Source organism: Urocitellus parryii (genome assembly GCF_045843805.1).
Source record: "Urocitellus parryii isolate mUroPar1 chromosome 13 unlocalized genomic scaffold, mUroPar1.hap1 SUPER_13_unloc_8, whole genome shotgun sequence".
NCBI lineage: Eukaryota > Metazoa > Chordata > Mammalia > Rodentia > Sciuridae > Urocitellus > Urocitellus parryii.
Window position 1 is genome coordinate 227,444 of NW_027551776.1, and position 72,089 is coordinate 299,532.

A 72,089-nucleotide genomic window follows, 5' to 3' on the forward strand; every position below is an offset into this window, starting at 1 on the left:
AGAAATAAGGTTTTTTTATCTAATAGCTTCCTATCTTCACCATCCACAAGGCTCTATTAAAACCCTGTGACAGCCCCATGCATGGAAAAGATAATGTCAGTGTACAGGAAAAAACCTCAATGGACTGACTTTTCACACCTGCCTAAGACTTATATAACCAGGCAATGGCTAAGCAGAAGAAAGATTGGAAAGTCAAACACAAAAAAAAAGGAAAATTATTTCCTCCTTCATGGCCTAGAAATGGATTAAATTATTAATAATTAACCAGGAATTATGTACTAGTGACATAAACTCCAGCCAGTCTTTTTCCTGTTTTCATGAAATATCATAGATTATTTTAAATATAAATCTTCATTGGCTACTGAGAAAAGCCAGGTAAATCCTCTGAACCTGTGGCTGATGGCAATTAGGGAAGAGGTCCTTCCTGAGAGCCAGTTTCAACCTATCAAAGGGGTCGAACTAACTCTTATGCTTATTTATTTATATTCTATTTAGTTACTGCAACTACTAGTTATGGTAGTTCCTTGGTTAGCTTCGAGAACATTCATCTCCCCAGAGATCTTTAATATCAATTCCAGCAATTCATAAGCTCACCAATTGTTAATGTAAAATTTATGGAAGTGAGACATTTAAAACTATGGTTCCTATGGTAACAAAATCCCGAAGCAATCTCAATCTTGGAATAAAATATCTATCTTTGTGGAATGATTCTGCTTTCATTCTGTTTGAAGACAGAAGAAAAATGTGGATTCTTAATCACATTTTTTCTCCAAGAAAGGTTTATGCAAGAGGCCAAAAAAAGACTGACAAAGGCACTGAATTTTATTTTGCAAGAGGAACAACTCTATGTTTATTTAGGCAATATTTGCACTGTCTTTTCTGCTGTATCTACAAAGTTCTGACTCTGGCTACTTCAACCTCACTGATGATCATTCAATCTCCATCACATACCTCTCATCTGCATGAACTTCAAGGACCTTCCAACCGCTCTACCAATTTCTTTCTTCCTTTCTTCCTCCCTTTCTTTCTTTTCTTTTCTTTTCTTTCTTCCTTTTTAAAAATTTTTTCCTAGTACCAAGGATTGAACTCAGGGACACTCAACCACTGAGCCACATCCATAGACCTATTTTGCATTTTATTTAGAGACAGGGTCTCACTGAGTTGCTTAGCACCTCATTTTTGCTGAGTTTGGCTTTGAACTCGCGATCCTTCTGTCTCAGATTCCTGAGCTACTGTAATTACAGGTGCATGCTAATGCACCCGGCTGGTCTACCAAATTCCGATATTGCCATCCTATTATCGACTTTCAATAACAAGAGCTACTTAGAAATATGTAACTTTCATGTTTAAACTTCATCAGTGACTTCATATTTTCCTTAAAATAAAATCTAATTCCATATCTGATGCATTGGTCAACTCTCTCAAGCCTCCTAGCGAACAATCCCCTACATTTTCCATCGTATTGCACTGTCTCTGCCTCTCTTTGTATTATTCCAAAAGAATACATAAGTTTCACTCCTAGACCTTGTGGTTTTAACCCTTCTGGTCCCCCCATTTATTCAACTTTAGTTCAAACACCCGCTTTTTGGGGAAACCCTTCTCTAGTCACCTATTTCAGAATATCCCTCAGTCAATGCCTGTGACTGTCTTTATGGCACTCGAAGTTTTTGGAGTTGTGAGCACACAGTGATGCTTAGCTAATAGTATTCTCTCTGTAGATAATTTATGAAATCTCATCTGAACTCCTATCATTGCATTAAAACTTTGTTAGCTTATACAATTAATCTTCAATATACCATCTCAGGTTCATTCCAATCACATAATCACATAGTTCAACATTAAGTTATTTGGAAAGATTTTTAAGATACAATGCTTTCCAATTAAAAAATGTCAAGTATGCTGTCAAGCCATATGGACTGCACTGGGCAAAGAATAACATGATTGTAAGCATAGAATGGACAAGGTTCCTAGCAATATGTCATGAAAACTTGCCACTCCACTGATATTTTTAGTGGAACACTGAATATTTTTCCCCAAAATCAGAAACACACAAAAAAAGCTTATTCTCACTACATCTAATCAATATCTCAGTAGAAATACTATCTATGGCAGTTACACAAGAAACATAAAAATGTACCTCCAAATTAGAAATGAAATACAATTACATTTAAGAAAAAATATTAGAATTACAAAAGGACCTCAGCTGGGTTGAAGATTATAAGATCAATATACAAAAATCAATTATATTAATATACAGTGCCAATAAAAATGCAAAACTAAAATTAAAAAGTTCTGTATACAATAACATATAAAAAGTTCTCTTTACAATAATATAAAAAATATAATATTTATAAATCAAGTAAAAAAGAAAGTGAAATATTTATACTTTAAAAACTCCATTCTGAATAAATGGAAAAATAATATCTCATATCCATTAGCCACAAGATTTAATGTTGTCAAGATAAAAATACTCTGCAAATTGATCTAAGAAGTCAGCATGATTCCTATCAGAATTCCAGGTATTTTATTTGTAAATTAGACAAACTAATTTTAAAATTCATATATAATGGAAATGACACAGAATAGCCAAAACTGTACCAAAAAAGATGAACAAAACTAAAAGACTTACACCTCTTTATATCAAAATTGGTGACAAAATAATAATGACAAAATAATAATCATGGCAGTGTGGAACTAACATAAGCATAAACATATAGATCAATGGAATATAGTTAATCCCAGATATAATCCATATGTCCATGGCCAACTGATTTTCAGCAACTGTGGCAAGTTTATTCAATGGAGGAAAAAAAAGAGCTTTTTTTCAACAAATGGGTCTTGGATAAGTGGCTAGCTACTCATGCACAAATAAAAGTTGAATTCTTTCCTCACACTGTATAAAGACATTTACTCAAATGGATCAATGCCCTCATTATACAATATAAAACATGAAACTCTCAGAAGAAAACATATATCAAAAATAAGCAATTTCTATACAGACAGTAACTAGATTAGTTGTGGCTATGGTTGGAGAGGGGAACTTGGGGTGATAGGAAGGAGATAGCTTCAAGTCTTGGGATTCCTTACAGATGATGGAACTACTTTGAAATTGACTGTAGTAATGCTTGCACATAGCTTCCCCAAGGACAATTAATTGTACACTTTAAGTGGGTGAATTTTAAGGTTTGTGAATCTGTGCATAAATGTAAAGCTGTTTGGTTCTAAGCAAACAAATAAAAACCATGTTAGGTGGAACTAAGTCTTAGAGACAATAATGGAGAAGAGCTCTCATGTATATGGAACACAGAAAGAACTTGCTCTGATATGCTTACATTGAGTGAAGCACTATATTTTTAATATACATTAGCATTGTCCTCTTACTGTAGGAAAATCTCTTCTCATTCCTTTTTTCATATGTGGAATTGGCTCCTCTGAGGAATCCATGGAAATAAGAGAACAGGAAAACTACAGTACTATTCTAAGAGGTAAATATTTACCCATAATATTCCTTATCATAAAAATATATTACAGAGTAAGTAATGTCATCAACTCACTTTTTCCACCAATTCTTTATCTCACTCTTCTCCTTTTTCTAATTCTTTTTTTTCCTTCTCTGTTTCCATTATACACTCCTCTTCTTTCTCTTGGTCCTCTTCTCTCCAATGCCCCTTTAGCCCTTCTTTCTGTTCTATTTGACTTTAGTTTATTCATTTTTAGCATTAGATAGAAGTGAAAATTAAAATAGGTCATACTCCTATATGATAAGCCCAAAGTCAAACTTAACTGTGTCTTTTCTCCTTTCTTTTTTTTTCAAGCAAAGTCAATAATTAAGCTATATGGAGAGTGTCTTGTATGCTTCTTCACTATGAAAAAAACAGGGTAATTATGCTGGATGATTCTTTTGTTGGTTTTGTTGATGTTGAAAGAAGCTGTGTTGTGCATTGTAGCATGTTATGAGTAACCCTATCCTCTCTGCATTCTACATGCCAGTATCCTGTCCCCCATAGCCTTGACAATCAATAACTTGTCCACACATTGTCTAGTGTTACCTGGGGACAAAAATCTTTGCTTCTTGAGAACCATTACAAATCAGACCTGCAAGAAATTTTTTTTCTTGCTTTACTTACATTGTATTTGATATGTTCTTTTTTCTTTTTAAATGAAAATTAGAATTTTAAATGTATTTACCAAAGCTACAAATGGGCTAGAAAGGTAGCTTCGATTTTTATTTTATTTTTTACTACAGAAAGCCAGATCCACTGATCTTCGGAATGGGAGTGAAAATTTTCACTTTAACATTTGTACTATATTCCATATGTAATAATGGCGTTCTGTCATCTTTGGTTTTCTCTCTGAAAATCCAACAAGGCTTCTTATTTTCTTTTGCTTTGCAGCTCCTGCACCCACTTTCAACTCACATCAAGTAGCCTCTTGTTTGACTTTAAAACCAGCTAACATTCAACATGTGAAATATTGACAAATCTGAGCAGATTCTGCTATTTCTGCTATGACTTGAGCAATGGTTTACCTAAAGACACATTATGAAGGAGACCATAGTTTCTCTATGACTTAATTTTTTGTCTGGCTATCAATGGCATCTCCCTTTCTACCTCCTTAATTCCAATTGTCAGGTCAATAAACACTTACTGGGTAGATGCAGTGTGCAAGGCACACTGAAATCTTCAAAAATGTCATTAAAAGATGGTGAGGAAGGGAGCTAGAGTAAGCAGAAGACTTTGGAAGAGTTGCAAAGGCAGGTGAGACCTCACATACCAGCTGTTACCTGCACTCTCATCATGTTATATTTGAATCAAGTCTTCAAAACAATTCCCCAGCATCTTATCTATCAGGGAAACAGGCATGCACCACCACCAAAGTAAAATATTACCATTTGAGTTTTTCATTTTACTTTACATGCTATTTTAATTACTAGAAAGCTCCTTCTTTCTGCATGACTGTTTTATTTGCCAAATTTTCAACTCTTATTGGTATTGAACTTCCAATATTGCATCCAGTCTTTTCTATGAATATTAACATCAGACATATTTGAACTCATATTATGGTTTTTGTACCCTCCAAAATTTTCTAGGTTAAAATGTTGTTTACTCCCTACCGTTTGTCAAATAATATGACTCAATGCCCTACATGTAGTGAAGGTCTTACTTCAAAGATCATTTTCAGTCTCTAAAATGTGGCATGCTCAAATTCCAACCCAAGACTGCAGTCACCATCCAGCAACTAACACCCTGTGTTGTTTAAGGCAAAAAGGATCTAGGAGATGGGTGCAGAGGGTGGGACCACCTTCATAAACACAGTGCAGCAATATCCCCACCAGTGAGCAGAATCAAAACCAGAGTGCCTAGAGAGGCAAACCACCAGTTTTCCAGAAGTCTCATACTTTTTCAGCAAGGCTCAGTCATCCCTGAGATGTGAATAAATTCCACTCTCTAGCACTACAAGGCATATGTGCAAGGCCTTGCTCTCCTAGAGTGCAATTATCAAGCCAGGCAAGCAAAATATGTCCTTTGGGGTTGGAGGAGAGAAAGATCAAATGAGTCATATATCAAACTTTTTTTTTGTTTTGAATTAAAGTACACAGTTTAAGTCATATTTCAATTATGAGCTTGACATTACTCTTTAAGCAAATGACTAGAGTTAACAAGAGAGCTACTACATTTTGAATACATTGATTTTCTGCTTGGTGTAAACTCTAAATAGCCAATTAGAAAGCTTTGAATCATACAGACTCAGTGTACCTAATACATTCTGCAATATATTACAAACTGGAAACATTGGGATCTTTGCAGGTGAAATGAATTAAAAGCACATGATTTTACAACTTCAATATATAAATAGTAATGACTTACTAGCTCTTATCTGGCAATTTAAAAAATTGTCCACATTTTGCTATGCACATCAACTAATGTGTAAAACTACTGAGCTTAAAGGTATAAAGATACACAGATTTATTTTTCAAAAATGACTGTGAAATTAAATGAATACTTAATTGAACAGTTTTCAGTTACAAAATATACTGATGTTGCCCTCCATTATTTTCAGAAGCAGCAGGGTATTTTCATTGCTGTGTCTCTTGCTTGCATCTTGCCATGACACTCTGGTTGTCCACATTGAGCTAGGGCACCCATTTTATCAATCACAGAAATTCTCATCCGCTTAAACAGTGTTTTTTGAGTTAAGAACTAGTTGTCTTTTCCTGGCTTCATACCAAACACAGTTTGACCTTGTAGAAATGGTCTCACCCCTCAGTACCCGAGTTTCCCTATCTATAAAATTATATTAATGAAATGATAACACATATAATATCATCGAGAAGGGTAAAAATCTGTACTAATTACATTAGTACAGATTTGTTGTTATAATTGTAGTTTCAGGAAAGGAATGCCTGTTATGCTTTGTAAGACCACCTCTCCATAAAAAAAAAAAACTAAAAAGTACTTTTCACCAGATTTTTGTTCTGATATTTAAACATTATAAAAGAATTGAGAAACTGTAAGGGGGCTTTATCTTTCTGTGTGGTATGATTATTTAGCAAATAGATTGCATTTATTGATGCAAAGCACCTTCCAGTAATTTTTGCAAGATGCTGTCCTTGTACAAATCTTTTGAGCTCAGAAAACTCAAGCATGGTCAATTCATAGCCAAGCAGCCTAAAGAAATGGAAGCAAATCTAGAACAAGATTTGTATCTTCAGTTTCCCTGAAGGGAAACATGTTAGTGGACTCCGTCTTTCCTTTCACCTATACTGGCCCTTCCTCTACTCCTAGGACACCTTCCACAGTTTCTTTCCACTGTCAGATGTAATGGCATTGTATCACCTTCTATTTCTCCAGAAGGGGCCTGTGTAGTCTCTCCTCCACCCAGTTTTCCCAAGCAGGGCCAAGAGCTCCAAGTCCTTTGCCATTTTTCATATTACGATATGACTCAGGGCTCTAATTTCAGGAATCTGAAATCATATTGAGGCTTTCATAATTTTTTAAAGACTGTTTTATTAAAAAAAGAATGGATTACCCTTCTTGTGTGTCATTTGTATTTTTAAAAATAAATGAACAACTTTTGAAGCCTGATTTCAAAATCTCCGTGAGGAAAGGGACAGTTTTATTGAGGCAGTAGAGTATCCCCATATATTTAAATATCACACTTCCTCTGCAGTCACACATCTAACCTCATGTGTAAGGTCAGCTCTGATATTGCATTATGAGAGAAAGTAGATAAAAGCTCAGCCCATTCCACTTCATCAGGTTCCACTTCAGAAATTAGTCATGCTCTGCTTGCTTGTGTTATGTCTGAATTGTCTTTTGTTTTAAAGATAGCTAGAGAAAGTTTAGAGAATACAGAATTGAAAGTGACCAAATGAATGGAAATATTTTCTTTGGGGACATCATATAATCAGGCTCTTCAGTCTGTAAAAATCAAAGCTGAATAGGCTCAAAGTCTACAAGTCTATAAAATTGAAAAGAATAGAGAGAGGATTGAGATGGACTTATTCATCAAATTCCAGAACAAAAGGCGCCCTTTGAAGCTTGAAAAGGGAGGAATTAGGATAAATGGAATGAACTCTTCTTTTTTTTAACACAGTGGGGGATAAACTTATGGAACTCATTATACCAACTATTACTATTCATTAAAAATATAAATAGACTCAGGCAAAGAGCCATATCTGAATAAAGATCAGTATTACATTACTAAGGAAGGTCTGGTTTTAGTCAGGTGCTTTTGCTTTATTGTTATCCACATCTGGTTTAAGTTCTAGTACTGCCCTTACCTGAGAGACAGCTTAACCTTCAAAGTCCCAGTATGTATTTTGCAGTAGAGATAATAACAGGAAATACACCTTAGGATTATTGTGATAGTTAAATGAGATGGAGCAAGTTAGCTTCAGAATGGTACATGATGGTGAAGATGATGGAAACCAACAGTAGAGGGGAAGAGAAAAAAGGAGAAGAAAAATAAGGAGGAGGAGGACAAAGTAGAGGAGGAGATGGCAGAAGAGGAGGAGAAGGAAGTGGGAGATGAAGAAGAGGAGAAAAAGGAAAAGATGAATGATGGTGTTAAAATCTGTTCAGGTTGATATCTGACCATTCTCAGCTGAATCCAAAATAGCATATCCCTGACATTTCTAGGACATCCTACCCAACAAAGAATTATATGGTTTAGAATGAAAATAGGACTTCATTTGAGTAATACAGATTTAGACCATAAATCTACAGTGCATAAGATGATTCCACTCACAATTATCTTAATTATGGGTTCTAAGTTCTATTGACACACACAAACACGTGCATGAGCTCACACACTGCATGAATATTCACCCACACCTTGACTCTTTTGGTCCAATGAATCCTCATTTTTTTAAGAATGTGAACAGTTATGTTTATAGCTGGATATGACCATGAAATTCCGTGAAATTGAGCAATTTCTATTTTTAAATATAAACTATCTTTTGGTGTACACAAAAATCTGAAAGAGTTTTTCTTTGTTTTCATCCTTTTCTATTGGTACTGGATCTCTGACAATGGGAGCTACTGGAACCAGACAACAGTAAGTGGAAAGAAAGTAATTCCATGTAAAACACTGGAAAGTGCAACTCTGCATACTCTCAACTTGCAATACATTAAAAATCAAGCCAAGCATTTTTTTTTCTTTTTCTTTTTTGAGCTTCTTCACAAAGGCCTGAAGGAAGGTATTATGTCTCCACTGGTTGATCACTAATACTGTTTTGCTTTGCATTCTTGAAACATTTTTCCCCATTTTTAAAAAATTTTTAATTTTATAATTTCTTATTATGTTTTTTTGCTCACACACCATATGGCTCTCCATTTTTTTCAGATATATTCCTTTTTCCTTTTACGCATAGCAAAGCCAACTACACCTCCACACTTCTTTTATAATATTCAATTATAAAGACTCACTAGAATAGGCCACTCCTGCACACATGTGTGTGCACTCATACACACACAGAGTGAGTGCTCTCTTTTCCTAGGGGAAACACACTTCTAACGTATGTGTGGGGCCTTCACACTTCAGGCCGAGGTACTGATGTGCAATCTTCAAGTGTGTTCTACACAGAAGGAGGCAATGGGGCTGGGGGCTCTTGGATAAAATATTTGTTGCAGTTCAAAGCAAGCCATCCTTTCTGTCTGTCTTTTTTCCTCTCGCCTTCTTTTTCTCTTTTTTTCTTTCCAAAATAAATAGAAGTAGAAAGGACAAGCAGTTTTGATTAGCATTTAAAATGTTGTCAATTTTTTAATGAAAGCATAACCTCCAACCTTCAACTTCACACAAACTGGAGACAAGGTTGCAAAGCAAATGCTAATATATTTGGCACACTTTCTCACACTTGTCCTTCCATGAACTTTTCTTGTTGCTAATTTGTTATGTCAGCCCATATTAGTAGGTTTCAAAAGTCCAAACTGGCAAGTGTGGTCACCCAAAGAGAACCAGTATTTGGAAGATCTTTAAATCAAAACATGGAAGCTGGGCATTTTATTAGCTGTGTACCTGTAGTCCTATTGATGTGACTATTTTAGCTTGGAGGAGTTGCCGAGTTTAAGCAGTAATCTTCAGAATCTTTCAAAATCCATTTCTGAATGTGACTTTTTTATTTAGGTAATAAATGCCTGCCAGTCAATCAACAACACTTATTTCAGGCAAATGATATATTTACCAAACTTCAATTGATAAGACCAAGGATAATAAAAGAAAGACAAAATGAAATGATTTTCATCAAAAAGCATACTATTTTAATAGCAAAACAAGAAAACATACATGAAAGGAAGACACGGCAACACTGTGAAAGCCAGGCATGGTGGCACACACTCGTAATCACGGGAGGCTGAGACAAGAGGAATGCAATCTGGAGTCCAGTCTGGGCAACTTAGCAAGACCACGTCTCAAAATAAAAATAGAAAAAGGTGGGGGGATTACTGAGTGGTGGAGAAGAGCCCTTGGGCTAAATTCCCAGTACCATGTGTGTATGTGTGTGTACACAAACACACACACACATACACACACACACGTGCATACACAATGAAAAAAATCTAAGTAAGTTTAAAAAATCAAAAGCAAACTGCTGAGAGGTATTGCTAATGGTGTTGTAAAGTCCATGTACAAGCAAGCGCAGGTTGGAATGTCTCTCTCAAAACAGCCAGATGTTCCAAGAAAGTGCATGACAGCTTGTGCTCTCCTACCATTGATTTACTTAGAAGAAGCCAAGCAGCAAAACAGATGTATCAGGTCATCCCTGGCAGCACAAAATGGAGATGGAAAACAATGAGCCACACTGCACATGCAAAAAAAAAAAAAAAAAAAGCAAAAAATGAGATATTTGGTTGTGGAGAGTTTTACTTGAATCTTATATAAATGTCAAAAAAGGATCACTAAGCTTACTCTTACAATATGAATTGTCATCATGAATCTACCCCTAAAAGTATTCAAAAGCTTATGTTCACCAAAAAATATGCACATAGATGTTTGTGTCAGTTTTATTCATAATTGCTCCAAACCTGGAAACAACAAGATAATGGTATGTAACTAGATAAATTTGTACCTTCTGATGATGAAATATTATTCAACACTAAAAAATTTAGCTATTGAGTTATGAAAAGGCATGGAGGAAATAATCTTACTAATTGAAACAAGCCACCCTGGGAATTCTGCATGATCTCTACACCATAGGATTCTGAGAAAGGCTCAACTGTTGGAACAGTGAAAGGATGAGCAGTTTCCAGGGCTGGGGACTTGGGAGATGATTAGGCAGATCACAGAGGACTGAGAACAGTGAAATTACTATAAATGATGGTTTAATGATGGATGCATGTTTTTAGACATTCACTCTAACCCATAGAATGTAAAAGAACCAACAGTGAACCATAATGTAAATTATTGACCTTGGGTGAGTGTGATGTCACAGTAGGTCCATCTTGTGTGACGAAAGCACTGCTCTTACATGTGAGGTTGATAATTGGAAACTAAGCATGTATGGAGGTAAGGTGTAAGGAAAATCTCTGTTTTCTGTGTCTCTAAAACTGTTCTACACCAATAATGTCTTTTAAAAAAAAGCAAAGAAGACAGCCAAACTAGTTTCTACATCCAGATGATTTAAAACATTATTCTTTAGGTCAACCCAAGTATGTTGCACTTTCCCTCTCCCTTGCTTTCTTTTTCTGTCTATTTCTCATTTTGATTCATTCATTTATTTAAATGTCAAAAAAGGATCACTCTACTAACTCGAATGCTATGCAGGGCCCACTTGCAATAGGCAGGACATGGGTTATGCAAGATAGGGAGATGCAGTCAGAAAGAAATCTTCAGTCTTGAGAATTTTACTTTTTCTAGAACTTTCATGAGTCACCTAGTTTCCTGTTTTTCCCTGGGAATGAAACTTGTGGCATATTTTACTTTTGGACTTTATATTAACCTACGGGTTTAGCTCATCAGAAGTAATAAATACTCATTTCAGTTTATGTTTATGAATTGTAACAGGGATATATGGTTCTTTCTGGGCAAATATGTATTCATTCTCGAATTATGTGTGATTTTCAAATTCTCCCACCACCTCATGGGGGTTGATTTATACTCTGGAGAAAACTCTGCCATTGTTGTCACAGTAGAGTTTTTATTAATGACAAATGTTAAAAGTAAAACATCTTGTCAAAAATGGAATTTAATAGACTGAATTTTATTATAAATTGAAATATGCAAATCAGTAGAAAGAAAATCAAAGATGGAGACTCTTCATTGTAATGTGCCCCTAGCATGCTTTAAAAATAATAGTCCCTTAAAAATATATAGTCATAGAGGTAATATAGATAAGCTGACAATAAAAAATAATCATATTTATATTGTCTTTTCTCGGCCTCTGTATTTAAATCTAAAGTGTTAATGTTGTATTCAGTGTCTGGGTTAATTTAGGCAGAAACACACACACACACACACACACACACTCATCTTTATTAAAAATACTAACTGTACAAGAAGATGAGATGGAAGAATTAAAAGTAAAGGTCATGAAATTTGATCATCTCCATATTTAAGGTTACCCTAAGTACTCTGCAAATAAAAAGGTGCTTTAATGTCGTGCCTGCACTTTCATCTCATTTAATATGAAACCCGTAAAGATTGTTCCTGAAGTCATTATCTTCAACTGTTGAGAGCATAGATCATTACTAAATGACTGAGTGTTGTGAAACTCTCAGGGTCTGATATATGTCTCTTGGTATCCATCAAGCTCAAATGATGTGCAAAAAGATAAAAAAAGAAAGACAAAACTTTATTTTTTTTTGTGTGTGTGTGTGTGTAGTTTTCTTCCCACTTCAGAAAAGCAACACCAAGGCAAATTAGTTGAAAAACCAAGGCCCAAGAAAACCAAAATATGATTTTACAAAGTCATGTGACAGTAATTTTTAAATATTCCTGAGGAAAAATATAGTATATACTTTCTTAAAAATGATTCATAATGCAAATATTTTCAATAGTGAAAGTTTCATGACTCATAACTTCTTTGTTTCTCTTCCCTAAACACAATTTAGATAATCCATGTAACGAGTATGTTCTGAATGGGTAATATTCATATAAACACATAGAAGAGAATTTTATATATATATATATATATATATATATATATATATATATATATATATATATATAATAAATTTAATTTTTAAAAAAGAGGTAGTAGCTGGGCATGTGCTGAATGCCTGTAATCCCAGCAGCTCAGGAGCTGAGTCAGGAGCATCACAAGTTCAAAACCAGCCTCAGCAAAAGAGAGGCACTAAGCAACTCAATGATAAATTGTTTCTAAATAAAATACAAAACAGGGCTGGAGATGTTCCCCTGAGTTCAATCCCCCTGATACCAAGGAAAGAAAAAATAAGAAAAGAGGTACCTAGTTGAACACAGTGGTGCAAGTCTATAATTGCAGCAGATCAGTAGGCAGAGCCAGAAGAAGCAAAATGTTGAGGCCAACCTGGGCAACTTAGAGAAGCCCTAATCAACTTAGTGAAACTCTGTCTCAAAATAAAAAAATAAAAAGGGCTGGGAATGTAGTTCACTGGTAAAGTGCCTCTAGGTTTAATCTCCAGTATTAAAACAAACAAACAAACAAACAAACAAACAAAAAACAAACAACAGTCAGCTGACTTGAGTAAAGATCGGTGAGAGCATTCTTGATGAAGAAGCATTAGAAATGAACTCTAAAGCGGGAAGAGGTATGAGAGGGAATTTCAAAGTGAAAGAATCTCAATGGTAATTTCATAGAACACAAAAACGTTGCTTGCAATAAGAAGAGATTATCATTGAAAATAATGTTGCTCTGAAAAAGTAGGTTGGAACAATTCTAACAGGCTACCTGATTAAAAATTTGCACTTGAGGCATGAAAAAGCTGACCAAAACACATACAAATATTTCTGAAGAACAAAATGAAAATATTTCCTGGTTATTTTCTCACACAGACCCATATTACTCAGAAAGCAAGATGTCCCAGTTGTCCTCTATGGAAAAGACTATCTGGCAACATGTCTCATCAAGAGTGAGCCATTTCTGTCTTTAAAGAACTGAAGGGAAGTGTCCCTTCCAGTAAGTGGTAGTCATTGGTGCTCCAAGTGCCCCAGGGACAGGCTAGCTGATAGATGAGAGGATTTTACTATTTATATAAAAATGCCCAGGTGAAGGGGTCTGAGCTGGGCTGAAAGATGCTGATGAACTGTGGCTTGAAACCCTACCAGTATCAGGACCAAGAAAATATGTCACAGAGCATGTGGCTTAGGTCCTAGGTGTGTTTACACTATGTCCCTGGCACAGTGGTCACTGAGTCAGAACAGGTGCCCAAGAAGGACACATTGGTTAAATGGTGATAAAGACAGATCTCCACCTTTGATGTTCCAAAGAGAAATGAACACATATAAGCTAGCTGATACAAAGCCCTCCCCATAGCCTCCCCTGCCTTCTTGGGCACTGAGGCCACTCTTAATAAGCAACTTCTGTTGAAGTGGCACCCCCTTTCTCCACAGAAAAGCCCTTTTCACCATGGCTGATTTTAGGACTGTCAACAAAAGAGTCCATTGTAGATAAACTTCCTGTTTTCGTGTCACCCTGTTTACTTGGCCACTGGCTGAGAAGATACTAGCACTCCAGGTGCTGGACACCCCTTACTAGTTTTCATAAACATATCAAGTGTAGTACTTTGAAGAAATGTGTAAACAAGGCCTCTGGCCTTGAGCTGGGCTTCACAGAGATGTCTACATTTTTAAGATAAGTTATAATTGGGCTCCATGGTAACAGCTGGCAGGGGGAGGAAAGAAAGGGGAGAAGAAGCTCTCCCCTTCTCAGGTGTTGTCCTTGAAGAGTTAATTTTTCCAGAACAGTGAAAGCAAAAGCTGCTTTTATGTGAATTTCTGCAGACTGTGAACTTCTGAGCCCCTTGTTGGGAAAAGTATAAACGGCAGCCGTACCCCAGAGAAAAAACCCCAACATGGCGCCTAAGGACTTCTTTTTCCTACCTTCTTCTTCTCTGCAGTGGCGCGAAAAGTTCCCGCCCTTGTGAATTCTCCCGCTGGCACCAATTTCAAATCTCGGCGCCAATTTTCAAACCTCGCTGGCGGGGAACCTTAGCCCCAATGAGAACTAATTCCTGGGCGCGGGAACTGATATCTGGAAGAACTTGCCAAAAAACGGGTGGCCTGCCATTTATCTAAGCCCTACCATCTCCCCTTTAGTTCTATATAAGCACACAGCTTTTTACAATAAAATTGGAATTCTCCCGGCGAAGTGTCTTTGCGTGGGGAATTCTTTCACCCCTCCCCTTACACGTTCAATATAAAACTCTGAAACTCCCTGAACTCGGGGTTGAGGGGATTGATTGATTACAGCAAAGGCTGTACCCTCTGAACCTGGCTGCAGCCAAATAAAACTGTTTCCTGCTATCTTCAGTGCCTTGCCTCATTTGTCCCTACATCACTGTGACAGTGAAAGTTTACCCCTTATGAACATCAATCTTTAAATCCAAGTTGCTTCACCCTGATCTTAAAGGATATTTCAAAAATCCAGATGACTGTGCAAAAAATGCAATGTGGAATTTTAAAGTCAAAACAATTTTAATATACTCTGCTTATTCAAGTTAATTTCTCCTCCAGAAAGTTGAAAGTAGGTGTGATAAGTTAAAGATTGTACAAACAGAACTGTTTTCAATAACTTAATTATTAGACTCATGAAAAAAAATCAACTTGCATGAAATGGTAAATATTCATAAAGCAATTTGGGCACAATCATACACACAAATCAGAAATGCCAGTGGTTTGTCTGTTGCATTTTTGAAAAAATAATGAAAACACAATTAGAGCTAAAAAATATTTTCTTCAGCTCCCTTTATTTCCAACTTCCCCATCTTGTCTGGCCACTATCTGTAGATTTAACTTTGCTCTGCTTTAAATGTTTGTGGCTGATGGTAGTGAGGATTTGTGTCCTGTGGGGTTGGGGACTCAGTTCGGGAGGTGTCCAGATCTGAAACAGACAGACAGCACAGGTTACAGGACAGCCAGCTTGGGATACAAAGCACATGAAACTAGATCTCAAAGATTAGGAAGCACTGCACCCAGGAAAGTCAGCCACAGAGAGAAAGGCAGAGCCCAGGCAGAAAGGAACATAATAGATATCTAATGATTTTTGTCAGTATCATTAAGAGATATTGTATTGTGTGCAGAAATATCTCTGTGGCTACAAATCACCTTTACAAAATCCACCTAGGGAAGCATCATGGGAATGAAGAGGTTATTATTCACAGCTGTTAAATCATGGCTACCTTTGAGTAAAGGTCGCCCACCCCCACTTTATTAATGGGTCCAGGACTTGAAAATATATAGTCCAGTGACACATAGTAAACCATATTTCTATCAACAAAGCCCCTTTCCTCAGAATACCTCAAAATTAAGGAATGACCTCAATATTAAAATCACAAAGTACATGAGACTTCACTGGTATGGGCTAGGTGTGGGGAGAAAGAAGTCGAGGAACAAGAGAGACCCTCAGGCCTTACCATTGCACAGATCTGTTAACACTACTCAGAATCCATAGCAAGAGTAGACAGATTCTTGAAGAAAATCAAGCCAATATCAACTATGGCTGGGATTGAACTGCCCTCCCCTTTCTGTTTACCTAGCAACAGCAGGGTTCGGCACCCCCTTTGTGGTAAAACTCTTTAATAGTAGGGTTTAAAAGGGAGATGATTGATTTGAAGGAAGACGCTGCAAATCATTTTCACTGCACTTCTTCCATTAACCACCCTCCCTGAGGCACAGCCATAAGGCAATATTACAAATAACCAGCTTCTGTTGGAGCCAAAAGTAGAGCAGGCATGGAAATCCAGGTGGGCAGGGAGGGTGAACTGCCCTGAGGCCCACCTTCTTCATTGTCAGCCATTAACTAGAGCCCATTCTAATTCTTGCCACATCTTATTCAAAGCATCTATTATCTGGATGAATATTATGCCTGTTAGCATTCTAATGACAAAAAAATGCTTGTGACTTTTACCCTCCTGACACAGATCTTTGGTTGCTAGTAAAGGAGTCCACAAGGCTTAGCAGAAATGAACAGCAGACTGTCCCCACAAGGATCTATCTTCAGGAAGGTGGTGGCCTTTGCTACTCATCATTTCTTTGATTACCAAATTTCCAATAGGAGGGTGACCGATGGGGTCAGGCCAAGCAGGGCCACAGAAATAGACACAGGACTCCCCCAGAAGCAGTGCCAAAAGCTGAACTGTGCCTCTGAAGGAAAGGAAAGGAAAGGAGGGAGGAAGGCTGCCCTCCACAGAATGCTCAAAGACTTAGGCCAGCCCAGGCCGTGACTCAGACCCTGACCTTTTACATGCCCATGGGGTATGAAGAAAAAATCCACCTACAATGAGATGACTTTATTCTCCTGCCCCTGATACCAAATCCTTACCTCCAATGCCAATAACTCAATAACAACAGAGAAAACAACTACAGAGGATGTTTCTAACTGCCATCATTCATTCAGGACCCTCTCTGACTGCAGAAACTTTCCTTAGGCTAAACTCTAAGCAGGACATCACACAGCTAGGATGTTATTTAGCTCTCCATTCAGAGGACCATGACCTGTGAAGACACCTTGCTTAAGCAGCTCCAGAGTCTCAGGGTCCTTATTTCTCAGTGTGCCAGAAATGGCTTGTGCATCTTTTCTGAGGTAAGAGAACCTGGATGTTTAATACTTGCCCTCCCAAAAGTTCTACATTTTGAACCAAAAGAGAAAAAAATTTACAAAAGCAAAGACATCATGAGCCTTTTAAAACTGACAACAGTTATTACAGAACTAGAAACCTTGTCCATTTAATCAGGCAAACACAAATATACCCAACAGATTTCACTATCAGAACATATCAATCTAGAATGTTCCCCATCATTTTTACTCATTAGGAGACAGAGTATGACTGTTGGTGGCCATGACACACATTCATACGCTCCATTTTTTTTCCAGCCATTGAATGAGCCACTTCTAAATACAAAAAGCCCCAGTTCAACTACTTATGTAAATATCACACAACTTCAAAGGAAGAAAAAAACTCTTAAAACTTCTATGTAGCAGAGTGAGCAGACACCAAAGCTGTTCTAGTCACAGCCTTCTCTTCAAAAAAGAATCTGGCCATGGCAAGAAATATTACACTGAGATCCTTGTTCATCTGTTGAACAAGGATCTGGGAGGTGACTGCTGAGAATTGTGACAATGTCAGGCACACTGGAAGCCCTTAATATGTGTAAGTTTCCTTCTTCTGGAGGTGAAACATGTAGCAAAAGGTCCTGAACACTGATGGGCCTGAGAACCTAGGAAATCTCTTTAATGGCTACAAGAGACTTGTCCAAAGAACAAGCCAGGGAACCAAATGTATAATAGGAAGAATTACCTTAAATTAAATTGTAGGCTTGAGTTTAGGAAGATAGAGGAACAAGAAGGAATGGTGGGGTGGGGAAACTGTGTGTATGTGTGTGTGCGTGTGTGTGTGTGTGTGTGTGTGTGTGTGTGTGAGAGAGAGAGAGAGAGAGAGAGAGAGAGAGAGAGAGAGAGAATGCAGAGATTTAATCAAAATGCTTTCAAATTAGAACAAAAGTATAGTAGAAAACATTTCTAACAAGACCTTGTTGAGCCTGATGATAAAATGGCCCATGATGTAATTTCAGATATATTGCTGGATGATGTTGTGGTTGTGCATCACCTGGACAGGAACTCAATTTCCTTCTCTGTGTACCTTCTTGGTTTCTACCTGAACTATGCAGGCAAGGTCAGACAGTTTGTCTTTGAAATTGGAAACGTTCCATGATTTCTGGCTTTATTACTCCCTTTCAACCCTGAAAGAACTCCAGCACAGCAATAGTGGGCTTCTCAGGGCCAGCCACCTTTTTCCACAATTTTACCCTAGAGAATACTATCATCACATAGAACCCCAAGCTGAAAGAAACATTTGTGAAAATTAAACATTGCTGATCCCAAAAGCAGGATTCTTGGGGCATAAAATTAATCATCCATTTATGATCAAAATGCCTCTTAATAAGAGATAAAAATTGAATGGTTTATTTTTAAATAACAGAGAAGTATTAATACAATCATAATTTTGGTCCACTAAAAATTGAATACTATTATAATGAAACAAAACTTCAGACTGCAAAGAACCAACACTGTCTCTCTTGACATAACAGAACTAATTTGATCCTAACCATATCTATGGAAATGAAACAGAATGAGTATTATTAAGTTTAAAATAAGGACAAATAGGCTGATGCACATAAAAACCCCCCAAACCTGGCTATAGCAAGTGAAAAAGTGGAATCTTGTTTCAGGGATTTTTCTGCTTCATAGTGAGGGTTCTGTTCACAGACTAAAATTTCATCCTCTACACGAAATTTCCATCCTCATATTTATGAGGACCACTATGGGGTCTAGTTAGTCTTCTGATGCAGTTTTTAAATTACAGTTATTTACATTCTAGTTGTCATGGCTGCTTTCTCTTGGGGATACATGGGGCAAAAAAATACCCAAACTGCCGAGGGACATGCATGCATGGAGGAATGATAATCAGGGGCAATTCCCTGAGTCTCCTGATCTTTATCCCCTAGTGGAAACCTGTTTGTTGACATTTGTATTTATCATCTTCAGACTTTTCTCACTCAGAATTGGAAATTCTAACAGGGAAGAGAATCAGTCACCCTCCCGTCAGCTCATCATTATTATTATTTTGAGCCAACTCAATAATTGGCTGTTTTTAAAGATCAGTCTAAGACACCATGTGTGAAATACAACTGTGTGTCATATTTAGAATAAAGAAAGTGGCCCCTAACCTATGAAGCAAATGAAATCTCCTAAACCATAAGGTGAAATGAAAAAATCCTGGGCAATTCACATCCCCTCTGAACATCAGCTCATGAAGGATTGAACTGAAATCATGAAAAAAGCCTCTCAAACTTGTCACATAGCATGTGAATTTTTACATGTGTGTTTTGGCAGATTGATTTTTCAAGTAACATACTAGAAGTTAAAAAAAATGTGTTTCCCTTCCTTTTTTTACTGAGGAAATGCAATCAAATTCATTACCTGAAGCTGTACTTAAAATAATGTTTTTATAGTGGGAGTCAGACATTTTTCCACCCCTCTATCTTTGCTTTTCCCAACATATTTGAGGCAAGCCCACACACAATCCTCAAAGGATAGAATTTGGAAGGCTAACTAATGAGTTGAAAATAACATCCACACTCATAATCTACACTTGATCTCTCCTCTTGTTAAACCTCATAGCAACTTTCATAAAGAATAAATTTGTGACAAGCAGGAAAGTGTTGTCTATAATGTAAAAATATTAAATTAATGTAGTCTTGGCCTTCTTCTGAATAGAAACACATTTAAAATCATGATCATTTTAATTTTTAAACGAAAATTTTATTTCAACTCAAAATCACTGTGTAATTTTCATCATAAACAACAACTGCCAAAGTATGAATTTAGCTCAACTGTGTACCCAATGGCCAAGAGTCCAGAAGTCCAGCACCAAAGCATGTTTAGTTTACTATCAAAATCACTGATAACACACCACTCAAGCCCCTCATGTCTCATCCATCCCATTCCATCCTTTTCAACGGGGTCACAGAACAGAACCTCATTCCTTCGCAGTCTTGGCTCTGCCCTTGTTTATTTTAATCAAGTGCTCTAACTTGTACTTCTCATGACTATATTCCTCGTGCACATTCCTAAAATCAAAATTCACACTTTCCTAGAATAACTGTACCTGAAATACCTATGATTTTATCATTAATGTTCCAACTCTGCAAAATAAGTTGAATTCCCTATTTAGTGATTGATTCATGCTTACACTCTGAAACATTGAAAAATTATTTCCTGATGGCATTAGTGGCAATCACTTTTTTTTCTGAGGAGCATTAATTAACAATATTTTCCATCTAGTGGAAAACTTTTACTGTAGAGAGCTTGAGGTATCTTCAGAGCAAAGGAAAATTGGTCTCTGTCCCTAATTTTGCTCAACTCAATTTTCCATAGACAGCCACAAACAGGATGTGAGCCTCTAGAATGAAAACAAATCTGGACTTGATATCTGAAGCAAAAAAAAAAAATCGACATTAGTTTTATGATTTCCCTTTCTATTCCTAGGGTACCAATATTACACCTGAAATAAAATCATTGAAATGCACTTTGGAGCATGTGTGTGTGTGTGTGTGTGTGTGTGTATGTGTGCGTGTGGTATGTGCATATACAAATTTGTCAAGAAAGCAAATTGTGTTATAATTTTTTAAAGTTGTGATTGTGACAGTTGGACTTAATTTCCTTAATAATTAACATATTTGGAATATTCTATATTGGTTATATAAGTAAAGATGAAAAGAAACAAAGAAATTGAAGCAATCAATACATTGAAGATGAAATTATATTAACAAAAAACAGTGAAACGCATGAATCTGCCACCTGAACTTTGATGGCTCTCACATTTATCTTTCTCTCAAGAAGGTGCCATTGTTAAGTCATGACCTCAAAATCAGCAAGCCTGAGAGGAACATTTTTCACCTCATCCTTGAGGCACATTTCAAAGTGTTTTTCTAAGCAGGATACCAATAAGCATTCATAATAAAAGAAAACAGTGATAATATAAGATGGTGAAACTCCAGGTAAGTCAAGATTCTTATTTGACAAATTGCTCAGAACTTGAGTACATTCATGTATATTATAATTCCTCAAAGGAAGAAAACAAACACTATGAGGCATACCCCCCACTCAAGAATCCTTTTCTCAATATTGTACCTTATAGTATTATGTTCCATGTAACACCCTTTAGAGACCAGGTCATAGAGAACTATAAGTCCATTATAGACTGAGAGAGGAAAAAAAAGTAAATAATTGAGATGCTAGAATAAATTAGGGATGAAAAGTGGAAATAGGTGAAGTTTTCTAAATTTATAAGCTCATAACCCTATATATAATGTCTATAGGAGACTGAGGCAATAATCATCAATGGCTGCTGAAACTATTAAGACAGAAGCTGATGGCAAACTTTATAACAGATCAGGCTGGCAACATCTGAACCCAGGGATCAATCTTAACATCTTAAAGAGAGGAACAGACATTGTGTGTCACATGAGAATGCAATAGGAAACATACAATACCATCCATGGAGATATTTTCATGTCAGAAAAATAAGACTTGGATTGCATCCAATCTCTGTTTCCAAATACCAGTTTATAGGAACTAAGGAGGAGAAGAATACATTAAATGAAACCATGGGAATGTAACCAGAAAAGTCCAGAGTTTGGGAATATTTTTAGAAAAATAAACAAACAACCTGGTCTTTCAACAAATGAATAATGTGGTCTTTTCTGCACATAAATTATAAGATTAAAGAAAAGAGAACATTAAAGGTATCTTAAGAGAGACAGCAACCAAATACAATGTATGAAATTATTTGGATCCTAATTTAAAGAAGCCAAGGGGAAAAGGCATTTGTGAAACAATCGAAGACAAGTACTGACAGCATGATTTTAAGTAGCAATTATCAATATCATTTTAGATATGATAACAATATTATGGATATGTTTACAAAGCAAATCATACTTTTAGAGAAAGATACTGAAGTATTTTGGGATTAAATTAAAAGATTCCCTGGATTCATTTAAAGATAACTCAATATGAAAGAGATAGAAAAGGACATCCACTCAAGACTGGCTGCAAGTTGATAATTGTCAAGTTCAGTGTAGGCAGATGGGATTCATTAAATTATTTTGCTTTTGTATGTTTGAAATTTTCTATGATAACATTTTAAAATCAATGGCCTTCCATACATTTGGACTACAATATTATAAAGGCTTCTCTGCTATTCCAACAATGTAGCTTCTATACATCTGATATAAATGGAACACTGTGGTGATAAATGAGAGGCTTCCTTCTGATCCTGAGCATGTTTGTATCAACTTTAAGGCAACTGTATGACAAGTCATTAGCAAGTGTGTCTATAGGCTTCTATCTATGTAGAAAGATACTACAAATAGTGTATAAAATGAATATGGTTCATTTGAGTTTATAGCTATGATAAAAATGATATTGATTTAGGTATAGTTCTTGCTCTTGTCTAGAAAATACAATAATACCTTCTAGGTGATTCTAAAAATAACTTATTTTATACCCTGGGTGTATTTTCCCTTAGCAATAAATTCATAACGTTCTTTTGGAATTTTGGCTTTTAAAGTTTGAATTCATAATTCTGCAATCTGTATTTGGGGTAAAAATGGGAGTTCATAACCAACTTGAATCTAATGTATGAAACATGATATGTCAAGAGCTTTGTAATGTTTTGAACAACCAATAAATAAAATAAAATAAAATAAAATAAAATTTATAAGTAACATTTGAGCCAGGTGCAGTGATGCACCCCTGTAATCTCGCTGGCTTGGGAGGCTGAGGCAGGAGCATCACAGGTTCAAAGCCAGCCTCAGCAACAAAGTGAGACTACAAACAACCTAGGGAGACCCTGTCTCAAAATTAATAATAATAATAATAATAATAATAATAATAAGAGTTAGGAATGTGGTTAAATGCCCTGGGTTCAATCCCTGGTACCAAAAAAAGTAACATTTAATAAATAAAATAGTACAGCTAGTTCCAACAATATATATTGTCAAATGAGTGAATGAGTTGTGAATATTTGGCTCAAAAATTCTATCTACTGTGGTGAGAGTCACAAGGAATCATTAATGTGGAATTATTATGCTTAGAAAAGACCTTAAAATCTCATTTTCTTTGATCCTTGTCCTCTTGGCAGAATCAAACTGAGATGGAACAAAGCTAGAACTGCATAACCAGGCTTCTCCCACTAAGCTACTACTATTGTTTGATCTTAGGTAACCATATAGTGAACTTTCATGTCCTTATTTCTCTACTGAGGCATGTGAACTAGGTGGAAGACCTCAAATCTCCCCACAACACGGGATGACGTTCACAGCAGAGCACACAACCACATATTTGTTGAAATTATTGGGGGTCCCACACATAAAATAGGTCACAAATTATTAGTAATTCCTGAGCTACTAAGTACATCAGGATGCAAGTGAGAACTGCTCCTGTAAAGGCAAACTTGAATTTTCTCCAACTTAAAATGATACATGTCAAATGTCAATAGTTTACAAACTTAAGCAATTTCTCCATTATTTCTAATGTATTATTATTCAGTCTACTTTTCACAACTGATCAAAACAGATGAAGGTTTATATATTTTGAACTTAAAAATTTCTTAGATTTCTCAGAATGATAATGTGGTTTATGTTTTCATCATTTTTCTCCTGTAAAGTCTCGGTATTTACATTTATTTTTTAAGGTACTTCAAAGTGATCTATAAATATCCAGGCATGTGAAAAGCCTTTAAAATGACAAAAAAAAAATCATTGAGTACTTGTTAAATTCCAGGCACTCTTCTACATGCACACATCTCTTATACAAATGGTAGGTATACTATGGAACATGGCAGAGGAAGCCTAAAATAAACACAGACAAATCCAACTAGAAAAGTCAAGAACACAACTCAAGAATGTGGAAAGCAAAAGGAAATTTCCCCAAATCATAATTATTATCTTCAAAGAAATATTTAAGAGAACTTTCAGCCACAAAACAAGATTCTGTAAAATACTGACCCCTAAGAAACAAGGAAAATGTCTTAGAAATTAAAATTACGGTAGTGATTTTTTCTTAATTGACGGACCAGCAGGATGTTCAGGAGAAAAAAAAAAGAGCTGGGGTTGTCACTCTGGTAGAGTGTTTGCCTATCACATGGGAGGTCCTGGGTTTGATTCTCAGCACCACATATAAATAAATAAAATAAAGGTCCATAACTAAAAAACAAAAATGATAAAAGAATAATTTTAAAAAAAAAGGATAAAAAGCGTGCTACCGCTTGAGCCACATTCCCAACCCAATCCTTGGTACATTTTCTACCTACTGCAGGTATGCTGCCAAATGTTTAAAAGCTTTCTACTTTGAAGCACAAGGCAATAGAAAAATAAGGCAGATACACAAAACAAGTAAAAGAGAAATACTTCTCTTAAACATAAGCTGAATGTGGTTAAACTTAGTTTTTGAATTATGTCAAATCCAGGAGGCAAAACCACACTGGCAAAAACATAAAGCCCTGTAAGTAGCAAGTTAATGAATCAGAAGAGCAAAGCAACATGTGCCTAGAAAAAAAGCACCCTGAAACATTTTACTGTCAGTGATTTATTTCAGGTCCATGTGGCCAGCCGTTTGTTTATTCTATTGCATATCATCTGTTTTTCAGTTGAGAGGTTTCAAGTTCTTCTCATTCCCTACCTCATATCCCACAGAAAACAATTTATCATAGACATAGATTTAAATCATTTGGATTCACGTTCAGTTGGAAACTCGAGCTGCCCCTCCTTTATATTTGGCAAATGCTTTAATGGGATTAGCAAATTGTGTTATTATGAGGTACTTATGGAGAGACCTTTTTTTACAATGACAAATGATGTTAACAGTTTCATTTTGGGTGTTTAATAGCAGTACAGAAAATTTCTCTAACATTACAGGAAATTGCTGTGACAGACCATAAAGTCTTATTGCAAACACTGTTCATATCTTTTATTTCTGAGAGTCAACGGATATGTGTATTGGGATATAGCAGGGTCTACAGTGGGGGATAAAGAACAAGTTGCTTCACTTTTAAGGGGACATTACCCTTTGGGCCATGGGTCTAAAAACCACCTGGTTCTTATGTGTTTGTCTAATTTCCTAAACCCCACATTCGTGGCTTTGTTTGTCTGGATGCTTCTGAGAGAAGGCCAACCCCAGATTTCCCCACAGAAAAGTGTGTGCTACAGACTCCAGCTCGTCAACACCAATTGACTCCCATATTAGGGCTCACTTTGATTCAATCTACAGAAGAGCCAATCATTCAGAGAATACGATTTCTTGTTGAAACTACACAGGCGATGTATAAGGTGTTAATTACCATATTTATAAGAATCCTTGCTGCTTTCATGGAGAGGAGGTATCTGATGATAGGGCCCAACAGCTGTCCACAGTTCATGGTTGACGTCTGAAGGCTGAGAAACTTCTGTCTTGAGGTTTACTTGATTTTCACTAGTCCTCACCAAATCAGAATTAGATATATTTGGGGGGTAAGTGGCATCCTTGTGGATGTCTGATGGACTCGGTTTACTGAAAGTATTAAGTGACATTTGTACTAAAGCTTCATGGATGAGGAGTGAATTTTCATGACACAAACCCTCAGATCAATTAAATTCCATTATCTGTGTAAAGAAATACAGAAAAAGTACTATAATTTATCCAGCAACTTAAACAAATGTAGTAAAGTGTTTATTTCTACTAGAATCTCACAATCAAGACCTCTCTAGAGTGACATCAATAAGAATATCACCATTTACTCTTTCTTCTCATTCCATTTAAATGAGCTAGAAACCAAAGCTTTCAATTCTCACTATGTACAATGTCTTTTATAACAAAGCTGAAGTGTCCTAGACTATTAAAGAGTTTCTACTTTATTTTAATCAAAGACAGAACATTTTAATTTTTACTAAATAAAAATTGAAAACATATCCATATATACATAAGGAATTTGCAATAAATGTAATTTAGCAAACTTGAAAGAAAAATCAGATGCAACACAGTTCTTTCTTTTATACTCATTAGCTTTTACAACTTCATGCACTATCAATAAAAAGCATACATGCAACACATATAGCACAGAAAACTAAACTCCTGGGATAATGGAATTGCCAAGCCTTGTCAGAGAGGATGCAAAGAAAACACATAATCTTCTGAGAAAGATTTCATCCTACTCAGACACATGCTATGTCATTAATTAGCATTGAGGAAAGATAGAAAAGATAGGTAGAAAGGAAACAAAAGGGTGAGGAAAAGAAACTGTATCTTTAACTCCAGAGCCTATGGAAAAGCTCCTCTCACCTTTTATCCTCAGGTCAGTTTCTCCTCCACACCTGGAGCAAATTGAATCCAGCAAAGTAGAAAATGAATAATTACTGACAAATGTATGAATCATAGAATTATTATCCTATAAGAATAGATTATATAAACAGGGTCCTTAAAATACTGGAGAAATGGTATGGTCACAGTGAACATGCTTCTAAGGCAAACCTGCCCTCACCTTACTGGGTCAATCTGATTCTATGTTCCTTCCTCAGGGAAAGGTGTCTCTCAATACAATGATCCAATAGAACCTTGGTCTTTAAAATTTCCATGTTTTAAGTCAAGACACATGCATTGCTTCTGAAAGCTCCTAGCTTTTATTATATACCAATTTGAGATGCTTTTGTGAGCTCTTACACAACAATGAGTAACACCAGTGTTTGTATAGCATCCCGGGAGGACTGAGCTTGCCTTTGAAAGCTGCTTTGACACCCTGGAAGAGCCATACCTCCTTGCTTCCTGGTGGAAAGGCTGCTGGGAGTCTACTCTGCCAGCTGTGCTTGGACACTGCAGGCCCTGTTGGGTGCCCATGCTCTCTCTCTCTCTCCCTCTCCACCACCCTCTGGCCCTCACTCAGCCACTCCAGGTTTTTCTGGTACTCCTGGAGCTGATGGTCCAGCTCACTGCAGTTCTTCAGCAGAAGCTCCTCCTGTGTCTGGCACTCCCATTCCCTCACCTGCAGTCAGCTCTCCTTGGCCTCCTGCTCCTGCTGATGCTGGTCACACCTGCGGTGCCAGGTGCCAGCGCTGCTGTTCCTGCTGGAACTGGTGTTGGAGCTTATGGATGTTAGCCAGCTCCTCACGCTGCTTCTCCAGGTTGTGGGACTTTTCCTGGTCTTGGAAGGAGCCATCTCGCAAAGAGTGGCTGGGAGCCAGGCTCTCCTGATGGAGAATCAGCTTGTGGATTTCAATGTGGCTATCCTGAATGGTCAAGGAGGCCTATAGGGCAGCAGAGGACAAATGAATAAACAAGCTTGTGTATTGTTTGCCTCTTGGGTTGGAAGCATCCCTGAACACAAAATGTATAATCAAACTATTTCTCTTAATATTCTGTGCTTTTTCCAAATTACATGTAAAGACAGACTTTGGCATTTCAAATAGGTTTATCTTTAATTCTTAATGACATTATCTGGGAAATTACAGAGAGAAGAAATCATGCACAGAATCAATATCATTTTTCCTTCGTGTCTGAGGGGATTGGTTCCAGGATTCCCTTAGTGTTTGCACATAACCTACACACATCCTCCTGCATACTTTGAATCATCTCTAGATGACTCATAATTCCTAATACAATGCCCACATAGCACTTCATGTGCACAAAGCCAGTGTAATACTCAGCAAGATGCAAACTCAAGTTTTGCTTTTTGGAACTTTATGAATTTTTTCCCTACATTTTCTATCCTATGTTGTTTGAATGAAAGGATGCATAAAACGTGGTTACAGAACGTTCATTTTACTCAATCCCTTTTCTGGAAATGTCATTGGTTGCCAGCTGTTGGATAATATTTAAGTAAGTCTACTTAGTAATAATACAGTACATAAACTCATAAGACTCTACATTCTCATTCTAGACCTCATTCTCTTTCTGAGTTCTCCCTATTAATAAATTAATAGTCACATTAATTTTAAAATCTATGTAAACCTAGTAATATCTTTTATTTGAATCCCAAACCAGAAATTACTTGAGTCACATAGGTTGCTTTCATAAAGACATAAAAATAAAAGTGAACTATTTGGAGAGATTTGATAAATATCTCTTTATAGCATAATGTTTAATGATAGCAGTTAATGCTATTTTCAGGATATATGTAAATGGCTGAATAGTCTACTTACTGTTATGTCTTTGCATTTTCACAGGAAGGTCATGTGTAAAACACTAAGCTGGAATTCATTTGTTTAATAGATTGCTAACAGGAGGCTGGAATGATTAAAATAGATACTCTAAATCCCAGAGGACTTAACAAACATATTTTAAAAAAATTGAGTTATGGTATCTGCCTATGAAAAGTTTGGCAACATCACAGAAAATAATTGCCAAGATTTGGATAGATACCACTAAGCCAAAAAAATTATCTGTGAATGTCCTTGGAAGCTTTTCATTTTGAAAGTTCCCATTTAAAGTGCAAAGATGTACAGAAGGGATGGATTGAAAATGGACACATACTGGGTATCTGGGTATGTGTGTGTTTTGACTCATATGAGAAATCATTACTCTCTTAGGAATAAATTCACATTTTTCCTTTCTAAGAATTTTTTAAACAGTCATGTAACATATGCTGGGAAGATGGGGGTTTGGATATTATTAGTTCTTTGTTAGTTCAGCAGTTTTCTATATTTTTGAAAGTTAGAGAACTAAAATATATTTTAAATGTGTACCTGTTTTAGAGTAAGACTCAAAAAGACATTAATGGGGCCTTTTGAAATGAAATTCATATTTTTAGATTTGAGAATTATTTTTTAAAATTTCAGGCTCCCTTGAATATTTGGTTAATGACCTTTAAGAGCTGTTAGAGAACAATGATTATCATTGAGAGTAGATGATATTTAAAATGCTCTTTAAATATGAAATAATTAGCACATAATAAACCACTCAGGACTCGCTGACCTGGCAGAACACGGGCAATGATATCTCTCATGTAAGGATTACCATTAGAATAATTCAGCATGACTATGAAGACTTCTTTGTGTCTACTTATCATTTGGGATAAGACTATTTTCTTCCCTAATACAGAGGTGGGATTCAAAGATTGGATATTCATTTCCCAAATTAAAGTTTGCACTTATATTTAGGAGAGAGCAGCACTTTTTTAGGAATCCACAATTTATTCTCTCTTTACTTATTTTGCCAGAATTTCTGTGCCTTTTCCTTTTTTCACTCATTCTACCTATTTTCTGACCCTATTCTCAAATGATCAAATTTCATTTTCATCTCATTCAGACATGCTTATGTAAAAACATTAAGCATGGATAAGAAATTCAGCTTCTAAAGAGATGACTGTACCATGAATGAAAATCTTTCAGAGACCATATCCTTATTTTTTTATTTTTATTTTTTATTTATTTTTTTTATTATTTGTTGTTCAAAACATTACATAGCTCTTGGCATATCATATTTCATACATTTGATTCAAGTGGGTTATGAACTCCCATTTTTCCCCCCATATACAGATTGCAGAAACGGGAGGGAAAGGGAGAGAGAAGGGAAATTGCATGGAAATGGAAGGAGACCATATCTTTAGAGCAGCCAAAAAGTTTTAGCATGGTTGAAAAAGTCTACTGTAGACTTTGGTGTTTCCCACGTGGCTTCAACCTAATGCATTGAAAAAATGAGGTCATTTAGGTCACAGGGCATTTTGAAACTTGAATCCACTTGGGGCTGCATTCAGAGTTGAATAGAAGAGAGATGAACTTGTATTTTACCGGGTAACACAACCCAGGATGCTCAAGTTTTTTTTTATTCCTTAGTTGACATTTAAAAGAAAGCATATTTTTAAACAGATTTGTTTTACATGATAAATTCATCTCTAAGAACACCTATTCCAGATCAGCATCTCTGATGTAAGACACTAAAGGCAATCCCACAAACTGTGAATAAGGAACTTACTATCACCACTGTTAATTAATAGACTTTCAGAAGTTTCATCTGAAGCAATAAATCAAGAAAATGAAATTGATAGGACTATTAAAGAACAGTTAAATAACTAATATTTTCAAATTTTTATTTTCTACCTGGGTTATACTTTAAAGAATCAATGGGAAAACTATTAAAATAAAGAAGTTAATTGAGTAGACCAGTTAAAAAATAAATACATAAATATCAATACCTTTTCTTACAATCATTAGGGAAACATATATATAGTGCCTATATGAAGATATTCTAAGCTTTCTAACAGAACATAAAATAAGAGATAACTGGCCCATGTTCTTAGACAAGAGGACTGGTTATGGCAGAAGTTCCAATTCTCTCCAATTTAATTCATAAATAAAATAAAATTTTGATTTTGTGGCCTTGGTAGGAAATAATTGACAGAGTGATTCAAAAGTTCTGGTAAAAGTATATGTAAATATATGGAAAAATAAGAGGAGACTATCACTGTCATATATTCAAATGTAATCCAAAGTTTTATTCATTAATCAATGTGATAATAATGAAGTCTTGATGTAATTTGGTTGAAGTATAAATAAGGACACAGCAAATTCAATATGATTTAACATTTTTTGGTGACAAATTAGACTTAATTTCTTTTAAGATTCAAAAGATATACAAATATGAAATATGAATGAATAATAAACCAGGAAGGGTTAAGAAGTTTAGTCTCACTAGTAATCACAGAAATGCAAATTAAAATAATCAGATTCTTGACCCATTTTCAAATTGAAGAGAGAAAGACAGAAAGAAAGAGAAAGAAAAAGAAAATAGCTCTAGTAATTTATCCTGAAGAAACTGGATAAATTATGGCTACAGAGATCAGCGTACAAAGATGTCCACATTTTGTGTTATTAATAGTACAAAAGTGTAGCTAATCAGTGATTGCATAAATTTCATAGACTTGAATATTACATATTCATTGAAAATCATGCTGTTGCAGGATAGAGGATGGCACAGACAGGTGTTGCTAACATATATACACTAAACAATCCAGAAGTCTGGAGGGATGTGCACCAGATGATGGTGGTGATTCTTCTCCACAGACTCACAAGCCATTTCTTTTATCTATTTGTATTTCCAAATTTCTTCAAATCCTTTTTACTAGATAAACATTGATTTTATAGCATTACAGTTTTTTAATCAGTAAATTAAGCAACTGGGTACCCTGACCCTCTTTTTTTGTGTATGACCTGAGGGATCCCTCGGCACTCTAATCCTCAATTCAGACATATTATATGCTTATTTTTCCTTGAAAAAGAATAAGACCTTTGAGACTAGGTCTTGTGGTCCTTTTGCTTTTGTGGACTTAACCCTCAGCACAGTGTCCAGCACAGGCAGAGGGGGTATTCAAAAAATGTTAAGCGATGGGGAAGGGAAAAAAACACAAGAGAGCGGATGGATTATTTAACTCCTAAGTGCTCCTAAGGCCACATGTGTAAGTGAAAAAGTTTAGGTGTGGATTTAAGTTTTCACCAGAAAATGTGAAGTCATGCTACACTCACCTAAAAGCTTCATTGTAAATGTAAAGCCAGAACATATTCATCACTATTTTCTAAAAATATGAACTGTTTTATGGTTTCAGATAAATGGTATAAAATGTAGTAGTGGTGTTGCCTCATGATTACAAAGCCAGGTGAAGTTCAGCTCATCTGGCTGGCTTACTCTTAGGGGGTTGGTATTCTTCTGAGATCACTTACTACCTCTCAAGATATTCTAATTTCTAAAGTCTGGGAATCATCAAAGTGAATTGCATTAAGAGAAACATTCACAAGGTCAAAGATTAGCAGAAGGTCGTTACCTAAAGGTTATATAAAAGACAGGTTAAATTCTGTATAGCTTATATAATCTGAAAAATAAGATGGTATATATCAAATTCTTGAAAACCTTTCATTAGCTACAAATCAAAAAAGCATAGTCATATATTTAAAGCATACATAGCTTATCTCTGTGAAGATTCTGAAAAACGTCTATATTCCACCTACAAAACATAAAAACATAAGAAAATGAATAGCCACTCTACCATTTGAAAAAGCTGTTCTAAAATGCATGACCTGCATCCTCTCTAAACTCAGTTACCTCATCTATAGTGACTCTGAATCCTCCTAGGAAGAAAAACCTATAGGAACCCCCACTTGAAAGCAAGAGCCTCCCTCATGCAAACTTGGTGTTAGGGATGCATGGCAAGTTTTACCAAGCTAGGTCTTAAAACAAGGGAGGACTGAGAGGAAGCCTTGCAAGGGACACATATTTACTGCATGCAGACCACATTATAAACTGAGCACTCTGCCCAGGTTGAAGTTGTCTCCTGAGTCAGACTGACCCCTTACATCCTAGAGGCCAGATTTAGAAGACAGAGAACATTCTATCAGGCCTCCAGCTCCCTGCCTCACTGGCTAAAATAGTCACTGGTTGGGATAAGAAAACTGGTCTCCCCCAGAGCCTGCCTCAATTAGACTTCACTGGGCCAGTGCAAATACTAAAAATGAGGCCACAGGAGACCATCCATTCCTTGGGAAGTGGGTCTATGCTTCATTCTTTGTCCTGCCCACAGCACACATTAACGGAACATGTGGATACTGAGGGTTTCCAGTTTCCGGAATTGAATTAAATTTTTGCTTATTCATCTATTGTCTGTCTTCTCAAATTGTACGTAAACCAGTGAGTATCAGGACTTTGTATCTTCAATATTATATCTGCAAAACTAAGAATGATGTCTTGCATGCAACGAACACTTGAATTTGATTGCACTCCACTCAATAAGTACTGATCACCCACTATTGATTCTGTGCTTTATCCTATGGGAGATCATTTGACTCCCTGATCTCCAAGAGCCTACAGTCTCCAGTATGCTGCTTATTTTCATCTGAGAAGACCTAATTTTAAGTGTAAAAAACAGTCAGCCATGGTAATGTTTTCAGGTAACTTTCAGCTTGTTAAATGTAATCATTTCAGGTTGATGATGAGCTAACCAGATCTTCTCTTCCCCCATATGGCAAATTAAAAATTTCATTACTGAGAAGCCCCTCCAATAGAGAAAAGACAAAGCCTGAATAAAGGAGATGAGATTTAAAAGGCATTAGATCTCTGCTCAACCCTTTGGAAGATAACAAGGACTAAGTATCCACATTCTTTAGTGAGTTTGGGAGTTTTTGCTTTTCTGCTGTCCTTGCCCATCCAAATTTTATTATTTTTGTAGCAAGAAATCCAATGGTATAGAATTTTTATACTCTAAAAATTAAACACATAGAAATGAGTTGCCTTGTGCTACCCAAGAACTACCATTACTAGTGAGAAAGGAAATTGCACATTATCCTTTTAATGGAGTTGGTCTGCCACCTTGTGGTTCAAGAGGATAACTGCAATTGGTGATTAACAGGATTTCTGCCATTGGATTTTTGGAAGCGGGTGGTGGTGTTTTGTTTTTTTAATTCTTTCAGTAATTTGTTTTAACCTTACCTTATTAAGTGAGTTAATGGGAAACTATCCATTATACAATTTTTAAGAGTGTGATTTCAAGTGGTACCTCAGCGAAGTTCCTCAAAATGCCTTATTAAGTGCCAAATTTTCTAGATAGGTTAATACAAAGAGGAACCTGGACACTTAATCTTGATTATCCTCCTGTGACTAAATAATGGATGGGAGCTGCTGTGATAGCTTTCCATTCAAGATTAAACTATCACTGACCAACTCTTCCTACCTCCCTACCTCTTTCCTTCCTTCCTGATAACATGAAAACAGTTAAAAGCTACAAAACAGATTTAAAAGTGAAGTCTGTACTGAGAAGGATGAAAAGCAGAAACATTTTAAGACACATAAGTTAGAAAGTTTACAATCAGAAAACATAAAACTATATATATATATATATATATATTCACTTTTCTTATAAAGTTTTAAAATTACAGTTGTCTTTCCTATGTTTTTTTAAAAATCTTTGAACTTTTTCTCCTAGCCTTATGTAATACATACATCACCTTACACTGATAAAAGCTAGACCCTTTGAGGCCCTTTCACACATAGTATTTCAATGAAACAATGTCTAATCAGGACGCTGATGAAAAAGATACTTACTTTGTGATGCTGTTTATAAAATTCTTTATTTGATGTCATATTTTTTAAGAGAGAGAGAGAGAATTTTTAAATATTTATTTTTCAGTTTTCGGTGGACACAACATCTTTATTTTATTTTATGTGGTGCTGAGGATCGAACCTAGTGCCCAGCGCATGCCAGGCAATTATGTTACCACTTGAGACACATCCCCAGCCCTTGATGTCATATTTTATACCAAATACAAAATGCTACGTTTACCACATATAGATGACATACACGTTTATGTTCTTTCCTACACTGGCACATGCTGATACTTGATAATGGGCCTCATTCAGTGTAATATCTGCACTTTGCCCCTCTGATGCCATAATCAGAGGTCTCCCTTTAAACCACAAGTCAAGTGGTTTGTCACTTGGCCTTCTCACTTCCTTCATGTCTGCTTTTATAGCATTATATCAAAGAGGCCTTCCCTGGCCACCCTATCTAAAATGGAACCATTCTAAGTCTGTCACTCTCTATCTCTTCTGCCTTGCTTATTTTTCTTTATAGCACTTGATGCAGCCTCCATGTTTATTTCTTTATATTTTGTTCTTCCCAAATTTAACTTCTTGGAGAGCAGGTATTCATGTCTTGTTCTACTATATCCTAGCACCAAGAAGATGGTACACAACATATAGTAGGTACTCAATAAACATTTTTTTCATTTGTCAAAACAAATCCTTTACAATACAACCTTCCTTCTTTCTGTGCTGCTGCCAGTAAAGAGGCTGCCTGAGGAGGCTCTCCTGGATCAGGCTTAATGAGGAGGTGAGGTTCTAGATGGACATCCTCAAAGCCACTCAGCTCCCCCAGTTCAGCATAGATATTCAGCTTTTCCTCCAAATATGTGCAAATTTGCTGGTCTTGATTACTGAGTATTTCTGTGGAATAGAATTTACCATAGAAGTTTATCACTACCATGAATACAACAAATTATATAAAAATTCAAGTTAGGAGATAAAGATGCTACTTAGTGAGTTGTGTGATCTAAAAGGTAAAGCTAATTCCATTGGGTAGGACAGACCCAGGTTCAAATATTGCTTCTTCCACTTAGTGACTGAAAGTGACTTATCAACACTCTCAGCTTCCTCTGCACTTCATTCCCCTATTTCCAGAAAACCCTGCAAAGTTCTTCTTTGTTTATGCAAGCTGTTTCCTATTAAGAATAGACACCCTGCTCAGGAATAAAAATTGAGGCAGCCCTGTCCAGAATGAGCAAATACCCACAGGGGGAAACAACACAAATAGACATGCAAATAAACAACACAAATAGACTGAAACTCCTCAGTCCTCATCCAGTCATGGTCAAAACCAAGCATGCTGGCTTATTTCTTTGTTTCTAAACACCCAATTTCTGTGACCACCCTTGCATGAATCCTTCTCTCCTGATTTCACTATGTTACAAAATTCTTAAACCTAAGAAACCTTAACCAAAATCTAATCCAGGAGTTCTCAGCCCTCTGTGCTCCTCAAGATTACCTGGGGGAGTTTAAAAAATACTCAGGTCTACTCTGCACACCTCACTGATTCTGAGTCAGTTGGTTGAGGATGAGCAACCTCCTCAAGTGAGCTAATCTTACTTTACAGATTTGTATTTGATGGCCAGACCTATTGGGTTCCTTGTGCAATCATAAAACTACAATATGACAGTGTTGGACCTAAAATTAAACCATCAGGAAGCAATTCCGACATTCATCAGTACCACACTGCCCAGTTACTGTTTCATGCATGCGTTTCTGTGTGTTTTAATCATTAAGGTAAAAGAAGGAGATTGAATAGTATCGGGATGTTTTCCTGGAAGGAGGTCAGTGCAAGCCTCAGAAACACACAGTTAACCTTCCATTCATGATACCAGGGTTTTCCCAATACCCAACTAGCACACCATGACCAGGGAGCCAGAAGGGCCCACACCATACCTTGACATTGCTGAGTTCTGGCCACTCTGGCTTCAGCTTTCCACTTCTCTTCATCGAATTCACTTGTCCTTCCCCCTTCTTCTTCTGGGCAACTTTAAGAGACAATAGTCAAGGGACACAACTGAAACTAAATCCAAGTATGTGTAGGATCATTAGGAAAACATGGAAACTTGGTAATAAAATTAATTTATAAAAGCAAAAAAAAAATCAGCATAAAGAGAATTAGTGATGCTCCGTGGCCAAGAGCTTGGTTTTCTTGAGAGAAAAGGACTTTGAAAAATATAACATGATTCTCAAAGTCAGCAGTGTAGGATGACTCAAATATTCACACACACACACACACACACATACACACACACACACACACACACACACACCCAACACCCATGTTTGGTACAAATAAGATAATAATTTTTATTTTTTACAATATTTGGGTGTTTTAACAGGTGAGAGTAAGAGCATTGGGGGATGGAATTAGGGAACCATACTGAGTGGATACAGTGGAGATAGAGAAATTTTACATAATAGTAAAATCCAACTAATCAAATTAACATTAAGAGTGATGTCTTGCACCCACATTTACACAAACTGTCCTTGAGTACCCAAGAGAAATAGATTGATTTAGAACCTTTAGATCCACTAATCTAAAAACATTTATTGAATGATTCCTCAATACAAGGCACCCAGAGGTATGCATGACATGTCCCTGCCCTCAAGGAGCTTCCAATCTGATGAAATAAGCACATATATATATATACATACATGTAAAAGATAAGATCCACAAGCACCAGATAAATGCCTTAGAGAGCAAGTGCTAAGGCATTCTTCATGAAGCAGGTGAGGACAGAAGCTGTACCACAGTGCACAGGCAGAGGTAAGGGGAGGGCACTGCATGCAGAGAGGAGTGTGGACTACAGACCTGCAGGTGACGCGCTGTCACTATCACAGGAAGGTGCAGGGGCAGGGAGCAGACCATTCTGGCTGAAGCAGCATTTTCATGCAGGGGAGACACAATTTTAATATTTTTTCCCAATTGAACAAGCACATTCCATGGACCAAAGACAGAAGGAAATGTTACCTTTCTACTGCCTATTGGATCCACCTCATCCAGTTATTTCGTTCCTCCTTGGAATTGGTGTGAATTTCATACATCTCGGGACCAGCTGATGAAGCACTGATCAGAAACATTCCTCTCTCCTCATTAGCAACTTCTCTAGCAGTAAGCTTCTGAAGGGAAATAACTGATGGTTTCTGATTCTACATAAAATAGGAGGATGTGCAGATGAACCCGTGTCCTTTCTAAGGGTCACACGGAACACATGAGCCATGGAAACACAGGACTAGGGAAACCTTTATTTCACTTCCCACTTTTCAAAAGAGCTGAAGAAGTTGATAAGATCTCTAAGGGAGAGGGTATGGAGAAGAAAGAATAGAAAGAAAAGGTTTAGGTGAATGTCTGTGCTTAACAATTAGTGGTTTAAAAAGTCAACTTTTTAAAAAGAGAGAGAAAAGTCAGAGAACTCATTTAAAAAATATCAAAATGCTGTGGTCGGGGATGAGGGATTTTTCTATGAGGATATGAAAAAGGAAGCAGTCTCTAAAACATGACAGATGGAGAAGGATGATGGACCTGAAGAGTCCCTTGAATTTGGCAGTTAATAGCAATATAGTTTCAATGATTATTTAATGGGCACAAATCCCCAGAAATCAACAACATTGACTATAAAAAAAAAAGGTAAGAAAGAGAAGGCCAGACCTTACATTCCCCAGATGTCACCAGCCTCTTCTGCTATTGTCCTGTACAACCCAGCAACAGAACTGCTACAGCTCTATCTGTAGGTATCTCTCCTCACCAGCCAGATAAGCCGATTAGTGGACAGCGTGTCTAATTCATCTTTCTGTGCCAGGCACACTGTCTTGCACACAGCAGGCTCACAACAAATATATTTAACATAATTCCACTGGAGAGAAATAGGGGGAAAGCCTAAAATGTGAAGCCACACTGTGATTCAGCCACCTGTTCTATGGACATTCACTGTAGTCCTTAGATGCCTCACGTGCAGCTCTGGGGACCCAAAGATGAAGGGGACCCAAAGATGAAGACGACCCTGATTGACACTGACTTGGACCAGGAGCTGAAATAACGGCCAAAAGAATGTCTGCCGCTGAGCAGTGTGGGGGTGAAAATGAAAACTTGGCTTTGGTTTGTGGCTCTTGACACTGTTTACAGAGCTGGCTGCAGCGTGTGGTTTTCTTTCTCCCTCACGGACTGAGTGACACCTTTACCCAGAACATGCTGCTCTGTGCACCGCTGCTGGCTTCTTGGCACTGGCTTGTCTGCCCTCCTGACTCTGCAGTCATCACTGCCAGATCCGGAGTTCTGTGCCAGGGGGGACCTGGAGTACCTCCTCCATGTTTTTTTTAAAGTAGCATGAAAATATAAGATGGGACAGACAGACAATTGGTCTACCTGGTTCTGTGCTTGGCCTCTGAAAATGGAAGCAAAAGCAATTTTGTGGCAAGTCTTCTCCAATATGGCCTTCTGTAATGAAGAAAGATCTTCTGAGCATTGTTGTTCTATTGCAGCCCTATTACCTGAAGTATCATCTGCCTCCCTTGATTCAATGTACTGTTTCAACTTTCTCAGATTACAAGGTTGATGGTGTCTATATGTAAAAATTCAGGGTGGGTTTAAATTGCTTAAGACATAAGGAAGAGTGAAATCACTTGAGTCAGAGTTATTGGGGGAGGGGCACTGGCAGAGTAAGGTTTTGTTTTGTTTTGTTTTTATTTTTTTTTTTTTTTGGTTTGGTGTCAGGTATTGAACCCAAGGGCATTTAACCACTGAGCTACATCTCTAGCACTTTTTACTTTTTATTTTGAGACAGGGTCTCAGTAAGTTGCTTAGAGCTTCCCTAAATTGCTGAGTCTGGCTTTGAACCTACGATCCTCCTGCCTCAGCCTCCCAAGCCACTGGGATTATAGGTGCCACCTCACCTGGCATGATAAGATCTTTAAAAAGTGAAGAATAAATAAAGGGATGTAAAGTCTCACTCATTAAATAACCTTTAGGCCAGAAGATACCGAGGCAAACCCATCACTACTCAGTAATCATGTGAACCACTAAGCTGCAAACAAGAACTCAAATTCCCAGGAGAAAAGGCAACATGGCTGATTGCTGAATCACATCAGTTACCCTTCCATTGATTGACAAATTGCCTTTCTAGTGTCTGATGTATTCTGCTGTCTGTCCTATTCTCTACTATCCTGGGAGTTCATAACCCACTTGAATCAAATTGTGAAATATGATGTATTAAGAACTATGTAATGTTTTGAACTACCAACAATAAAAAAAAAAGGCAACATGGCTTCTCTGGAGACAGATATTAAACGTTGGTAATGCAAAGATGTTTATTTGTGCCATAGCATTTAAAAACCATTTCTTACAAAATAAGTTGCCAACATTTAAAAACGGAGAAATTCTACCATTAAAAAAAAAAAAACACCTCTAGGATTCTGTGTGCTTGGTAAAACCGAAGATTGGCAATAATAGGTACATATTCTCATTTAAAAACACTGACTATGGCTGAGTATCGGCTCTGCTAAGCTGGAATGTGTATTCACTAGTTGACTACAGTCTCCATCATTCTCTGCTGCCTCCGCCACACTGACTCCTTGATGCTGAACTGGGATTCACTCACTTCCATTCCTGCCCAATCCCTATGGACATACAAAGCTAAAGACCAATGATGCAGAGAAAGACAAAAAGGAGCTGCTCCCTTTAGTTCTGTTGTTATATCATATCCACTTTGCACTGATTCTGTTAGTGACTGATTCCAAGGGAATGAAAAGATTTAAGATTGCTTCATACTTTGAACTTGAACTAGCTGATCTACATGTTCATTGTCTTTTTTTATTGTTTAATTTAGAAATTGTCTTATTTAATATTCAAGGGATGCTTCTTAGACTCAGTATCTGAGAATTTAGTGAACTTATCTATACGTTTTGTAGGTTTGGTTCCCACTCATTCCCAGCTGAGTCCTCTTTAAAAACAAATAAACAAACAAACAAACAAAACCATCTGGTAAGGACACTACTCTATCTTCTTACTACTTTCAGATGCTTAGCTTCTGGCTGTTTCCCAGTTCATCATGTCTTCTATAACATGCAGCAAGATAAACATCTTAGTACTAATGAAGGTTTTTCTAAAGGGCACAAGGAATGAAGAATCTTTCTTTTTGATCTGAGTGTGAGAATAATTTTCTGAAACATTAGGATGGGAACTAGGAAATGAGGGTATCTGTGTACCCCTAGCTAATGCTTCAATTCTCCAAGATGATCACTAAAAGAGATTGATGGCGCAGGGACAGATATAAGAGATGTCAGACAGATGTAACTAAAAGGTCTATGAGCAAACAGCAGGGTGCACTTGACACTAAGGATAAAATCCTGCTTTCTCTTTTACTCTCTGGTATCACCCTTATGATATGAATGCAGAAACAATATTAGCAACATTTTATTATTGTTCATGGCCAAACACATTTTACCAAAAACTAAGTAGTGGCTGCCTTCATTCTGATATTTGACTAACTGCATTCCAAACTCCCTGTTTGTGTGGTCTATGGGTGGTCTATGCAGATCATGTGAGATAAGAGGCCCAGATCCATAGCTCAAGTGATACTGTAAGTTGAGCATCATGGCTTGACCTGCATCCATATGCTATATTGCCCAGAAAACACAACAATCATCTTTATACTGTATCTAATTCTTTATTAATCTGCCAGTCATTTGGCTTTAAATACCATCCAAGAAGCAGGATTTGCTTCTCTTTCTGGCCTTCAGTTTTGAAGAAATCTCAGTTTCTATAAAGATATGCTGAGATTTTCCTTCTTCCAGCCTGGTTTTCACCATCCCATGAATTAATCAAAACTGTTCCCTTCACTTGCCATTTTTTTTTTCTCCATATTCCTTCAGAATATCCCAGATACCAGAGAGGCAGCTAGAAAAATCAGCAAGTTTTCATGAAAGTTGCAATAGTTACAATGCAAATGCATCAGGGACATGGGGCTTGTTGAAGGCTTCTTGTCATCCTCTGCTTTAGCTCTGTGAAAAACATTTTACCTTTGAACAACTCAGCATGGCTGAGCAGAATGAAGAAGCTTCTCTAGCCAACTGACATGTACCAGCAAACACTGCTCCAGCCGCCTCACCATAGAATCTCATCACCACAGACACGCTTCTTTGTTTTCTTGGAACAGCAAGATAGAAACTTCATTGAGCTTTGAATTTTCCAAAACCAGATGGAATCAATGCTATCTGCTAATATACCAAATAGCATGTCATTCAATGGATAATAGATACATTTTACAGAGCCATCACTGTACTGCCCCTGTCAGTATTGTCTCTTGGATTCTTCTTGTTAACAGAGCCTGATGCTCCATGATGCCCATAAGAAGTAAATGAATGCTATCTTCCTTCTCCACACCATTGTGGACTACATAGATGTTATGTAAGAAATGTGATAAAGTGTTGGCTTTCACTAAACCTAATTACGACTCAAGATTACACATTGCAAAGGTAAGTGTTATTCACGACCTTAGTCATCAGAACCAGTTGTAGTAGAAATAAGAAAGAATCTTCTTCAGATGTCAGGATGGTGTTCACTTGTTTGGCAGAGGGGACATTATAATGACAGTTACAAATGGGGCCAGCAAGCAGCACAACAAGGCAATCCCAGTAGGAATAGAAGGAGCAAGATGCTGAAAGTGACCCTTTGTCCCCAGCATTTAACATTTCAGTCATTAGATCTGAGAGAAGGATATGGGGTTTGGGGATAAGAAGAAAGACCAAGATAGACATAACAGAGAAGTACCCGGGGTTGGGGGGCAGGGGCCTCAGGGAAGTGCCAAGTCACTATCTAGTACCAAAGTACTACAATCTCTTCACAATTCAAATAGTTACTAAATCAGCTGTAAAATCACTAATAATAATGGAACTATATGAGGTGCATTTTATTTCACTAAGAATTTCGGGCATTTTATCCCAAGGAAATGCAGAATGAAGTCTTATTAAAAATATGCATCTTATAGTCATATACTTACTACCGCTGCAAAGATGTATTTCTGGTCTTTTTCTTGTAAAAAGCACAGCACATCAGTTAGAAGTAGAGCTAGGATATCTTCAAAGAAAAAAAAAAACATTACTAATGTTAGTGATGCAAACCGTATTTCAAATGCCTTTATTAAATATTCTAATTTCATGCTTCCAATTTAAATAAATTGAATAAAAATTAAGTGACTCAGATTAGTCTAATTATAAAACTTTTATTAAATCCCCAGTATTTTGATCATGAAGGATATACAAACAACTTACTAAAAAGCCAATTTTAAGTGTGCATGTTTGTATGTACAGCTATACGTATACATACACAATTTAAATTGCAGATTTCAAAATGGATGGAAAATATCTTACAGAAAGAAAGTTATAATAGACTGGAGCAAGCCCTTACATTTAGGGGAAAACCATGCTCAATTAAAAATGTAAAAAGGGGACTGGGGTTGTGGCTCAGCAGTAGAGCACTCACCTAGCATGTGCAAGGCCCTGAGTTAGATCCTCATCACCACATAAAAATAAATAAATAAAATAAAGGTATTGTGTCCAACTACAACTAAAAACTAAATATTTTTTAAAAATATAAAAAGGCAGCTTCCATATCAACTTATACATGAAAACCTGCTCCTTTGTTTCATGGAGAGTTGAGTGAAGTTTGAGTGTTTAGATTTCTCTTGCAAATTGTTTACAAAAGCCCACCTTCACTGAACCACTGCACACACAGGCTAACCTGCACAGTGAATCTGTTAAAGGGACAAGGAACAATCAGATCTATGGATAGTGGTTAATGCTTTTTCAATACAACATTGCACCTGTCAAACAACAAATCCCATTTCAGACATTAGCTGAACTTCCAACAAAACCTGATCATCCTCCTGTGGATAATGACCTTGATTTTAACAATTTAACTAGAATTTAACATTTTCTTCCTCTTGTTGATCACCTGAGAACATTACTATGATGAAGTGTTAAAAACAAGGAGACCAGGCTGGTAGCTCTTATTCCTGGCTGCAAAGCAGACTTACCTGGGGAACTTTAAAACATCCCTCTGAGCTGGTTTTCATCCCTTCACTGACAAAATCAGAATCTTGGGAGGAGACTTAAGCATTATTGGGGTTTTTTAAGCTCCAGGGGTGATTTTAGTGTGTAGCCAGAGTAAAAAAGCCTGGGTCAGGCAAGGTCCTACCTATACGACCTCAATAATGGAAATCAGCTGGTTTAGAGTATAACCAGATTAGCAGAATTGAGTTAATGCCATGAGCAAAAGGTAGCCTGAGGAAGTACTTAAAACAGGGCCAGCAAGCAGGTGGATGTGTGTTACAGTGCTCAATAACAAAGATGATATTCAGAGTTTTCTCACTTGCTCCCTTCACAGTCTGACAGCTTCAGACTGATGTGGCACACAATGGACCCCTACCTGTGTAGGTATGATAATACCTTGCTATCAACACAACTGACAGAATAATATTCCTGTGCCAATGATGAGCAGAACTCTGAGCTCCTTTAATTTTAGACATCACAAACATGCACATTCATAAAAATACATAGGAAAGTTGTTGGTCGGGACAGCAAATTCCCATCAAAGACATGATCACTGGTCACACTTGCCTATTGAACTTCACAACTTGATCTTTCAACTGAAAAATCAAGTGCCTGTGTATGCAGTCCTGCCACTCAGAACCATCCTTCCTCTGAAAACCTGTCTTCTGTTGCCTGAACAACAGGAATGAAGGGAGGAGTGTGTCTGGTGTAGCCACCTTTGAAATGTCCCATGGTGGTTTTCTAGTAAACGAAGCCATCATACAGCAGGGTCCGCTCTATACTCCTCAGGTCCTGCTTTCTAAACACGTAGCCATTTTTCAGCTTTGTGTACATTTTGTTTTCGATCTTACTTAGGATCTCAAGCCATTTTTGTTTTTTCTCATATTCGTTGACTTTCAGATCCATGGCTGCAGTCATGTCTTTAATTAAGCAAAGAGCTTTGCATAAGTCTTTGTGCTCTTCAGTTCTTTCTGCATGGGAAAAAGGGAGAAAGAACACCATACAATAAGCCACTGAAATAACACCATCCAATAAGAGCACTTGAAAAGAAAGGAGTTTTTTTCTTTAGTTTTTAAATATAGTTATATCCAAATAGCAAAAACTCCATGGGAAAAGTGCTGGATTAAATTCAAATACTACATTATCACTCTGCACTTCCCACCCCCCAAAAAGAAACATTAAAATACTTGATTATAAAAGATTTGCTTTATTAAACATGTTTTCAGGGACAATAAGATAGTTGAGTTCTATTCCCTGTAGTAGGAAATGTGTCACAGCCAATTCAGGGCTTCCTTACACCTTCCTAGACACAGCAATCCAGTAATTACTGCACCAAGTTTCTAAGAACTGAAGCCAACCGTGGCATCTAATCTCCATCCTCTTACAAACTCAGCCATGGGTAACCTGAGTGAACTTCAGATTTATTTGCCTTCCTGGATCCCTTCTTCCATAAAAAATAACATTCAAAACTGTGTTTTCCAGCCATGTTGGCATACCTATGAACATTATAATTACAATATTTTCTTTGAGGTGGATGTGTGTTAGAGTGCTCAATAACAAAGATGATGTTCAGAGTTTTCTCACTTGCTGTGAAATAAATTAATCTATTTTTAAGAGCTCCAAACAGTGCTTAATAGGCAAGTTAGTCATGCTCATGTCACCAGAGCAAATGATTATCAATTCCAGTAGTTACACTTTCAACCGCTGGCCACATGCTCTCATTTCTGTATCACCTTAAGAAAGTACTCTGGAGGAGTTTCTGAAATAGCCTCCTGAAGATGCACAGAAATGAAGTGAGCTCTTTTCTGTATTTGATGATAAGGTCACCTAAATGATGTTTATGAGGTGACTGGAACTCAAGGGCTAAAGAGAATATGACAAAAGAAAAACTGGGAGAGAAACCAAAGACTCTCTAGAGGCTAGAACTGAAGAAATATATCTTAGAATGAGCAGTCAGTGGAGAATGGGAATAAACCCTCAAAAGGGTATAACTATTTCCAGGATCTAAACATCTTCATAGATTTGGGAGGGTCTGATCAGAAAACCTCAAGGAGCAGATCCTGATGCCCACCTGTACAAGGAAGATTTTCTCTCTCGCTGCCTGTCAAAGAACACACCTCACTTCTTGACCTGCACATAGCCCTTCCTCCACGAAAGGTTCTAATTTCTTAAAAGCCTGTTTTACTACTAGAAAAGCTAAGTAGAGAAAATCAGAGTTGAGTTACAAGGTCAAGGAAAGGTCAAGAAGAGGCTCTGTTTTGACAAATTATTTCTTGCAAAGCTTAGTTACCCAAAGAGGACAGCATGGGCCTCCCTGGGAATCCTGTTAAAAATGCTTGCTTTGGGCTCTGCCCCAGACCTACTCATTCAGAATCTGCACCTAAACAAGGTTTCCAGGTAAAGGACATGGCTAATATAGTTTGAGAAACACTGCTGTAACAGAGTCATGGAAACTAATGTCCTCAGAAGCTCAGGGAGTGACTGATCATTGGTAAGGTCTGACCTGAGAAGGCTTCCATTTGGTCACCATGCCACTATGCCATAAGGGCCATAACTTACAGCTTCTAACATATATTAGTTTATTCATTCTACCAGAAATTTGGTGTGGGATTATTCTTGGAGCAACACTAGTTGACTACCATGGTCTGACAGATTTTAGTTCTCATACTATTAGAGTAAACTTAAGAGAGAATATATAAACTAAATAGCCTTAATTTTGCTTTCATTCCTTTACTGAGAACAAAATTTATGAGGCTTTTCTTTTTGTATTATTTTTATATTTTTGTACATTAAATTATAGAAAGTAATAACAATGAGACATAAGAAACAAACACCATAATTTTTGCCTGGACTTAGTTCTAAATGTGACTGATAAAATGCAAAGAATAAATTATGTATGTCTGCTCACCTAGACCTCTTCCAAAAAGAAAAGTTGAGTTTTGTAGAGTGGGCATTTAAGATCTCATTACCATTTCAATTGTTTCTAAGTCAATTGGTAATAATAATAAAGGCTATAACAACAGGTTCCCTTTATTGAGCACTTTGCTTTTTCCAGGTTCTTTCTGCTGGGCACTTTCCCAGACAATCTCACTTAGTACTCACAACAATTCCATATGGCTAAGATGATCATTCTCAGAGCACATTGCAGAACCTATAACAGAATGGTTTCAACTTGGTGCCAGACTCAGGCTGGTCAAGCAGTGGAATGCTGCAGGGCCCAATGCAGTGAAACCCCCAGGGTGGGACCCAGGGCTGGGATATAAGCATGATCCAAACACTCAGCTTATAACTATCCATTTCTCTACACTCCCCTGGTGTCCTTATTTCTTCCTAACCAGGCCAGTCTCCAGGCATGTCCATTAAATGTATATTTTTGCTTCCCTCATCCTTTTGTCTTGCTCACCCTTGCAAAACCCAGACCCAGTAGGCTCTTCTGTACTTCACCAAGCTGAAAGAGAAACAGACATGGCCTGCATTCAGTGCAGCCCCAGCTCAGTCCACAACACTCCATCACCCCATGACCACAACACTCCATCACTCCATTTCCATCACCCCAGAAATGGAGCCATATGCACTCATTCTCTGGTCTGTACTGACAGAGATTCTTGGCTGGGCCAAGTAGTAGTCAGGTCCCTTAACTCTCCTCTAAGCTCCTCTGTTCACTTCAATATCAAATCCAGACTGAGAAGATCTCCAAATCTGATCAAGCTCCTCAGCCTCTGCCATGCCCAGTAACATCTCTGATCACCTAGGTCTATCTTCAGTAGAATCTTTGGTTGGTTGACCCATAATAATATCTCTATCTCCTCTTAATTCATTTTCTATCCACTGTTCCCCAACCTGCTTTTTGACTCTCTATCCATTTGTTTTTGCTGTAGGCACAGATTAGCCTAATCTCTTTTTCCCATGTGAGTGGTATTACATTATAGTGGTCCCTATACCTAGTGAAAGGGTGAAGTTTCTAAGCTGCAAAGCCTGAGTTAAAATGTAAAGGACCAGGCATTGTAAACCTGCTTCTAAACTGCAGAGCATGGGTTAAATTCCTGAGGCAGTTAAGACAAGGCCCTACTGGGAATTTAGTTGATTTATGGCCTGGGATCCTGTGTAACTCCTCACGAAGCATTCAAGACCCTGTGCTGCTTGTCACGTAGACATTCAGGGCCCGAACCAATCAGTTTAAATGTAACCCCCTCCTTAGGAATGACCTATCACTCCAGCCAGCCCTGTTCCCGCCAATGAATTTACTAATCAAGTCTAGGAGTTGTTGTTTGATTTTTCCCGCGGTGTATGGTGATTTGTTAAAGGAGACTATGATGTATGCAAAGCCCCCGCCCGCCCCAAAAAGTGTACTTAAGCATTGTTCAACCCCTGCTCTGGGCTCTGGGCTGCTTTCCTTTCCTGAGGGAGCCTGGAGCCTCAGCGCGCTGAATAGGATCCTCAATAAAAATCCCTGTCTGCTTATTGCATGAAGCCAGTCTCTTGTGGTCTCTTCCTCCGACGTTTCGCAGGTCCCTTACACTAGTGCATCAACTGATCAGGAGTAAAGTCTTTTGTGCCATGTTTTAAGATGTGTTGTAGAATTGTTTCTTTACTTAACATCACAGTCTTTCCTACACATTACCCCATATTCTGGACTTTCAACATCCTCTTTAGCCTAATTTCTTCACTGATGGTGTCCTCTCACTCTATCTTGAGCTACCCTGGTAGCTGTATCTTTTCCTTCAGAATACAACATACTGTGAGGCTCCTCGTCTAAAAGCCAATAGTCATTGCACCCCACTTGCACCTTATTCCTGTACTTTTCTATCAGAAAATGTCTGGACATGGTTACCTACGTGAGCTTATCTTCTCATAGCCCTCCCTTGATGTTGATTTTGTTCAAGCTGCAGTCTCTGGGCCTGTATTTTCTGGGACAATGATCCCCTTCTCCCATCTGCACCTGCTTAGCTGATGGTCACTTTGGGCTAACCCCTCCTCACTGGCTCTTCTCTCTCCAATCCATGTACCTTTCTTGTCTCCAATTCTAAGCATAGGTGAATAAAGGCTACCACCCAGTTCATTCTGCAGAGATTCCTTAGATCCCTGCTTCACACCACCACTCACACCACTTCTTTCCAGTGAAGTTCCCTCTAAGCTCTTGAATTGATACACAGCAGGCCTCTTTAGGTTAATGTATGCCCAACAAAACTCTTCATTGTCTCCTCCCTACCTCTGCCTCTTCTTTAACAGTCTCTCAACTACAAGTTTAGGGTAGTTTATAAAGGGCTGACTAAACTTTGAAGCCCTACATGGGTGCCTGTGCTACAAATTCAGACTACCTCACAGTAGAGGGTTGTGTTTGAGTCTGGCCAATAATTAAATGTACATCGCTAACATTTTTGTTGCTGTGACAAAACAGGTATAGTTTATTTAGGCTCCTGGTGTCAGATATGTTCAGTTCATGGACAACTAATACCATAGCTCTGGCCTGAGCTGAGGTACAATGTCATGGAGGAAGGATGTGGTGGGGAAAAGTAGCTCCAGACAAGGTAATCAGAAGGAGAGAGGGTGGGGAAGAGAGACAAATAATTTCATTTCATCAGGGACACAATACAAACCCCAAAGGAATGCTCTCAGGGTCATACTTTTTCCAACCACATCTACTTGCCTACAGTTTCCATGCAGATAATTCATGTAATGAATTAATTCAATGTTTAACTCTCTCATTATATAGTCATTTCACTGATAAGCATTCTTGCATCATCTCATACATGAGCTTTTGGGGGAAACGTCATATCTAAAGTACAATAATAATAATAAAATAGAAAAAATTAAAAAATTACATTGTAATAAATTTTAGGTGATTGTTTCTCTCTCTCTCTTTCTCTCTCTCTCTCTCTTTTTCTCTCTCAGTATCATATTATATTTTACTCACTATTCTCATTACTCTTGTGTTACTTAATCCTTGGAAATTGAAACCATGAATGGGGGAGAAGTGTGGATACTACTGTATCAAGAGAGACAGAGACACAGAGAGAATACAGCAAGGGACAAAGGACAATCATAATGGTAGCAAATAAAAGTGTTCAAAAGCCTAGTGACAACTGTAGTTAAATGATCTTAAAACAGTGGAAAGCCTCTCAGGGTGAAAATGAGCATCAGTTGTTTGTATTATTTATATGATGCCCCACAAGCAGTCAAATATAAAGAGAATCAAAAGGAGACAGAAGCAAGGTGCAGAGACAAAGTGGCAGAATAGCAGGATGGCAGAATGGCAGAAAGGCAGAAAGCCCTTGCCCAAGCTGTCAGCCTTATTCATATCAATAGTTTATATTAGGTCAATGGCATTAGTAGTACATTATTGTGCATTGTGTCATTAGGCAGGTTACAGAGTTAGCAATATCATGAAGCTTATTCCTCAGTTACATACTATACTTGCAATGTGCAATGTTGGAGATTTGTGTAGCTCTCAATAAAGTCCATTGTTTAAAGTTACTGTTATGTGGACAGGTTCAGGCACAGCATAGCATGGTGAAACATTGTGGTTGTCTAACAAGAGAGTTTCTTTATTTCCAGGATCTGAGTGCCTGAGGTCAAGGTCAAGGGTGATAAGACTCTAGCACAGAGCCTCCTCATGAAGGCAATTGCCACAACAGCTAGGCATTGCACATGCATTTGTTATCTTACTAGTTCCTGGGAGAAACTACAAAACATTCCAAATGTGGAAAACAGGGTGCCCCCAAGAGTTTGCTTACCAGAGGAGCACTTTCCTATACATTTCCACAGTTAGATCCTTACAGTCTAATTAGAGATGAGTTTTCATATGGGAAGTTATATGCATAGAGACCAAAACTCATGAAACTCTGTAATAGACTGAAACGTCTGTGGGAAGCTGGGAGGGGCTTTCTTCCAGCCAGATGTCTCCTCCTGGGGTAGAGGCAGTACCTGTGGCCTGCCTTATTTCTCCTTGACCTTTCAGGGCCTGCAAGGGGGTCAAGGACTTCTCTCAGGCCACAGTGAACTTATTCAGCCCCAGGCTGTAGTAAAATTTGTACAAGCTCAATAAAATGGCCATTTCTGGAAACATCTAGAAGCTGTACACCTAAGAGCTTGAAACTAAGTCATACCTTAAAGAAGGGAACTTCCATATAAGTGATTAGCCTCTTACATAGACAAAACCATTGGTATTGTGACTATTATTTTCATTTCTAATTTGGTCTCTCTTTTTCTGATTGGTGTGAGCTAAAGAGAGTTTTTTTAAAACTTGCTCACTGATAAGTGGGAAAAAAGAATTTCTAATTAAAATCCAGAGTACAACATGGAGAAACCTTTGTGAATGTTGTGCATGCATGTGTGTGTGTGTGTGTGTGTGTGTGTGTGCATGTTTCACTTGTAGTAGGAATCATCACCATTTCACCATTGCTACTTGAATTTGAACAGTAATCTGTGCTCCTAAATTTGAACTAAGTTTCAGAAAAGTTACAAAATGAGAACATACCTTTGTTAGATGAGAAGAAGTGTGGTACTGTGTCTGTCTTTACAATCTGTAATGTTCCAGATGAAACCATCCATAATGCAACTGATAGCTTTTCATCCTCAAGGAATGCTCTTCACTTAAAGTTGTTACAGCTATGCTGAAATTGCTGTAAATAGGTGTGCAATAGTGAATACATACAGATTGATTTCAGGTACTTGAATAATCACATTTCTCTCAGTAGTCATGTGGAAAATTTGTGAAATATATTCTGAAATAGTTCGTTAGAGTAACACTGTATTTATAGATATGAGAAACAGGGGATGTAGGAAGTTTACACTTTGAAGAAATAAAAGCACTGAGAATAAAGATATTGCTATATACAAATTATTACTAATGGAGATTTTCCCTCGAGAAAAGCATGAATAAAGACTTAGGTGGAAAAGGAATCCAATTTTATGTAATATATTACACTTAAAGTTATGTTCCTCAAACTTGAATTGGCAAACTGTGAAACAACAAGATAAAAAAGTACCATTATCTTATTTTTATTATGCAACTTACTATATTCTTAAACAAAAAATACTATATATATATATATATATATATGGAGATCAATTATATAAAATTCCATTTCTCAATGTATAGCTGTTATAGTAATTACGTTTTTTCTCTTTTTAATTTCATATTGCATTTCTCTTACAAACTTTAAAACTATAGTTCATTAATGCCTATACAAGTATCAATTCTAATATAAGAATGGAAATTAATTGAAGATAATAAGGCTATTACCTATAGAACACACAACTTGTCAAACTTAACTTTCAACATCTATACAGACTTGCCTTTATTATTTTGTTGCTTAGCCTATTATTAGAGACAATATCAAATTAGAGACAAAATCAAATTATACATTTGGTAAAAAACAAGGCTTTCTTTTACTGTGATGCCCTTTTTAGCTCAATAACATTGACTTTAACAATCTTCACAGGTATAACAAGTAACTTTTGACAATTTTCTTGGCCAAATAAAAATCTTTATTAAGTAAAAAAAAAGTACCATTAATAATGAAATAAACTAATTTTATTAGCATAGCAAGAATTTTATGAATAAATTAGAAATAGTTTTATTTAAAAGGCCCTAATTATTTTGCTTCATTTTTATTATTTGTGATATTTAATAAAATATTTAAAAATCTATTTGATAATTTCAAGGTTTAAATGATAGCCACATAACAATGCCCAGAAAGACAAAGCCTTGCTTCATTTAGGTGAACTTTTATCATAAAATATCCACATCAAGTCAATGTATTCTTTGGGATATATATGTATATAGATAGATAAATAGATATATACACAAAGACACACACACACACACACACACACACACACATATTGAAAGGGTAAAGTTTCTAAGCTGCAAAGCCTGAGTTAAAATGTAAAGGACTAGGTATTGTAAAGTTTCTGAACTGCTCACAGAACCTGAAATTCCTGAGGCAGTTAAGACAATGCCCAGTACTGCCCACTTAGTTGTTTAATAACCTAGGACCCTGTGCAGCTTGGCACATAGGCACCTCAGGGCCCAAACCAATCAGTTTGAATGTACCCCCCCCCCCCCGCTTCTTAGGACTGACCTATCACTCCCGCCCAACCTGTTCCCGCCAATGATTGGACTAATCATGTTTGAGAGTTGTCATTCAATTTTCCTGCGCCTCATGATGATTTGCTCTGATGTATGCAAAGCCCCCGCCCTCCCCAAAAAGTGTACTTAAGCACTGCTCAACCCTTGCTCAGGGCTCTTGGCTGCTCTCCCTTCTTGAGTGAGCCTGGAGCCCCAGCGCGCTGGATTGGATCCTCAATAAACCCCCTTTTGCTGTTGCATGAGTCCGTCTCTTGGTGGTCTCTTCCTCCGACTTTCACTGGACCCTTACAATATCTTCTATGACAATGCAGAATTCCCACTATTACCCCTATTGCACTGATCTTCCAAACAGATGGGAATTAGCAGCATTAAATGAATTTAAATAGTCCTAATAGAACCTTTTTTTTTTTTTTAATGCACCAGTTCCAGGTACATCTGGCTAAAGAAAAAGCATAGTGAGTGTTTGATCTGAGCGTTTAATCTTGTTTCGATTTTCCAAATTCATCTATGGGAGTTTGTTTGGAGATAATGGCTGTTGCTTTCAGTAGTTTCTTCTAGTTGTATTTCATGATTCTACTTTGTGTGTTTGTATGTGTGTATGTCCATGTGTGTGCAAATACACTTGGAAATAGAATTGACCAGTGTACAGTTGTAAGTGCTGAAAGCCAAAATACTTTTCAAATTCAGTTCTATAGCAATTTGTTTAGAAATTTCTGTGATTGAACAAGTCACAAGTTCATATTAATGGAAGTAACAGAATTGATGGAAAAGAAAAATTCCACAGTTCCCACTGTATTTAGTGACTTCTTTTATGTGCATATCCTTTTACTACTGCCCTGCTTATATCTCTTTTTCTGTGTATTTAGTTATAATGTGCACACAATCTTCTTCCTACTTTTTAACTTAATATTAAAACATTTGCCTGGCTATCCCACTCTGTCTATACCCAAAGACTTAAAATCAGCGTACTCTATTAGCTCAGCCACATCAATGTTTACAGCAGCTCAATTCACAGTAGCTAAATTATGCAACCAAACTAGGTGCCTTTCAGTTGATGAGTGGATAAAGAAATAGGTATATAGACACAATGTAATATTACTCAGCATTGAAAGAGAATAAAATTACGGCATTTGCAGGCAAATGGGTGAAGTTGGAGAATATCATGCTAAGAAAAGTAAGTCAATCCCAAAAAACAAGTGGCTGAATGTTCTTTATGATAAGTGAATGACGATCTGATCCATAATGGGGAGGGGGGCATGAGAAAAATGGAGGAACTTTGATTGGCAATATCACAACAGACACTTCAGAAATACAGAAGATAATCAGAAATTATTTTGAATCCTTATACTCCAATAAAATAGAAGATAGTGAAGGCATCGATAAATTTCTTAAGTCATATAATCTGCCCAGATTGAGTCAGGAGGATATAGACAACCGAAACAGACCAATATCAATTGAGGAAATAGAAGAAACCATCAAAAGATTACCATCTAAGAAAAGCCCAGGACCGGACGGGTATACAGCAGAGTTTTACAAAACCTTTAAAGAGGAACTAATACCAATACTTTTCAAGCTATTTCAGGAAATAGAAAAAGAGGGAGAACTACCAAATTCATTCTACGAGGCTAACATCACCCTGATTCTGAAACCAGACAAAGACACTTCAAAGAAAGAAAACTACAGACCAATATCTCTAAATGAACCTAGATGCAAAAATCCTCAATAAAATTCTGGCGAATCGGATACAAAAACATATCAAAAAAATTGTGCACCATGATCAAGTAGGATTCATCCCTGGTATGCAAGGTTGGTTCAGTATACGGAAATCAATAAATGTTATTCACCACATCAATAGACTTAAAAATAAGAACCATATGATCATCTCGATAGATGCGGAAAAAGCATTCGACAAAGTACAGCATCCCTTTATGTTCAAAACTCTTGAAAAACTAGGGATAACAGGAACATACCTCAACATTGTAAAAGCAATATATGCTAAGCCTCAGGCTAGCATCATTCTGAATGGAGAAAAATTGAAGGCATTCCCTCTAAGATCTGGAACAAGACAGGGATGCCCTCTTTCACCACTTCTGTTCAACATAGTTCTCGAAACACTGGCCAGAGCAATTAGACAGACGAAAGAAATTAAAGGCATAAAAATAGGAAAAGAAGAACTTAAATTATCACTATTTGCAGATGACATGATTCTATACCTAGCAGACCCAAAAGGGTCTACAAAGAAACTATTAGAGATAATAAATGAATTCAGCAAGGTGGCAGGTTATAAAATCAACACGCATAAATCAAAGGCATTCCTGTATATCAGCGACAAATCCTCTGAAATGGAAACGAGGACAACCACTCCGTTCACAATATCCTCAAAAAGAATAAAATACTTGGGAATCAACCTAACAAAAGAGGTGAAAGACTTATACAATGAAAACTACAGAACCCTAAAAAGAGAAATTGAAGAAGATCTTAGAAGATGGAAAAATATACCCTGTTCTTGGATAGGCAGAACTAACATCATCAAAATGGCGATATTACCAAAAGTTCTCTATAGGTTTAATGCAATGCCAATCAAAATCCCAACGGTATTTCTTGTAGAAATAGAGAAAGCAATCATGAAATTCATATGGAAGAATAAAAGACCCAGAATAGCAAAAACAATACTAAGCAGGAAGTGTGAATCAGGTGGTATAGCGATTCCAGATTTCAAACTATTCTACAGAGTAATAGTAACAAAAACAGCATGGTACTGGTACCAAAACAGGCAGGTGGACCAATGGTACAGAATAGAGGACACAGAAACCAACCCACAAAACTACAACTTTCTTATATTTGATAAAGGGGCTAAAAGCAAGCAATGGAGGAAGGATAGCATCTTCAACAAATGGTGCTGGGAAAACTGGAAATCCATATGCAACAAAATGAATCTGAATCCCTTTCTCTCGCCAAGCACAAAAGTTAACTCAAAATGGATCAAGGAGCTTGATATCAAATCAGAGACACGGCATCTGATAGAAGAAAAAGTTGGCTATGACCTACATGCTGTGGGGTTGGGCTCCAAATTCCTCAATAGGACACCCATGCTAACGAAGAGAAGAAGAGAGAGAACCCAAATTACTAGCATACGGGATGAAAAAGGCTGTGGGGAGTTTTAATTGGTGGGTTTAAAGCAGGCAGGCAGGAGTTCCAGGTGATCACACTGTGACTGAGTGATGGTCACTGTGACAGATTTGCACTGTCTGTGTAGGCTATAGGGCTCAGTGGAGAGCTTCAAATAGTTGTATCTTTCTGTCCCATGGGGAGATGTTTACCAAGAAGTGGTTGTGAGTCAAATATCTAGATAGACCCCTTTGAGGATCTAGGAGGATTAGGAGGTCTAAGAATTATGTCAAGGGTGAATGAGCCCTGATTCTGACACAAAACATTTAAACATATTTAAAATAGATGTAGAGACAACAAAAAAATAAAAAATGACTCAGACTCAGTGGTCCATGCCTATAATACCACTACTCAGGAGGCTGAGGTAGGAGTATCACAAGTTCAATCGCAGCCTGGGCCATTTAGTGGAAACCTGTAGCAAAATAAAAATTAAATTTTGGGAAATTTGGGGATGTAGCTCAGTAGTAAAGCATTTGCCTAGCATACAAGTAACCCTGAGTTCACTCCACAGTACTGAATGTGTGTGTGTATGTGTGTGTGTATGTGTGTGTATGTGTGTGTGTATATATATAAATTCACTACAAACTTTAATTAGCACTGCAATTTTTAAAAGCTCAGTGTAGAATGTAGAAAATAACATGAAACTTTTATTTTTAAACCTCTTTTGTGGTAATTACTAGAAGTCACAAAATTTATAAAATAATATACATTTTTAGCAAGCAGAGCTGGGATGTATAGTAAAAATGAAAGACAAATAACATGAAACTATAAGAAACATGAAAAATTTGTAAATCTCCAAAATATCAATTTTAGCTCTTTTCTCACTCAAGCCTAGTAACTTGACTGACCAGTGAAAGATCATAGAAGTGCTAAAAATCATAAAATTATTCTGCCCTTAGGTGTTCTAAATCCATTGCAAGAAAACATAACTGGCTGTAATTTGTGTAACTACTGATAGAAAATAATTCATCCTCAACCAATTCCAGATTTTGACAAAATTTTCACTTTATAACACTGTGCATTTGGCCTTTTCTGCTTGTTAGTAATCTTGTATATATTGGGCCTTTCCAGGCTGATCCTTTGAAACCAAATCTCTTGTGTTCTTTTTTTTTTTTGGATAATTCTATTGTAAATGTCACCCCCCCATTTACAAAGGTTTCACTAACTGCTGACCTAAAACAGCTTAGATATAACCTTAAATATTAAGCTACTATACAACATGGAAATCTTCACAAAAAGAAAGATTCACATAAATTATGACACAATTAATTTTAAATCTTTTTAATGAGAAAGGGACATCATTGTTGAGGTTACAATTTGTTATAACTTTTACATTCTTCCAACACCTTAGCCTCATAGCTTTATTTGACCCTAAAAAATAAATAGCTCTTTTTGGTTTTCCTAGTATGTTTTCTGAAGTTCATCTACAAATTTCTACATCATGGATTGACCCCTGGGCTTTGTAAAAGCCACAGTTGTCTTTAGTAATTGAAAAAAAAAAACAACATTAAATTATACATAAAAACAAAAGTTAGCAACAAAAAGCCTAAAGTGATTGTCATTTAAAATATATTCTGGATAGATTTACATGTGAAATGGTAATCTGAAACAATGTATATAGAAATAAGTGTAACTTAAAGTTTTAAAATCAATGCACATGCCCTAAAGGGGCTCCCCTCCCTATCTTTTTGCCCATTTCACTTAAATGCAGCCAAATGGGCAAAAAGATAGGGAGGGGAGCCCCTTTAGGGCATGTACATTGATTTTAAAACTTTAAAACCTTCTCCTTCTTCTTCAGGACCCCTTATTTTCCACATCAACTTCCTTCCCCAATAGGCATACCTTTTTTTTTCTTACTTTCCTTTCTCCCCTTTCCATCCCCTTTTGTTTGCCCTGCTCATGAAAGAAATTGTAAATTTCAAAATGTATTTTACCAGTTCAATAGAAGTATATATTTTTATATTCTGCATAAAAGAGTAGTTATATTTTATTATGTCTCAAAATAATTTCTTAAAACATGATTCTGTTTAATGCTTATGTATGTAATGATAAATATTATTTTCCTTTGATTCAGTGACCTTGAATGGTTACTGAAAGTTTACCCACCCCCTTTGTGTATTGGTGACTTTAGTTCACTCTACACACGGTGGTTTTGTTGTTTTGTTTTTTGTTGTTTGTTTTAATTTCTATAGGTCAGAACTTAGGCTTTGTGTTCAAACATAAAACCAATCTTTGAAATAGATGATTCTTGTAGATAATAGACACTTTCAAATGCTCTATTCTTTACTGTGATTGTTAAATAATTTCCTTTGATAGTATTTTCCCCATCTAGTATTGTGAACTCTGATGTTGGCTGCATTGAGTCAGTATAATTCTCCCCCTCTCATGTGAGTTTTCCTAATCAGAGTGAGTGGAGACTGTAGCTCCTAGTGAACACTGGTGCATGGGAGAGATGTCTGTTGGGATTGGGAAGAGGGACAAGGAAAACAGTTGCATTCCAAGCAAGTTTTTTTTTTTTAAAGAATGCTTTTACTTTTAATTTTTTTCAGTTGTAGATAGACTCAATATCTTTATTTTTTAAATCTTTTTATGGGGTGCTGAATATTGAACCCAGTGTTTCACACCTGCTGGGAAAATTCTCTACTACAGAGCCACAACCCCTGTCCCCAAGCAAAATTTTTGAAGAGAATGCCATTTCAACTCTTTTTCAGACTATGGGTTAATATATACAGATATATTATAATCTCCAGAGAAAATTCTGTGTGTATCATGAGGAAGAATCAATGGTAGGTAGGTATTCTTGTGAAGCTGGTTGCCTCTGGAGCAGGGGAGAAACTGGAGAAATACACATGCTTCCAATGCTCTGGTTTAAAATTACATGTAATCCTAAGTGTGGATCTTACTACTGTAAAGGTAAAATTTCTAAGCTGATTCTAAGCTGCAAAAGTCTGAGTTAAAGTGTAAAAGACTGGGCATTGTAAAGCTTCTAAATCGCAAGGCCTGGGCTAAAAAGTAAATGACCAGGTATTGTTAAAATTCTTCTGCTACCCTTGGAACCTGTAATCCCTGTAACTGTTAGGACAATACCTGAACTGCCCAGTAAATATTTCTCCTGGTTCCCTGGTTGTTTAATAGCTAAGGGCTCCAAGTAGCTTGGCACATAAGCATCTAGGCTCCAAAACCAATCAGTTTAAATGTGTACCCCGCTTAGGAATGACCAATCACCCCTGCCCAGACTGTTCCCGCCAATGAATGTACTAATCCTGTCTCAAAGTTGTTCAATTTTCCCGTGCCTCATGATGATTTGTTCTGATGTATGCAAAGCCCCCCGCTCTCTCCAAAAAGTGTACTTAAGCTCTGCTTGACCTCTGCTCTGGGGTCTGGGCTGCTCTCCCTTCCTGAGTGAGACTTGAGCCCCAGCATGCTGGCTCAATAAACTCCCTCCTGCCAATTGCATGAAGCTAGTCTCTTGTGTGGTCTCTTTCTCCGACACTCCGCTGGACCCTTACAACTACCTTAATTGGCACAGATGACATCAGAATCAGACATACCCTCAAGTCCACCATGGCATTCAGCTGAATTCCTGCCTTTTAGAGACAGGCTTTTTCTTCAAATGGAAGGTCTTAAATTAAACTCTGGGTATCCAATTTTTATGAATCAACAAGGACTTTATGATTGATAGAGGAGGAGGAGGTCCAGACATGGACACTTCCCTTCCACCTGCTTTGAAAGAGGCAGCTGGAGGGAGTAATTACAACCTGCTCGAAACTTGTCTCATATTTCATCACCTCCCATTTCTCACCTACCCTGACTTCTAGGGTGTGGGGATTACTTGGTACCTCAATAAGCAGGTAAATTATGTAAATATCAGTTCCATAAGGAACATTTGTACAATTAGCAGGGAATTTCTATAAAAAGATGGAAAATACTAATGGAGGAAGATATATAAGGAACAGCTAAGGTTCTGAGATAGGCCCACTGTGAGCTATTTGAGTGGTCTTTTAGTTGGTATGAAACAATGGGGAACTTAGGTCTTTTCTTGGGAATGTCTTTACTTATAAACTGTGTGACATACGGCAAGTTGTTTAAACTCTCTGTGCTTTTGTATAATGAGGGAATGACAACTATGCACAGAATAGAGTTACTGGGAAGATAAATGAATCCAAGTCCTCTATTCTAAAGACTTGACCCCCAGTGTGTGGCCCTTTGGGGAGTGGTTGAACCTTTAGGAGGTGGGACCTAGTGGGAAAAAGTTAGATACTCCAGACCCTCCTCAGCTCTTTCTTTTTCTTGTTTCAAGAAGGTGAACAGGCCTCTTCTCTCCAAATTCCTGCCCTGATATACTTTGCCAACACAGATCCAGAGTAATAGGGCCAAGTGACCATAGGATGACCCCACTAATACTGTGAGTGACAACATACCTTTCCTCTTTGAAGTTGGTTATCTCCAAAATTTCATCACAGGAATGTAAAACTAACACATAAAAGCCCTCTGAGAGCACTGCTGGAAGAACAGGCCCAGGCCAGGGGAGCCAAATCAAAGTGATGTCACAGAGACCTGGAAAGGCATCAGGTTTTGCTGGAAGAGCAGAAAGTCCTTCAGGAGGGGCCTGCTTGAGGGGGTGGCCTCAAAGCTGCAGCCAGGAAGAAAACTAATGGTAGACGGAACAGCCCTGCAAAAGCCTCACCTGACAGTTAACAAAACAAGGCCCAAGGTGCTTAATAAGACCAACTGTGCTGGAATTTTAACCCCACAAAGCAACTAAAAATTTACTTTGTCCCCCACCCTATCACTGTTGCTGAAAATCAGCTCTAAGACCCTATTCCCTACATTTTTCTCTATGTATACCCCAATTACTCTACCTTTTCCTAGATGTGCCCTGTGCTAGCAAGCACCACAGGTTCCAACTGTGAAAATGTTCCCATATGCACCATTTCTGCTTTTGGACACTAGAATCTCCTTGAAATGCTTTGGCAGTTTGTCCATAGTCTGGACATAGCTTCACACTTGCTGTCTACTTCTGGGTCTGGCATTGCTGCCTCCTCTAAGTCTTGTAAGAGTAAAAGAAATTGAAGTTAAAGTGTAAAAGTTAAAGTGTAAAAGACTGGGCATTGTAAAGTTTCCAAGCTGCAGGGCCTGAGTTAAAAAGTGAAGGACCAGGTATTGTTAAATTCCTCTGTTAGGACAATACCCGAACTGCCCAGTAAATATTCCTCCTGATCCTCTGGCTGTTTAATAGCTAAGGGCTCTGAGTAGCCTGGCACATAGGCATCCAGGCCCCAAAACCAATCAGTTTGAATGTGTACCCCGCTTAGAAGTGACCAATCACCCCTGCCCAGACTGTTCCCGCCAATGAATGTACTAAATCATGTCTAAGAGTTGTTGTTCAATTTTCCCGTGCCTCATGATGATTTGTTCTGATGTATGCAAAGCCCCCGCCCTCCCCAAAAAGTTTACTTAAGCACTGCTTGACCTCTGCTCGGGGCTCTGGTCTGCTCTCGCTTCTTGAGCAAGCCTGCCTGGAGCCTCAGCATGCTGAATTGGATCCTCAATAAACTCCCTCCTGCTTATTGCATGAAGCCAGTCTCTTGTGGTCTCTTCCTCCGACATTTCGCTGGACCCTTACAGTCTGACTGAGTCAACTTTTATTGGCACCTGATGCTGACTTAGCCTCAAATGTAACAGAGGAGTCCAGACAGTACCAGTCATTTCCCTGCATGCATCTCTTGTAATCAGGTGGCTGAGACATTTCAGCTGCAATAGTGAGCTATGGAAGGCTCTGAGAAAGATCAAGTGTGAAGATGTGAATTGTACTTAAAGGACATCCACTGCCTGGAGTGCAATGCTGAGTGTTTCCTTCATTCTTTCCTGGCAGTGTTCTGCAGGGTCAAGAAGGGGATGTTCCAGGCACTTCTAGTGGTTGTGAAGTGGCACCCTCTTTCTCCACAGAAAAGCCCTCTTCACCATGGCTAATTTTAGGACTGTCAGCAAAAGAGTCCATTGTAGATAAACTTCCTATTTTCGTGTCACCCTGTTTACTTGGCCACTGGCTGAGAAGATACTAGCACTCCAGGTTCTGGTCACCCCCTTACTAGTTTTCACAAACGTATCCAGTATAGTACTTTGAAGAAATGTGCAAACAAGGCCTCTGGCCTTGAGCTGGGCTTCACAGAGATGTCTACATTTTTAAGAAAAGTTACAAATGGGCCCATGGTAACAGCTGGCAGGGGGAGGAAAGAAAGGGGAGATGAAGCTCTCCCCTTCTCAGGTGTTGTCCTTGAAGAGTTAACTTGCCCAGAACAGTGACAGCAAAAGCTGCTTTTATGTGAACTTCTGCAGACTGTGAACTTCTGAGCCCCTCCCCTTACACACTGGGTATAAAACTCTGAAACTCCCTGAACTCATGGTTGAGGGAATTGATTGATTACAGCAAAGGCTGTATCCTCTGAACCTGGCTGCAGCCAAATTAAACTGTTTCCTGCTATCTTCGGTGCCTTGCCTCGTTTGTCCCTACAACAGTTGCAACTGCCCAGGAGAAGTGAAAATGTCTGGCTGCAAGCACCTCTCTAGCCAGCACCTAATGTTGGCCTGTGGGTCTCTTCTCTACCTGTGAGCTGCATCCTGTGATGCAGACATCTGACATCAGTCCCAGCACCAGGCTTGTGAGAGCCCATAGACAGTGACTCAGAGAAATGTGTGGAGGTCAGGAGGAACTCATAAGGGAATGAGAAACATGCTTTCTTTTAGAGTTGACCTGAGAGTGACCCTGTGCCTAAGAGACTGATAGTTATCCTGCTTAGGTCCCAGGGTTATCTGGGTGGGATAGGGCCATTGCTGGAAAAGACACCTGTGAACCTAACAGGTGCATGAACCAGAGAAGACAACATTTTTAAACCTGTTTGATGGGGTTCATGTCACTTGCCATGCAGAAGACCCTCATCAATGGAGATCACCATGAAGCCACTAAAATTTTACTTTGTCCCCCACCCTATCCCTGTTGCTGAAAATTGACTCTAAGATCCTATTAGCTATAATTTCTCTGTCTATAACTGTCATGGGGGGGGGGATTGTGAAGTATTCAGTTGAGGGGAGAAATAAAGAATGTCCACATGCTTCTGCCCCTTTCAGTGCTTTATTCACTCAAACTACTCAATACAGTTTCACTCTATAGGTTCTGAATCAAGAAAATGACAATCCTTAATGCTAGGCACTGCAATAGACATAATCAATTCACAGAAAACAATTCTAGATTAATTATAAGCACTGCAAAACAGGCTTAATCAGGATAGGCTAATGACAGACATTCTCTCTGCATGCTAAGTTCAAAAGTCTTAAGCCTTAGGCTTTATGTCCAGCAGATTCACACTAACTCAGACTCCGGTGACCAGGTCCGGAACCAAGGCAGGCTTCTTCTGGCTTGGAGTGGATGATCAGTTGAGGAGAGGGAGAAGTTGCAGTTCTCAGAAAGTCCGGATGAGGCAGTAGAGGTTGAGAGCACTGAGGATCCTGTAGAGGCTTAGGAAATGATGACAAGTGATGGAATGTCAGGTCCTCATCAGACTCTCCAGCTCCAGTTCATCCTTGTTTCTGCTGGCTGAAATCCTGTTCATTTGCTCTATTATTTATACTAAATTTGGGGGCTTTTGACCCCCCCTTTCAATCCTTATCAGCTGGATTACTCAGTGACATTATTTACCTTGGGGTCAGAAACAACTGTCTGGTGGTCTCCACCCTAATCTTCTCACCTTACCCTCTTATCAGGTGAGGACAGCCTGCCAGGGCCTTCACTCTGTTTATCTGGGTGAGGGGAAGTAACTTGTTTGTGGCTATACTGGAGGGCTCTGTGGATGTGCCTGGTGAAATTGCGGGTTTCAAACTGAAGTTTTTAAAATGGAGTTGCTTAGGTTAAGGCCTAAGACCATCCAAACAATACCCCAGGTACTCTACCTTTTCCTAGCTATGCCCTGTGAACATTGTGTGCCCTGGGTGGGAGGGTCCTCTGTGTTTAGATGTTTGAACCTACCTGGTGTGTGTGTGTGTGTGTGTGTGTGTGTGTGTATGTGTGTGTGTGTGTGTGTGTGTGTGTGTGTGTGTGTTCAGGGATGCGAAGAAACTCAGCAAGTTTCACATTCATAGAACCCTACACATCTGGATGTACTTTACAACAACTGCATAATCTATGCTGTAATTCCTCTAAGGTCCTTCAGGACCATGGCCATATTCAGTATTTGTTCAGATTCAGGCATGAGCTCACTGCCTTCTGAGACAACTTGCTTTATTCAGCTGATTTACTACACATTATCTTCTCTGATAGTGGGGGCAGAGCCCATTGTGGCTGCTGAAGTCTTCCTTGCACTTAACCCATAGAAGGTGAGAGAATCAATCCCCTGACAGACATGGCTGGTAGGCCATATGGGTCCTTTCTGAGCACAGTATTCCTCTCTGATGGCTCAGCACCAGCCACCCCAGAACTAGAACAGGGCTAGGGACCACAATGGCTTTGGTGCCAGTAAAAGATCCTGGCAAGAGTGTTCCTTATTGTAAAATTGAAACTTTCAAATACCCAGCTTGAAGTGCTCCTGAGAGCTGCCTTTAAGCTGTCAGGTCTACAAGCCACAGGAAAGAGCATTGCATGCCCTCAAGGCTCATCCTGTGGCCTCAGCTCCTGCCCCACCTCTCTGAGCTCTGGCTTCTTCTTTCTCTACTTCCTAGGATTTGGTGAATGCTCAATAAAATACTGCACATAAAGTGTTAGCACAAGCATTCACTTAACACAGGCTGCACAGGGTAGCTTCTGTAATTGTTATTTTTATTGAGGACAACAAACATCACCTGCACAAGGGTATAAAGCGGGCAGATCAGGAGTACAACTCCAGTTGTGTTGCTTCCTGAGAGAGGTAGGACAAGCCCCAGTACCTAGGAGCCCTGCTTCCCTCAAGGTTAGAGTGGGTAATTGGAGGGTGAAACATCAGCAATCTGAGTCTTCCTTCAGGGCTCTCTGCCTCATTCCTGCAATAGCTCCATTGGTAGATGGCCTCCCAAAGCCGGCAGGCCCAGGGGCTGGTGGAGGGGGATGGTTACAAAAATTTGAGAGCTTTTTCCTAGTGCAGAAAGGATGGAACTCAATAGTGTCCATCAATAGCTCCTTACCCCAAGCAGTAGTACCATATCATGCCGTCACACCTAGTGGTAACTGATGTCCTTCCTCAGAGGTGAAGCATTAATTTCCTTTATGGGTACCAGTTTGATCATGAGGTGGCTCGGAGTCTGAGGATCCTCTACAAGAGATAGAAAAGGCCAGTCCTGGATCATTTGTGACAAGGTCATCAAGGGTCCATTCCAAGAAAAAGAAGGAAGACAACCTCAGAAAGAAACACACACTGTGAGGGGTGCATTGAGAAGGATAGTACAAACTTGGGGAATTTTAATGTGTTTCCTGTGCAAGGAGGTGTGGGTTCCTGCCAGGCACCTACATTCCCGTGGTGTGAGCGATTTAAGAAAATTGGCTCTCAGTCTATAGGGACTCTCACAAGTGTGGTCTTCATCTACTCCTACACTGCAGATTTAAAGAGGATATATTTATTCAAAATCCTGATTTGAAATCCATGTTTGTTGTTGTTGCTTTAATCAATCTGTTTTTATGCTAGTTTTCATTTGTATCTCCTACTTATTATGTTGATATTTGAAGTAACAATCATCCAGCCAAAGAGAAAGATAAAGTGAACTAACCAGAACTATAGAAGTCATGACATATTCCTTTGAAAACAAAGGGAGCTCTTAAGAGAAGCCAACATGGCTTTTCTACTAGATACAGGTTGGAGGGAGATAAATATTTGCCAAATGGAAAAAGCATGCTACTGAGGAAAGACAAACTGTTTTTCAGCTTCTCAAAAGCCATGCAAAATAGAAACCAAAACCAACAGGGAATACCTTTAAAGTCTCACTTTTTGGGAGTCCCATAGAGGGTTTGAAATTTAACACAAAATATATCATTATTTTTTAAGCCTTCATTTTTAGAGATTGTTAACTCTTCCAGTTGATTTTTCAGGTCATGGAGAAAGCTGCTAGTAATTTTAACCCTGCCTAAAGAAAACAGATCATTTCATTTGTGAGCAAACATTCATAGACTTGGACAACAACACTACAATAGCCTATTAATCTTAGAATAACATGTATCCCTTTCAAACTCTGCAAATTTTTAAATAAGAGTGAGAATTCAATTAAAGATAGTTGACTATATTGTAATCAGATGGCATTGTAATCACATGGTATTAACTGGAGCACATAAAAATAAACTTTGTTACTTTAAAGACTTTTGTACACTAACAGAATAATATAATTTAGCTACCCATTCTAAAAATGCTGAATGCTATTAATATTGTATAATATCCTGGAAAGATTACCTCTTTTTTGGAAGAGAGACTAAACATTTTTATAATTGTTTTGCATATAATTTTAGTATTTTTGTCAAAAATTTAGATATTTAATTTAAAAAAAAAAGAACCAAAACTTTACTTTGTATGGCAATACAGGAAATAGGGTATTGATTTTAAACTTTATGAAGCCACGCAATTAGATACATTTGTAATACAAGTCAATTAATCTATAAAATGAATTAAGTTTCATCTTGCATGCAGAAGCTACCTGTACATATTATTTCATATTTTCTCTTTTAAGTTGCTTTCAGAAAGGAGATATTCAACCTTGATGAGTGCTATATCTCATAGACTAGTGGAAAAGATGTGAATTGTGTGTTTTGAGTTGGAGGCTGTTCTGGGAAACTCCTAAAAATTCAGTTTAAAACTGCTATGGAAATGCAGACAATTCCAATTGTATGACACTTTTATGAGGGGTTTTTAATAGAGATAATATTGTACTTAGTGACCACACACACCTATGTGCACATAGGAGAAATGTGGAAATTGTAAAGTAATGAAAGTGAATTCTCTAAAGCCCGGTTGAAAACTAATTGTGAAACTTCCAGTGGAAATGCACTGCAATTGCCATTTGATTTTAAATGAACAGCAATACAAATGGCACATGTGCCTAAAGACTGAGAACTTGCCCACATGATCTGAAATGAACTCATGGATCATAATAGTTCATCTAGGGACTAATTTCAAGGAGCACAGTGATAATTAAAGTACATCATCAATTGAAGCTGCCTGTAGGTACTGTTACAGTACTGCTCTTTCAAGTTATTCTCACAAAGTACATATAAAGTTCTGTTGATTTTTTCATGTAACAATTTGATAGGAATAATTTTAACAGTTTGGCATTATTTTAGTGGGAAATGAGGGTCAGGAAACTGAGATATGAAATCAACAGTTTATTAATTGCACCAGCTGCTCAGCTGGATTATTTCCAAAGCCTGAGCCCTGAGCATAGCAGAGCTTTTACTTCTATACATAAGTTACTCCTTAGAAAAAGAGAAGGGGTATAAAAATACTTATAGAAATGAGGGCTGGAAACTTACCAAATTTGATATAAAACAGAGTCATCTTGTTTCAATGCTTCCCCTTTGTAAAAGCGTATGTGGGGGGAAGATGGATATATTGGTGTGTGTGTGGGGGGGGTGATGGGCATAGGTGCGACACATGCAATTGAGGGGAGAAATAAAAAATGTACATGCACTATGCTATTTTCAATGCTTTATTCACTCAAATATCTCAATATAATTTCACTCTACAGGTTATTTTGTCTTTCAGTATTTAATTTTAGTTGTACTTGGATACAATACCATTATTGTATTTTATTTTTATGTGGTGCTGAGGATTGAACCCAGTACCTCAAACGTGCTAGGTGAGCCCTCTACCACAGAGCGACAACTCTTACCCTTCTACAGGTTCTTAATAAAGAAAATGACAATCTTTAATTCTGGTCACTGCAATAGACATAATCAATTCAAAACAAACAATTCCAAGTCAATTCTAAGCACTGTAAACATACTTAATCATGAAACATTTATTACAGACATTCCCTCTGCTTGCTAAGCTTAAGTGCCAGATCTAGAGTCTCAAGTCTTGGGCCTTAAGTCCAGCAGATGCACACTCACTCAGACTATAGTGATCAGGTCAGGAATCCATGGAGGCTTCATCATGGCATGGAGCTGATGAGTGGTTGAGGAGATAGTGATAAGGAGAAGTCCTTATTCTCATCAGGATCAAGATATGGCTGTGGAGTTGGAGAATAGTGAGGAGGATACAGAAGATCAGGTAGATAATGAAAAGAGTTTGGATGTCAGTTCACGTGTCCTCATCAGGCTCTCCAGGATGGGGGCATCAGTGTGGCTTGATGGAATGTCTCTTCATTTGCTACATCATTTATATTAAATTTTGGGGTTTCTGCTTGCTCTTTCAGTCCCTATCACATATGACTGGGTTTCTTAGTGATGTCTTTCACTCTGGGGTCAGGACATCTGGTCTGGTGGTTTCTGCCCTGATCTCTCACCTGTGACTCTTATCAGACAAAGGCAAATAACAGTGACTTCACTCTGAGTTTTATCAGGGTTGTGGGAAGTGACTTATTTTTTCAGGCCATGCCTCAAGACAATATTAGAGGGCTCTGTAAACTTGTCTGGTAGGGATTCCAATTTTATTTTAACAAAGAGTTTTAAAATGGAGTTGCTTAAGCTAAGGCCATCCTCACACTGTGTGTATAGACATGTTCCCAAAATTTCTCTTAAAGTTTAACTTACACTAATTTTACAAACAAAAATACTAAAAACATACAAAAATGTCTCTTGAGGGTTATTTCAGTTTTTATACTTAAGTTTTGTAAGGTTGTAATAATAATGTATCAATTTGGGGTTTTTTTGGCTAAACCCTCTAGATGAAGAGAATAAAATAAAATTGGAAAAATTTTATTTAAAATTAGCATAGGTAAATAAGCATAAGAGAAATTTCACTTTTTTGCTGAATTGATCAAGGCAAGAACATATTGTATGGAAGAGTAGAAATTTCAAAGAGAAGAGATCCTGAAAGTAATAATCCCAGAGAAATAAAAATTCCAAAGGTAATAAGAATTTTCAAACGCTATGAAATTGATGGATCTCAGAGACCTACAAGGAAGCAGATGATGTCTGGTTTCCAGGAGAAAAGAATATTGAATAGACTGAGGTCTTCTCTGACAGGGTGAACAAGTGGAGTTGGAAGGAAGGATCTAGAAGGTCCAGGAGGATGGAGGACATGGTGACTGGAGGGCAGGGCAGAGGTGTGGTGCTGACTCTTCTTCTTGTCCTTCCCCAAATGACAGGAGTCCTTTGTGATGAGAGAGCACAGCTCTGTGACATGGGCCTGGGCCCTACTTTCCATTGCTTCAGACATTCAGGACTCATTAGTGCAATTTAGATGATGGAGAATTTTCCCTTTCCTCTAAATAGCATTAATGTCACTTGGCTGAATCCCAGCTTCACCACCTGGGCAATGGATATGATCCTGGCCTTTGCATGTGGACTGGGGATCTTTCTCCTTTTATTGCCCCGCCTCCAAGGTAATCCATCCTTCCCACAACCAAGGGAAAAAGAAAAACTCAGGAAGGTAAGAACTCTCAGGTCACACCCAACAACAACAAAAATGATTCTCTTTTGTCTACTTTCCACTTTTCCAAAATAGGTAGACACACTTCACAAGAGAAATTTCAGGACAGAATAGAGAATCATTCTGGGGTAGGCAGGGCAGGGCATGGAGAGAGAGTGCACTAGGATTTCTCCTATCTGAATGTCTCAGACCATATAGAGAGGTCTGGACTCCTGAGAGTGCTGGGTACCTCTAGAGAAGGACAGGCCCTGAGCACTGCTCCGTCACCTTCTCCTGGTAAGTGTCTCTGGAACAAGGCTTCCCTCTGTATTGGGCTGATGTGGGCCTGAGGGCCTCCATCACAGGCTCTCAGGTCACCTCTGGCCTTAGAACCATGCCTGGCAGCTGAGAAGAGCCTGTGGAAATGAGTACATTTTTAAGCAGAAGATCAGTGACTGACAACATTAATGGTGTAGTTTATTCAGAAAAATCCCCTTTTCTGCTTTCCAAAGAAAAAAAGAAAGTATTTTGCCTCTGTAATAATGTTCTCTGAATAAAAGGGTTTCCACTAGGTAACTGTTAAAGTTCTGCTGCTCAGAAACATGGAATGTCTACAGCTGGTCTAGGAGATCACAGGGAGAACTGGGCCTCAGCCTCTTTTTCTATATTGTCTGTCAGCATGTGAAGGTGAAGAAGGTGCTGTACAAAAACAGGAAAAAGAGTGGAACTCTGAAAGGTAAGGTACCCCAGAGGTGGTTGTTGTCCCCTTTCTCCAAGGGTCCAGATCAGTGCCCCAGAGGATGTTGGTTGCAGAGACCTGAGAGGGAAGATGCTGGAAAGGAAATCATACCAGAGACACTTCTCAGATTCTGTTCTTAGAAGGTGTGGTGGAGGAGAGATGTGTGATGTCCAGTACGGTGGTGTTAGTGGCACTAGAGCAGCAGTTCCTAGATATGGAGGTGGGACATTCAGGTACAACTGAGGTCAAGCTGTTTCATTTGGTTAAGGCCAATTTCTCTTTGAGGTAACCAATCCTTTCCCACGATAAGGTGCTTGTGAGGATCATGGAGGTGGATGGAGGTAAAAATACCCTGCAAATGATAAAATGTGGCTCTTCCCAGAGTCTTTATATGACTCTCACTGGTCATTTGACTTGGACACTGAGGCTTAGCCTCCAGTTTCATCTCTCATGATCTCCCCCAAAGGGGCATCGCACTTAACATCCTGTAAAATCTGGGATCCTCCCTTCTCTACCCAATTCATTTTCCATTTTCAGCTTCAGGCAATCGCCTGAAGAATCTGATGGAGATTCAGAATCTGATTTTACTCCTGCAAAGGTGAGGAACTTTCCAGTTCTCCAGTGTTTTTTCCCATCAGGATCTGTTATGTGATCACTAGGGTTCAAGACTGATTTAGTAGTAATACTCCAGGTCATAGTGGAATGTGACTGAAGTCCTGGTGGTAGGAATAGGAAGAGTTTGGTGAAGATAGTGTGTGGGGCAGTCGAGGGTCCACAGGCCATAGGTTTTCACCCCTGCCCAGCCTCTTGGTCCTTCCTGCTCCTGGCTCTAGCTTGTGCCTCTTGTCTCCTGCAGTCTCCTAGGGAAGCTGTGGGACAAGGACAGTTCTCCTCTACTGGTATTTGAAGATACTGCAGGTGAGGTGTTCATGCAAGAGCCTACTGAAGTTCAAAAGCTACCTCATCAACATTTGGAAGATCCTTCTACCATCTTATCCCCATTGGGTTCTCTAGCTCCTCTGACAAAACACACTCTGCCTCTGGCCTCATCCTTATCAGAAGAACATGAACACAAGTCTGACTTCAATAGAATCTCACTGGACATTGTTTCACAGAGCTCCCTTGTAGGTCACTCATACTGGGCATCCCTGATCACAGCCATCTCAGGCCTAGACTGCATAAGCTATTCAATTTCATTCCTCTCCTGGTGGTGGGAAACTGCAAAGCTCTTATTCTTCTCTACCTGGGTAAACAAATCCAAGCAAGAACATCTTTTCCACCATCCTTCAGATGTCACACTCTGGGTAGACCCCACACATTGGCAGGTAGAGTCTGGAGGCCTCTCTTTCATCAACTCTGATGTACAGATGCTGCTGGAAATGCTAATCACCAAAAGAGTGGAACTAAAAGTATGGAAGAAAAATTCTAAAAATGGGTCCTCTTTCAAACAAATGAGTCCAGATTACACCCTGTATTCTCTGGGAAACATGTTGGAGTCACTGGGTAGCAAGAGAGACACCACTGCACAAACTTTCTGGAACACAAAAGAAAAACAAGAGAAGCTTCATGATTCTCAGAATTTCTTTTACAACAAGGTCTTGGGGGGGCCTTTAGAGAAAAAATACAGCCAGCTGTTCTGGGGCCTGCCCTCTCTGCACAGTGAGTCCCTGGTGGCTACTGCCTGGGTCTCTAAGAGGTCCTCTACTGCACAGTGTAAACATGTAGCATTCAACAAAGTCGCAGAATCTCTCTCAGTACAATATCAGGATGAAGAACTTCCAGAGTTTTCCCAGGAGGAGCCCTTGGCCCAGGAAGAGGCCCAATCCCAACTTTTGACACAAAACTTGTCCCCATCTGTGGCTCTGGGTCAGACTCTGGCTAGCACTTCATACACTTTCCCAAACTTACCACCTTCTTCATCCCAGATTAAGTCTGGCACAACTAGCAATAACTCTGAAAAGGAGGCACAGTCTTTCCTCCCAACTGAAGATCAACATTCAGAATGTCCCCTGCAGAACCGAAGGAAATGGAAGAAGGTCTTATTCTCTGAGATCAAAAAGACTCTGGAAGTCATTAACCAGCCAGCTCTCAACCTTCCCCAGAGAAGCGGGGCCTCACAAATTTCCAACTCTGTCTCCATAGTTGCTGGGGATTCTGCCAACCAGGAGCTAGAGAACAGACTCGAGAAACATATTCAAGGGGAGTTAATCAGTGATCAACCACAGCTAGACATTC

General features: G+C 38.1%; 1 pseudogene; it reads right to left on the reverse strand.

Annotated features, from left to right (window-relative positions):
- Positions 1 to 15,425: 15,425 nt before the first annotated feature.
- LOC144251448 (rho guanine nucleotide exchange factor 28-like) lies at positions 15,426 to 48,161 on the reverse strand (annotated as a pseudogene).
- Positions 48,162 to 72,089: the final 23,928 nt, after the last annotated feature.